Source organism: Cebidichthys violaceus, unplaced genomic scaffold, assembly GCF_023349555.1.
Source record: "Cebidichthys violaceus isolate CVI_PGR_0920_01 unplaced genomic scaffold, fCebVio1.0.p SCAF_20, whole genome shotgun sequence".
Lineage (NCBI taxonomy): Eukaryota > Metazoa > Chordata > Actinopteri > Perciformes > Stichaeidae > Cebidichthys > Cebidichthys violaceus.
Window position 1 is genome coordinate 9,898,520 of NW_027176373.1, and position 61,170 is coordinate 9,959,689.

The window sequence follows — 61,170 nt, forward strand, 5'->3', positions numbered from 1 at the left end:
CCTTTCTGCCTTCAATAAATCACCCACCTTACCCCGCTTTCATTGTTTGCTTTGCCCTCTATTCAGTATTTCCCATTAGCTTGTAGAACCTTAAATGACCTCCCTAAAATCACAAGCTACCAATTCCTCAAAAGGAAATACAGGCAGGAGGACAAGATGATGTGAGCAAATAAAAAAAGCAGAAGAATGATACCCACAGAGTGAACCTTCAGTACAATAAGAATTTCACTTCACAGACCACATAATTACACTTTTCTCTGATCATCCTGATCATATAGTTATGATATATTTTACAATTATGACTACAATGCTTCTTAAAACACTACCACTGATAAAACAATGAATTGTCATGTTAACTGCCTCCTGAAGAAGCTTCAAAGGCACATCAAAGCAATCAGTGCCAAATGATTCCAGCCGTTTGTCTCATGGATTTAAAGTTGTGATAACTATTTTACAATAGATCATCTATAACTTCACTGCCAATCAAAAGAGGAAAAAAAAAAAGCTCATTGTATACTTACATTTCTATGGTAACATGCCAGGCACGTGAAATGTCATGATTTTTGGGCGGGAATAGCAGACTTATAATGTAGCTACAGCCAACAAATCAATGTTGAAATTAGTCCAGGTTTGAGTGCATGAGGGAAAAAAAATCTGTTCAGTTCTCACACTCCCAAAATGTATATCAGATACAGAAGTTGGGAATAGAGCTCCTCACAGAGGTATTATCTATTAGTTTTGCTAATTATTAATAGACGATTACTTTCAAGATGAAAGAGATCATCGAGGTTATAGCATTTTTCCTAGGTTTTGCAGGATGGATACTGATTTTCATATCACTACAAGATCAGTATTGGAAAGAATCCACCACAGAAGGCAGCGTAATTACAACCTCCACAATCTATGAGAACCTCTGGATGTCTTGTGCAAGTGATTCAACAGGGATCTATAACTGTCGTGACTTTCCATCCCTTTTTGCTCTCCCAGGTAAGTTAAATTGGAAATAGCAATTGTTACAATACAAGATCTTAGAAAAGTTTTTTTATCTACAGTAAAAAATTTAAATGAGACCGGTAATTTATAACAATTTCCTTGGTCTACATTACCATTTATGCTTTCAGATTTTCTCTGATAATCCAGTTTTATGTAACTGCTGACTGTACATTTTATAATCTCCGTCAGTGAAATTGTTACCTGATTAAGGCTTGTCTTTTTTCTTCTTAGAAACTTAATATGAACTACACATACAAAATCAAACCAAACTTAACAAAAAATAATAAACATATGTAATGCAAAGCTGGTGCTGTAATCAGCAGCTGTACAATCCAACACAATAGCTCTGTAAAGTTTGTGAAGCTTGTAAAGTTAATTTTTGTTGAGATTGTATAAGAGGAATTTACATCCACTTTATGAACATTTCCAACAACATAGATTATACTGGATTACATTATATTTTAGGTGAACACAGTCTCAATAAAACAAAATAACCTCATAAACCTTACAAGCAGTACTGTAGTGCTACAAGAGTATCCTTACATTGTACAGGTAATTCTTTTTACAGTGTCCTTCATTGTACCCCTTGTCTTTAATGCAATGCATATGTAGGATATCCAGTGAGCACTGACATTTTACAAGTGGGAACTGTATACTGTATTCAATAAGCAGTGAAGCCAAGCTGTTCTTAGTTCTTGTGAAATGGTACTTTGTTCTTGCTGAGACAGTGTACTCCTAATGATAAAAGGACATTCATTACAGAACCACTGAAACAATTTCTTTAGAAGTGTCAGAAAGTCAACTTTGACGTAAAGCAGTTATTGTGTTTAGGTTGTAAAAATTTGGTATAGAGTCAAGTAAAATGTTTTTTTCATGTGTGGCCAAAAGGCTGCAGTGGTACTTCATCACCATGATGATAATGGCCTGATAACGAACGACACTACATGTGTAAAACAAGACTTTTGGGCTCAGTTGTCAGACAAAGCAAACAGGTTTATCTGCTGGGCAACAAACCTAGTCATTCTGCGGATCGGTATGTTGTGATGCTACCTCACCCCTAAATACAACTAACATGCCCATCATTGCCCGAACACAGGGGGAAGTGAGGAGCCAAAACGTGACTCGAATGCCATCAATAACGGTTTGATATTATTGACACAGTGTTCAAAGCAAATGTCAAAAGGTGACAAATAGCTTTAAGCCTTTAGTCATTAATAAGCAGGCTTGAAGGTTGGACTTCACCTCCCTGTTGTCCATTAAGTTAAGCAAACATTTGGAGTCTTTGAAAATGTTCAAAAGAGTGGAGAATAAAAGATGCCATCATAAGAGGGTTATTTGGAATGAATCATTAATTTGTGGTTTTCTGTAACGTCTTCACTCGGGTGTTGGTGGAATTAGTCTGGCAAACTGAGAATTTGGGGCCAACAAATCCACACGTTTGCGCAGGAAGATAGCTTGGAGTCAACGTTTGAATTAAGTGTTTCACTCTCTGGATAATTTACACGATTGGACAGAAGAAACAAGGGAGTATGAATGCGATAGTGGAAGCGTTGGCCTTCCTTCTGGGGTTTCTGGCCTGGCTGATGGTTGGGATCGCCCTTCCAAATCGATACTGGAAGGTCTCAACAGTGGACGGTAACGTTATCACCACATCAACCATCTATGAAAACCTATGGATGTCCTGTGCAACTGACTCTACAGGAGTTCACAACTGCCGTGATTTTCCATCTTTGCTCGCACTTAATGGTATGTGGCCAACAGAAATAGATTTTGATTTGTGTTGATTACTTCTTATCTGGCTTAAATGCTAATCCACCCACTCAAGGAATCAGGACTTTGGAGACTGTGACGTAACAAACGGAAAAAAAGCTTTACTCCTCAAGCAGTATAGTATAAAAATTAAGTAGGGAAAAAACTAAAAATACATTGTAATTCATCTCCCATGTCTAAAAGGGTGAGAGTGTTATATACAATAAAACAGTTTGAATTCAGCTGAATCTTACGCCACTGGATCAAACCCAAAAGTGGAAAAATAGCTGTTCTTATTTGAATTGTTTACCTTGATTTAGACAGTATATAAGTGTACCTTTAAATGCTTATCAGGAGCAATCTACTGCACTGGCTATAATCTGTATTAAAGGCAGGGAATATAAGATATGATAAGCACTACAACAGTGAACCCAGACAAACTCAATACCCATAAAATAATAAAAACATATTTCTAAGAGTAGTCATTCCTATTTGTTGTAGACTGTTATACTGTGTATACTTTGGTCAAAACTACTGTTAAGGCATCAATTTAAGCACTGTTTAGCACATATAACACATATAACACATGAAACTGGATGCCTAGCTCCAGTCTTGAGCCCTGAGGTATAACGTGCCCTCATCTCATCACAGCATAAACATGCTTTCCAGTTCACACATACATATATATTTCTGTTTTGTCAAGAGGAGAATTTAAAGCTTGGCGTTTTAGTAAGAAATCAAACCTGTGTGGCTCCCCTTCAGCCAACTGAAGCTACAGAGGTATACAACTATGACTATAACTCATCTGTTGGAAAACGCTGAATGTTTGGATCGGTTGAAGAAAATATCTTTGTTAAGTGTTGTGGCTGACGTTCTATTTGGCACACGTTTTGCCTTCTAACATTGTCTGTTAGAGAGCTCTGCCTGTGCTCATAGGACCAGGGTTACTATCAGTGAGCCTCTAGGGGCTCCCACCTGCATCAACAACAGTCTTGTCCTGCTGTAACAGTGAATGTCATCTCTGTGGCTAAAGCATGCATTTCTAACACAATAAGAAAATGTGATACTTGCTTTGAATAATGCAACCATGCATTTGAATTGTTTCAATGTTTGTGTTGTACATATATAGATGTATGTGTAACATGTTCTTACATGTAGGCATGGGGCCATATGAAAATTAAATATTACAATTATCCGGGCCAAAGTAATTATGATTAACAATATTATCCCAATTATCATTGAATATGACTATTTTTAGTGAACATTGTTTTTAGTGAAAAACAAACAATCAAACAATTTTAAACAAGATAATCAGACATTATAAGGTCCCCCTGCATAAATAAAGGATAAAGACAAACAATAGCAACAAATCTGTTCTTTCTTCACATCTTTCTTATTTATTTTTTTAAATGAAGCTATATTTCTTGATTAACTACCATAATACAGAGCTAGACCGCTTTTTCAAGTCATTCGTGACAATATTCACGATTATCCTTATTATCCCGATAATGGAAATTCCCCACGTTCAACTTATTGTCAGTGTTCTTTATAGCAATCCGCAGTGAAATCCTGTATTGTCCCATCCATAATCCCAAGTGCATATATCATCGTATTTTTTTCATGTTTGCACACAGGGTACATTCAGGCCTCCCGGGCACTCATGATCGCTGCCATTGTGTTTGGGACTTTCGGGCTCGTGGCTACTCTTGCTGGAATGAAGTGTTCAAAAATAGGAGGAGAAAACTACGTCCTGAAGGGAAGGATCGCTGCGATTGGAGGAGTGTTCTTTTTACTACAGGGTAAAGACTTGGGGAAGGATGACATGGCCATGTCACAAAACAAAGCATGAGAAAATGTTTGATCAGAAGTCACTTTAAAGGTGTTGTGCTTACTGTAGAAAGGTCCCTGGGTTTATAGTACCTTAAAATAAGTGAGGAAAATGTCTAGTCCTCAGGACAACGCTCACAATCACACAACACAAAACAGCTACAAAGATAAATCATGTCTGGCATTCCAAGCTATAAAAAAATTAGTCACCAGTTCAAAAGGTTATCCTTAGTCTCACAAACCTGCTGATGCACAAAAGGCTGCTATTACCAACAGTATTTGTATTGTGAGAATAGGAGCGGTGAGCGAACACTTGCTATTATTACGGTTTAATTTGAAAGGCTTTAAAACGTTAGAACTATATTGTTTTATTGTATATACATAGTAATCATACTTATAAGCTATATGTTGTAGAGTGGATATAAAGGAGTAGTCCTTCCTTGCAACAAGCAGGTAACTTTACTCCATATGACTGGCTTCATAAATAACGTATGAAATGGTTTTAGCCCCGTTAGGACTGACATTCCTAGCATGGCTAACATCATGTTATTATCTATAAAACCCCATTTTGACCGTGTTCATTTTATCTTAGCTTGTTACTGTCTGCGTTGTTTGCATTGAAAAAACATCCCAGTTTGTCTAAAGTAAACAATGTTTTGTGTTTTGTAGGGATTTCCACCATGATAGCTATATCTTGGTATGCAGCCAACATCACACAGCAGTTCTTTGACCAGTTTTATCCAGGGACAAAGTAAGTCAATACTCTCTGCATCAGTATGTCACTGAGTTGAAAAGAAACCCAACAATAGCTGAATGGCACAAAGCGGCGTTGCTGTTATGGATTTAATAATAATACATATATATATAAATATATGTTCAATGTTATTGTATCACAGGTATGAGATTGGAGAGGGCTTGTATATCGGCTGGTCGTCAGCCACACTTGCCATTTGTGGAGGTGCATGCCTGATGTGCGCTTGCAAAGTCAACACACCCACGGAAAAAATGTGAGTATGTGTTGCTGAAACGTTTGATCATTGGGTGTAGTAGAATTGGTGCATAATCTCTTAACTGAAACGCATCTTTTGTGTTCCAGGCCATATCCATACCAACCATCCTCCAGAGGACATGTGCTGTCCACTGTGGCAATGTCTCAGTCGGTCCCGAGCAACTATGGTAGAAACGCATATGTCTGAGAGGTGATTGTGGAGAAGTGGAAGCCAGCTTGGGAGTCAATTCACTAGATAGAATGCAATATGAGAAGGCAGGATTTATAATGGAAAACACCATTGTAAAGCCTCATGATCACTGTATATAGAGCAGCAACCTTGATTTGATTTATTGGCTTTATCCAATCCAAACTTTTTAATGCTAAATGTATGCTGTGTATATATATAAACTGCAATAATGAAAACTATGACAAACATTTGTTACAGTGTTGATCACTGCTATAAATTACAATTAGTCTACAGAATATGAAGAACATATTATATGTTAGACTACATGTCCAGAATGTGGTGGTGATACTAATATATTTATAACAACCTTATATAAACACACATTTAAACCAAATTATTTTTCCTTTTCTGTATTTGAATGATTGCTGCAGAACTTGATCATGAGAGAAAGTTGCAAGAAAGCTGTTAAATATGCCACTTTGACATGATTTTAAAGGTTTTAAGAATATATATATTAAAAAAATCCCTATCACTCTTATTACGACTAGGACAATCAGAAATATGTAATCCTTAGATCACAATCATGTTCAAGTTTATGAAGTTTGTGTTAGTACATAAAATCTGTGTATCCTCAAACCTGCCATCAGGTTTAATGGTCAAGAAAGATGAGAGCCGCTCCCCTTCCACAAAACCCAACATTTCTTGTGGCTGTGCTACAAATTCGGAATAATTTTTCTTCAAAATATTAAAAGCGTAAAAGCTCTTTCCATTCGGAAATTAGATGGCAATTCCCGAAATTTCTGCAATCTATTGATCAATAATCTGGCTGGTCTTAAAGTAAAGCTCTTAGCAGAAGGATCTAATGTATCAGTATATAAATCTGATTATGTAACTTGACTGTGCAAAAGTCATGGAGGAAATGTGTTACTTTAACTTTCAACTGTAACCAGTAATAGCTACACCAGGGCTTTCACACAGTGTGATTTTATTTTGAACCAGAACTTTGAACCAGAACACTTGAGTAACAGGGTTGAAACGCATATAAACATAGCCTTTGTATTATAATCTTTTTTTAGCACACATGTATATTTCAAATGTAATGTCACAGTTTCTCTTTAGGCAGATTTTACACGTGTTTCTTTGGATTTCAGTATGTTTTATACAAAAAATAAATATTTCCAGTGTCTGATTGCAAAAAAAACAATGAAAGTGTTAATGAGAGATTTTGATTATCAACACAATTCCATGAAAAGGGTTTTAGGTTACAGAACTAGTTTCCAAGTAATCCTCTCCTTTGACTCCTTTAACCAGAGCAGAAAATACTCAAAGCTGAGACATAGACTTTAATGTATCGTGCATTTAGCCTCAGCATTGCCTGAGAGTCCACTCAGAGAGTTCATTTTCAGTTGGTTAAATATGCCACCTACTGGAATGATACGGTATCACGTCTGGGATTGGATTTAATCAGGTCAAATCACATCGTCTTGCTGATAAATTTGCCAAAATCTTCACAAAAGCATCATTAGATCCTAAAGATTAACATCATCAAGGGCTGGACTGTGTTTAATTTCCCAATAAAGGTAATCTTTTGTTTTTTTATACATTCACAAATGTTGATATAAAAGATGAAAGGATGTCCGCTAATTGAATTTGCACGCTGCACTGAAAGATGACAAAGCTGAACCAGATGCATCCACGCCTGCAAAATGAATGATTTTGTTTAACTAGTAGAAAGACAAGGTAGTGAGGAATTGGGTACAGTGAAGCATATTTTGGCACCGTCTTCAGGGTGAATGTTTAACAGCCACATTTGTTTCACAGCAAGATACACATTTTTACTTGGCAAACTCCTAATCTTTAGGAGCTTCATTTGCTAAATTGTCCAGGTCTTGTCCGTCGAAACGTAGAAAGTGCCAGCCTTCGCTGGCGGTGAGGTCCTGAGCTCCTTTAGCAGCGTAGAAGTCTCGAGAGGGAGTATTCCAGTCCAACACAGACAACTGCAACCGCACACACTGCATCTTCTTCCCCACCTGAGGAAACAAAACAGTCATGCACTGTTACCTCTTCGTCACACAGGACAGATTTCTCCTAGAAAACTGCGATTTAGTCGTCAACAAAGACATTCTTACCTCAGCAACTTTGCTCAGTAAACCCTTGCCAATGCCTTTTCCTGTAAAAGAAAAGTTAAGAAATGATGATTTGCACAACCAAGCAAGTGCTTTGTTGACAACAAATCAATACATATCTTACCCCTGAATTCTGGCATCACGTACAGGTCCTCCAGATACACTGACCGCCCCTTCCATGTACTGTAAGTGTAAAAGTAAAGGGCGTATCCAACAATTGTACATCCTACATGGACGAAAAGTACAAGCAATCAAAAAGACAAGCAGGAAGAATACCAGAAAAAAAATGAATCCCTACAAATATAATGGAATATTTAATTTTGTGTCTTGCATAAAAAATGGTAAATTGATTTCAAGTCTGTGGATGCTCAGTTATTGTGCAACGGCAATACACAAAGTTCATAGCTGTTATTATCTGCGTAAGCCACCGACAAATTTAAATCTGTCTGACAGAGGAATAGAGTAGAAAAGGCCTCGATCAACACTTTACCTTCTTCAGATTTATGCTCCTCGGGCACTTCTGCAACGAGGCATTCAAAGAAGGGATGGTGGCAGAAACCGTCCCGCTCCAGTTCTAAAGTAAAGCCAGACAGATAATTTACCCAAATGGTAACATTTCATCTTCACATTATAAGTAATATTATTATTCATCAGCATCCAAGTGCAAGAAACATTGAAACATTTAAAGATTATTTAATTACTTTTTTCAACTCTGCTCTTATTTGATATTAACAGCCAAGATCCAAGCACATGGCAACATTAGTACAACATTGTTCATAAGGCAAGAAATGTGGGTTTGTATTTGAGTTGTTTACTCATAAACATTTTTAAAATCATTTACTAGTTAATATCCTGAATATTTCAAACCTGCGTGCAGTCTTCTTCTACTCCTCTTTTATTGGCGCATTGCTTTCCACATGGCATAGCCTATAGCCCATTAAACACCACTTGTTGGTACGCATTATCTTCAGATAGCAGAAATGTCTTTCGCATCCTCCATGTGCTTGTGGTGTGTGTGTGGAATATTCGTGCTGGTAGAACACGAGATATAAACTATTCGGGGACCCGCTTTTCGAATCGTTGCTCTGGAGTTTTCAAAAGTGAAATGCAATGGATCCTGCTCACACATACAACCACATAAAAAAAAATGTTCTCCAAGAGATTTGATCTGACTCACTCCTGCTTAAACTAAAATGTCATCAGTTACTTATTAGTGCACTCCATTTACTAACTATGTCTGGTTGCAAAGTCTTGCACTGCTCACTCTAACTCACACTGCACACTCAACACTCTGTCATGGTGTAAACTATGTTACTATATAGACATTTTTCACAGCTGACATTGATGTGCCATTGCAGTAAAAACACAGGTGTAATGTTTTAAACCGTTATCTTTGCATATCGACCCTTAGGTGTGGCTTCCAAGGACACTTAAACAGTTTCAACTGGGCTTTTCTCAGCATTCTTTTTTCTATCATAGTAAGTACAGATTTACCTTCATGAGTTATCTTCACTTGGTCGGACATTTTTTCATAAACCGCCAACTCCTGAGGAAAGACGGGATTTTAAAACGTTACGTGTGAATGTATTACGTAACCTGTGTCATTTGACAAATACACCAAAGTGCATGCAAATATACACAGTAATGTGAATCGCATTCGGTATTGTGAAGCAGAACACATTTTTTAGGTTTAGTGGCATCACAACGAGGGACTGAGCCTCACCAATATCATTCTCGATATTTCTTTGCAGTCTTCTTTTGTTGCAGCTCGGACTTTGAAATCCATGTTTGCTGACTCTATCACAGTCCACACTTGAGTCGTCTTCCTCAAAGAGAAGTCAAACAACCTCAAATCTTAGCCGCGTTGTAGACGACAGTGAGTTCACAGGAAATGATTCCGGTGTTGCAATGTTTGCCTTCAAAATAAAAGATATCACTCAAAACGAACAAGTTTTAGAAGAGCAAGAAAATCTACTCTACAAAGAGTGAATCTAAAATGAGCTTTTAATTTTTACCGTAACGCTCTTTGGGAGACGTAGTTCATTACTGTGGTCTTAAACCTAGAAAAAAACTTGTATTTATTTACTTCTGGAACTCTGGTCTGCCAACGGACCGGAAGCAGGGGTGAAATGTAACCAATTACATTTACTCATGTACTTATTTGAATTTTTCCATTTTATGCCACTTTATTTTTACTCTGCTACATAGATTTAATAGCCATAGTTAGTGGTTTATATTCATTCACAGGTCCTTTACATATAAAAAAAAATGTAAACGTGCAATTTTGAAACCGACAGGAAATCCATAATAGTTTTTTTTCTTCTTTTTGCTGATTTTTTACATCACTTATGTGGTTTAAACTGGCTTGTGATCCGTGATGACACCAAGCCCGTTAGAGAATAATAGTTTGTTTAAACAGTTCAGATATTTGGTTTTGATAAACAGGAACATTTTTGATGGCAAACTGTACACGATAACATTTTTCTTAAAATCATTATGGAAATATAGAAAAAACATCCAGACAAGGATATCATACAAAATCTGATTTATTTTAGAGTAAAAAAAAAAGAACATGGAATCAATTAGAATATAAGCTGAAACATTACAGATCTCACAGCTGGACCTGAGTTTTCATTGGGCATTAACATATTTACAATGTCTAGTCACATTTGCTCTTCATCAGTCAAGAGTTCAGATATTCCCCTTCATACCATGCCAGAGTTTACCCCTTTAAGTTCAGCCCCAACAAACCACTCTGTGTGTTCAGCTGCATCAACATGGTTAAAAACCCCCACTATCTACACAAGTCTCAGTGTGGCGACTGTGTGCTTGCTCCAGGAGACTCGGACCGGTCTAGCTTCATCGCTGCTTCGAGTGGGTTTGAGGAAATTGAGGTTGGTAGCACGGAGCTCTTAGTCTCCAAAGAGGAAGAGGCAGACGAGGGCAGAGATACAACTATGTACTTCTGCATTGGTCGTGAACCTGTCAGACCAGGGCCACTGCCAGACTCCAGTTTGACCAAAGGCTGGAAGGTGGACGTGGCACTGGGAACTGTGCTAGTGACTGGTGAGGCTGACTGGGAAGAGCTGAGGGTGATTACCTAGAGGGACGACAAAAAGACAGACGTATGAATTACTCTTATGATTTTAAAAAGGGTTTCAGTAAATCCTCTTACATTTTAAGACCTGCTCAATTTCACACCAATCACATAACTAATTAATAAAATGGCTGTATTGAAATTGCAGCTGCTATCTTATCAACACAGGCAGGAGAAGTTACCCTGCAGAGATTTCCTGTAGCGCTGTAGAGCTGCGTTGCGATGAGTGTTAAACTGAATTTAAATAAATCAAAGTACCTGCTGAGTTGAGGCAGCTCCAGCACTGGTTGCCATTACGATGTATTTTGTTGCCGGGGGAGAGGGCTGCGATGGGGTCCCCGGTCGGGGAGACATGAGGGTGAGGGAGCTCGGGACCTTAATGATGCTGGGAGTGCGCGGTCCTGCCGACCCACTTAACCCACTTTGTGACACAGTAAGGGTGGGACGAGGCTGCAAGAAAATGATTCATCATTCATAAATGAACAGCAGTAATTGACTTCACTAAACAGAATACATTCGTATAAGTGTTAAATGTACCTGTGTGATTGTTAATGTGGTTCTGTTGACTTGCTGAGCTTGCAGTGCTGCTTGAGTCCTGGCCTTCATTACATGGGAGCAGAGCATCGGTCCAAGGTACCCATAGTCTGTCCGGTACTGTTCCACGTTGTCAGGCTGAGGTCGGATCTTGGCAATAACACTTGCACAGTGTTTCTTTAAAAACAAAAACACATTTTGTTAACATTAAACGCAAGTACTCGTCTAATACAAAATAAGAAACAATTACTGATGAGCGCCATGTTTTAGTGAAATGCTTTGACAGTTATAGTCTACAAATGTGTTATAATCTATCTACTTTTCAGTGCATAATAATCACAAACGTGTTACCAGTAAGAGGCTTTGAACATGGTCCGCTCCTATCTTATCAATGTTGGAGACCACTGGTCCTTCCATCACTGCTTTGATGCGAGCACCCTCTATAGTAAGCCGAGGAAGGATCAACGTCTTAATCACCTGCAGGGTGGGAAAAGTCAGGAGGTTGGTGCCGAGTGAAGAGAGTCAAAATTATAAAGACCTAAATAAAGGACACAGAATCCCACTCACATCAGGTCCGAGTTCAGAAAGTCCAGCGATGCAGCCGTAACGTGTAGTCCACTGCGTTTTCTCATCCAACCAACTCTGAGGAAACAAGTCAGTCTGGTTTAGTATGTGAAGTATTTTTAAAAAGTGATGCAATGTTAATGAGGGCAACAGTTATCTATCTAAAAAAAAGTGATCACCTTAGTAAAGGTCTTGGTAATGCGGGACTGGATGTTGTTGGTCGTAGTACTGAAGGTTTTACAACTTTGGGCCATGAGGCGAGCAGCAAAGTCTCGTAGAGCCCAGTGGTTGTCAACATCTGGTCGCAAACACAGCTGCTTACTCACGATACACGTCACCACAGCTGGGATCAGCTCATGCAACTGCAAATACAGATAGAGAAATATAAGCATGAGGATAAAAGTAAACGTTGAGATTATATTCTTCAGAAAATGTGTTTGTTTTCTGTACTCACGTATTTCTCCAAATACAGCGTGGGGTTGTCCATTAGAGCCTTGACCATCCGCATTAAATAAATCAGCAGGGCCAAGTTGTTCTGCACCACATTCACACGAACCTTTGAGGAGAACATCAAGTCAGTACTTGCAGCATAGATATGCTTGGTTATTATATATGAGGCGAGAACATTAGGAGAAGAAGGAAAAGATGCTTACTCCTTCAGAAATGAATGTGCTGAATCTTGGAAGCATCTGATACAGTCCAGGATCTGTGGCAATACTCTGTAAAGCCTCCTGAATGAGACAAGAGGAAACATTTATCAAAAAAGGTTAAAACTACTTTATCATTTTTGGCAGAATTCTGTAATTACATACAATTTTATGTTGGCTGCAATTGTTTTTGCCATTTCTTCACTTTTAACGAAACACAATATAACTTCTAGTCAAAATGATTCAAGAAAAGGTTATCAGGTTGTTACTCAGCATGTATAAAATAAACCATATAAAACAGACAGACAAGCAAGACGTACCGCTCTTTTAGCCTCACAGGAGCCCACACACGCCTCTGTGATTTCCTTGTAGTAGAGCTGCTGCTCCACAGACAGCTCGTGAGTGCTGCGCGGCTTCAACCTTATTAGACCCTTGTCCTTTCCTGAAAGAGACGGATGTAAACATGGTATGATGGAGGCAAAATCATAGCGGATTAGGGAGGGAAGAAGGGAGGAAGGCAGGGGGACAGGAAAAGAAAATAGAGAAATGTTTAATTCTAATATAACACAAGATACCGACCTTTGCCATCAGCAGGTGTTGCCCCCTGACTCTTGCCTTGCATCGTGCCGTCCTCCTCCTGACCAGGTTTGATGACTTTGAGCGGCTCTGTAGATTCAACCTTTTGCTGCTCTTTTGGTGCTGAAAAAAACAGTAAATAAAACCCAATATTAAGTTTTCCTGCAGATAAATGTATATGTATATTTAGGTCTTTCAATAGAGAAAAATCAAAAACAGGGCTCACCTGGTGGTGGATTTTCTGGAATAGAAGGCTGCACTCCCTCAATGCTTAACCAGTGGGCTGTGGATTAAAGCAAGCATGGTGTATGAGCTTAGAGTCAAAACAAGACAACACAATATCCTGGAGTATAACGGCTTGTAATACTGATCATCTGCGTACCTTTGAGAGACACATCTAGTGGAACTCTGGGGAGCGGTGTGTTAATAATGTCACTGAGGTCGACTTCTTTTTCCTCATAGAAATGAAGCTCTCTTCCACCACCACTTGCAAAGCGAAAAGGGATAAACTCTTGCGACTGGAACCCATACAGGGGCTATAACAAGAGGAAATGTATTTGGAACACAGAAGTTGAAAAGAAATCAAAGTACAAGACCCACTTCAAGCTTTCCTTTGAGCAACATCTATCAAGTGCTCTAATAAAAGTTAAAAGTATGCAAGTTCTCCCTTACCTCCACATTTTTTAGTTTGAGAGCGTTATCTATGTCGCTGGTGGTTAATTTACGTCTCTTCCCATGATGCATGAATTTGAGAGCATCCTAAATAAACAGGAGAAAGGAAAGAGACCAAATTGAATACAAAATATAAACAGCATGTATCACTTATGCCCAAGACAATCAAGCATGTAGTTTCAGAAAAATTTACTGACCCACAAAGACAATATCTACATCTATCATCCATGATTTACCTGTGCAATTTCTTTTATTCTGTAGCTGACTTCTTCACTTAGGGCAGCACAGCTTTCCTCCTGTAACTGCCCCACTCCCATAGACTCTGCCATGGCCTTCATGGACTCTGTGGGCAGGGAGACCGAACACTGCTTCTGCCGACGTTCCTCCGCCATGGCTAACAAAGGGCACAGGTCTGTGAATAACACCCCTCAAATGTGCACACACAAAAAATCTAATTCAATACAGATGTACTCGTCTTATTCAGGAGACACTGGTTTTGCATCCTTCTTTTTGGGGGGTAAAAACAATTTCTGCTTGAATGGTTCCCTGCCAGTAATTCACACTCAATGAAGCCACAAACACAGCATCTTGACATATTATTTGACAAGCAGTCTTGATATAGTTGTGTGATGGTTGAGCAAACATTATACACAGCCTATAGTTTACCTCTTTTCCACTATTATTCAAATTCCCCAAATGTAAATATTAGAATGTGTCTTATTGCAGCTCATCATTTAGATATGTTAAACAAAATTACTTCACTATTTATCTGCCATCATCAAAAACATAGTGTCAAGAGGCCAATCACATCACTCAAGAAGTTACAGGTATCCATGGCTGACATGTGAGACAATGTGCATACAACTGAGTGTTTCAATGCAGCTTTGTGGAATGATGACAAAAAGAAAGTCAATGTTGAAAACGAAGGACTTATGACATCTCAGATAGTGAGAGAGCCCACGAGAAAGTCAATACATAAAGTGCAGGAAGGCTATATGGTGCATGAGACCAAAACTACACTCTTGTAAATCAAATAAGCCAAACAACTCTTTAAAGTGGTTAAACCAGAAAACAACCGCAAACATAAAGCCAAAGCTATACATGAAGTCAAAACAGTAATGTCAGCATAGACGTGATTTCTACTGCAGACGGATCAAGGAAATAACGTTATTGACTTGATGGTTATTACGTTACGTTACGATATTATATATATATATATATATATATATATATATATATATATATATATATATATATATATATATATATATCTTACTCATAATCCTGATTACCTCCACTTTGATTCTGAGTTGAATCTTGTTTACAATGCACACGTCAAAAGTCCATGGAATAAACACTTTAAAGAAGGTTCTATACTTCATGTGTGTAAATAAACAGTGAGCTCCACAGAAAGCGGGTTATCCACTGACGGAAAAACAATCAACTAGCAGCATACAATACTCGAGCCACTTCTAAAGTAACGATGTATTCATGCAAGTGCAACGACTTCATGTACAACATCTTAACAGCGATGATTGTAAGCCACTTAACGACTGCATAGTTCTTTAATTAACTTACAGCGAGCTAGATATGATGTGTTTTAGCTCGCATGCTAGTAACTTAGCTTCCGATGACATGTTACCTGTGTGAAGTTGTCCTCTCCTTTCTGAATTTAAGCAGGAACTTACACCAATAAAAACCGTCAATGTTGGGATTTGCAACAATAATTTTTTCGCAAAGCTAATTCTTCTCTATGAATATCCATCTTTCGATATAAATAACTAACTAATTCACGGATTGCGGCTGGGACCTCCTTTCGTGAATTAGCGCTTATGTTCCGTCGCCATTTTGAGTCACGTTCGGTTGTGATATCGCGAGACTAGAGTTCAGATCGCTGGACCGTTAGAGCAGCCGTTTATCGAAAAGTAACCAACCAAAGTCAGTTACGGGAAGTGCATTTTGATTGGCAAAAATAATTAATAATTAATAAAATATAAATGTAATTATAACTTAGTTAAATGTCAGTTCCTCTATGGAAAGTACCCTTAACACCATAGATGTACGAAGTACGGTGCCCGGAACCAATGTCATTCTCCAGTTTACGTCGGTGACCTTATGATGTAGCAACGGAGACAAACGTCAGGAGTGTGCAAGGACATTACAAGAAGCAATCATGTATAGATTTATATTCCGGACAGTGTGCACGACTCGACAGTCTTCAGTCAGTGTATTTGAGTCGTGTGTGTTTACAGCTAAATGTGACAAGGCTGCAGCTCCAGTTCCAGTTTTAAGGTGAGTTTGGCTGTGAGTGAATATGAAGCACACAGTGACGACTTAACGTCAGCTGTGTGCTTCATATTTAGGGCTATTTAGGTGTATTTTTGGTGAATAAAAACTTTGTATAGTGACATACAATTTACATTATATATAGCTTGAAAATGTGTTCTTCCCATAAAAGCTGGGGACAGATAATGTTAGCTATTAACTCACTTAACCTGCTTTAAAGGGGCGGGACATTTTGATTGACATTTCTTTGAGAGGCTCAGGTTCATCACTAGCAGGTAGTTTGTATCTACAAAATGATGTGAATCTAGAGAATGGTACCAGCAGCCACTTATTGTATTTTTTGTGTTTAATTTGTAATAATGGTGTTATTATTATTCAAGCTTCTAGGATCACTTCCGAGTCAGACCCCTATGACTATTAACCCTGATTTTCTCTAAACATAGGGTTGCAAATGGAGGTGGAATCAAAGCCCTCAGCACAAGTTCAGTCGGACGCTGTGAAAAGAAAAACGATGGTGACAATTCTAATCAAGTTGAGAAAACAAATACAGATAAAGACGCTGAGTCAACAGAAACTCCAACTGTGGTTACACAGAAAGCTGAAGATGACAGCAACATTACCAAGATGGCTGAACATAAGGAGGAGGAGCTGGCAGTGTTAAAGACAGATGAGGGAAGTACCACGCAGCGGCAGGCGGATGTTAAAATTGAGCAGGTCGTGGCCACGCCAAAACAAGTGAAGACTGACACAGCGAAGAGCGGGAAAGAGAGTCTCCTCGACCTTCTTGGAGCCATGAAGGTAGAAGTAACTAGTAAGAGGAAGCTCAAAAACATGATAGTGAAGCCGAGTTATGAGTCTACACCCAAGTCAAAGCCAGCAGCTATGGAGAGCACTATCAGTATGTTTCAGAAGGCTACAGTGGAGGCTTCATCACAGAGGTGAGAGGGAGTTTCAAGTTATTCATCATCGACTTGTTAAAATGCAGGTTTCTTTGAGTTTAAATCCTAATCTCGGGAGGATATCTGAAGCCTCAGTCTCTCTTCATCCACTGTGTTGTTCTTTTTCTAGAGAGACACTGGATCCTGAACTGGTTGCAGCTGCGTCTGCTGCTGCCTCCACCCTACCTGACCGCAGCCAGGCTGAGTCTGAGCTGCTCAGGCAGCTGAGGCAGCACGAGACCATCACTCAGGCCCAGAAGAAAGGGGACATGAACAACCTTGGGTGTGTGTCTAATATAGGCCTCCAGTATAGGAATGTTAATGCGCTGAATATTTAAATGAGACTGTGATATTTGATCTGCTTTTTCATTCTGTATAATGGAAAAAATCATTCATGTGTAATAAATGTTAATCCAACAATGTTTTCCTCAGAGTAATAATCGCTGACATGAAAGTAGGAAAGAATCCCAACCGGCAGAACGCTCGGCCAGCTAATCAGATCCGTTTTGATGACGATGGGCGAGGATACACGCATGACAGAGGAATCACTGCTGAGCTGGACGGTGTTCGGAGGAGGTAAATACTTTCTCCGTGTTTTTACCTGTGTAGGTTTTCAGACAGACTGTGTGTTTAATGTGCCTTTTCCTTTTTTAGGAGGAACTTGTTCTCAGGGAAAAGACTGAACGTCTTCTCTCCCACTACTGATGAAGATGGAGTTGAATCAACAGTTGGTAATAAGGAATTTAGATTTTATAATAAACCTACTTTTATTTATTGACTGTTTGCTTACAGTGGGTGATTTATGGTGTTATTTGTATAGATACTTGTTTGGTCTCAGAAATAACTGTTGCACTTTGAATTGAACCTTCATTAAAGCTTATTGTCATGAGATGTTGTCAAGTAGGCGGACGCTGTCTCTCCTTAATGTGACATTGCCAAAGCTCTTGGTTTTAACTTCATCGGGACATCTGCTCATAATGCTGCTGTCGTCATATTTTCAGCACGGCCAACTCTATGGGACGTGGACTTCGCTAATCAGTTGTCTCTGTCGACCAACCAAACGCCCCGCAATGGGCTTGAGGAAATGATCCAGTGGACCAAAGAGGGGAAAATGTGGCAATACCCCGTCAACAACGAAGTTGGTGAGTAACGAATGCTGTATTCTCGCTAAATGTACAGAGAAGAAGAAAATGACACTCTGACAGAGTCTTCTCGCTCTATGTTAGGCCTCGAGGAGGAAGCCAGTGTCCCGTTCCACGAGCACATCTTCTTAGAGAAACACTTGGAGGAGGGTTTCCCTCGTCAGGGACCAGTGCGTCACTTCATGGAGCTCGTGGTGGCCGGTCTGTCCAGAAACCCCTACCTGACAGTGCAACAGAAGAGGGAACACGTTTCCTGGTTCAGAGACTACTTCCACCAGAAAGAGGAAGTCCTCAAGGAAGCTGACGTTTACCTCAACTGAGATTAAGACAATTGCATATGTTTTCAACATTTTTTGAATGTGGACACATTAAACTAAGTCCTGTTTAGTCAGCAGGGCTTTGCATCTATGATCATTTTTACTCACACAGGTTGGATTTCTTAACTCTTCCAGGAGGCCTGTTAGAGTGGACTGGCATCAAGTCTGCGTCCTGGTGTCGAACATTGAACAGTGTGTTCTGTCTCTAAACTGTTGATCAGACTATAGAACAACTGTTGAAATGTTGCTTATACAGGTGCTTGTACAAAATATACATACAGTATAAAGCAACAAAAGTACAGGCATGGTCTTTTGCTTATTTCATTCGTTCAACCTTTATTTTACATTAAAAAACAACAGTGGACTGTTCAGTTGGATAGCTGGTTAAAAACAGGTTGTGTAAAAGGTCATCCAAACACCTGTGAGCGTGATTAATAGTGTTTTCCCAGGCAGGTCGTAAAACAAGCATAACTTATGTGAAGCATCTAGGACCTCAGATCAGGTTTACAGTAGGGGGGTAATGAGACCATGAACCGTGTGCCCTTTGTAAGGGAAGTGCTTTTAAAGTGAAAAAAAACAAACGTGTTAACAATGTACCACTCAGATTCCTTCTGGTCTAAAAACACTCTTTGTCTGACAAAGTGTGGAAAATGAGAGCTTGGGAGTCGAGAGTGCCTCATTTCCCCATTTTGTTCACTTTTCCTTAAACATATGATTGTCATGATAAGATTTTGGCAACATTCCCCTACTTGTATGAGTAGAAAGTATTAAAAAAAAGTGTTTTTGTGTGGAAAGGCACCTGGTTCTGCTCAGAAATATCTTGTATGCAAATAACCCACTAGATGGCACTACTCACATCTATGGTCCATTTAATGTTAGGATATCTAACTATTTTACAACAAGACTCTAAATATTTCAACAATGTATTACTATGATAAAACTGGATGTGGTGTCAAAACATTTTGTTTCAGAATCATAAGTATCTGACCAAACATACCAACTGATTGCTGGACTGTTTAAGAAAACAAGACAATTTGTGTGGAAAACCCAACTACACAATATAAACATTTCACTATTCTTAAACTAGCACATCTGTAAATATATTTTACTGTAAAAAAAAAACAACAACACAAAAAACACCCACAATGGACCAAGTGTGCTATTCAGGAAAAACAGAACTGTTCCCTGTGATCAGATGGGCATAATGTCTCTAAAGCACTAGAGGGACTCTGCATGTTCCTCTGCCTGTATGGTGCATTTAGGTGCTGTCAAAATGTGTAAATGTACATAATCCAATAATTTGCAATGTCAGATTTGAATGGGATTTAGTGACTGAAAAGCAGCTAATGATTGATCACTTTTATTATACGGTTCAAATCTGGTGTCAATAACAAGGCCCACTGTATTATCACTCGCTGCTGAGCCGATACAAACTTTAATTGTTGTTATGGTTGTAATGCAGGACACCATGGCAGCATCTCACAGTAACTCATTGCTGAACATGTTTAACTCCTGAATCTCTTGTTTCTCCTGAATCCACAGCTTCTAATAAGTCTGAGAAGCCCCGAAGACTAATGTGCTAATTCATGATTGCCTACTTAATTATCCAAGCTAAATTTAAAACTCTAAAAAAAAATACTTTGCGCAAAAAATGCACGTTTTATTTGAAACCGGGTCCATTTAGGAATGTCCAACCAAAGAGCACTTGAACAGAGTCGATATAAATGATTCGACTTTGAATGCACCGTGAAGTTGTAGCACTCAGAAGACCGAGCCTGTCAGTGGTCCTTGAAAGCAGCATCAACCTGTAGACGGTTGTCTGTATTGACAGAGCAGCAGACTTGAGAGTTGCTACTAGTCGGTGCAGGATGGTGTGAACTTCAGTGAAGACCTTGAACGCAACAGTTCTCTAACTTATAAATTACAAACCTCTCTTTGTATTGTCTATCTATAATCTGGTGTGTGAACGCAACATTTTCTTTTTTACCTGTTGAGTTATTATTATTTTTTTATGTGAGTGTCTGTGTGACAGTGAGAGCGACTCAGACATGGCTGAGGTACCGCCACCGCAGCCGGTCGAAATAGACCCGGAATTTGAGCCCCTCTCCCGGCCGCGGTCCTGCACCTGGCCGCTTCCCCGGCCGGAGCTCACCGACCCGGCCGGCTCCAACACGTCGTCCCCGGCGCCGTCGGTGCAGCAGGAGCCGGGAGGAAACGCCGAGTTCATCAGCAACCTCGGCTTGTTGGAGGAGGACTATGAAGAGTATGCGGAGCAGAAACCGCCTGTGCCCTGCAATGACTTTCAGTGTCGGGAGGGAAACCGTGCGCCTCCACATCACCAGCACCACCACCATCATCATCCTCTTCAGCAGCAGCTCCCCGGTCCGCAGCTGCCTCCTCAGCCGCAACAGGTGCCTCCTCCGGGTGTCGCACCCCTGGGCAGCTCCGGCCAGAGGAAGAGCAGCTCGTCCCGTCGCAACGCCTGGGGGAACATGTCGTACGCGGACCTGATCACCAAAGCGATAGACAGCTCCCCCGAGAAGAGACTGACACTGTCTCAGATTTACGACTGGATGGTCAAGAACGTGCCTTACTTCAAGGATAAAGGAGACAGCAACAGCTCCGCGGGCTGGAAGGTGAGTGTCTCCGCGTGCGCGTGTACGCGTAAAGCATCGAGTTGAATAGGATGAACTTGAGATGGTTGAGATGAGACCATTAACCCCTTTAACGCCAATCCCAAAAAAAATCAACATATAATAAAGACAAGTGTAAATCAATGCAATTAGCAGCAGACAAAATGTTGTCCAAACCTTAATCTCAATATGCAAAAACCAGCAGATATTTAGTGTCTTACTGCACTCACATTTTACACTTTTTTATTAAAGTGAGCAGAATGAGCAAAGTTCTTTCTTCCTGCCTTTTTTTCAGTCTCGCAGATTAATTTACCATGCAGTCCCTCTTTAAAAAAACATAAAGGTATCTTAAATCACTCCAATCCTCAACACAGCAGTATAAAAACGGGCTCCATCCTATTCTGCTGAATGCTGTTGTATTATAGGAAATATAGGGAGGCATTTGTCAGGACAATTCGATATGTCACAGTCGGAAAATCACAGATATTAAAATGAATACTGGCTGAACTCCATTTGTTATATTTCACCTGTGTTTTACCTACTTCCCAAACAGAGTGCACCAACAGGCCTATATTGAGTGCACATTCAGTAGTAGTGATGGCCATTCATCAGAAATTATTAATAATAGGAAAACAGTTTTCTCCCATCTCTCAGAGCAAAATATTTTTTCCTTGTGCTAAAAAGTTATAAAATTTAGTTTTTTTGCCAGATTCATGAACATGGTGTCAAAATGCTGAATAGTTAGTCTTGAATTTGGCTGCTGATGCTTTGGTACGTCAGTAACCTTTGAAGTTTTGGAGTGGTTTCCTCTGTCAGTGGTAGCACACGCCTCTCTGCTGTGTGGGTGAGGAGACATACAGCTCTGAAGCAGCAGGTCTGACTGTAAACACCCCATACATGAGCTTGAGGACATTTCTCTCTCAATCCTGTTGTCCAACACTGCAAAAATATTGGACATGTTTCATATGGAGAATACTGGGGACACCTGTCAACTAGATGTTTGACTCAGGAGAATAATGCGGGAGACCAATGTGGATCAGCACAGATTTCTGTTGTACATTTTGCTATTCCAGAGAAAACCTTAGTGGCAACAATCTATCCAGTATAACCACAAAACATACTGACTCATGGTCTATGCAGCATTTCCACGTCCATGGAAAAACTGGTACAGTCCTGGAAGTTTACAAAGCTGTGCTTTCTGGCCTGGAAATGTATTGAAAATATTTAGCATGAGTGAAAAGCAGTAGCCTAATGCCTGTACAAACATGCTAATCCAGGTCTTAATATTGTCTCGCCGGGTGAGGAAGTTACTCAGCCATGAGGGATAGAAATTAGGGCGGGGGAAGCAGACAGAGAAAGTAAAGTAGACGCTAATTAAAATCTGCACACTCCAATATATATTTCATGTTTACAGCCCTTCCTGTACCATCTGTATTCTCATGAGACGTCATTTCAAAGTTATGTCAAGAAATGCCTTTGTGAACCTCAATCAAATATAGATTCCATTGTCTAACAGACGATTGTGAAAAGCTTGATTGCAGCTCCTATCATGACTTATGGCTCTGCTAAACCTCCCTTCCCTTCTTTTCTGTAGTTCTTCAACTACACTTTGTTACATAGAAAGTGAAGGTGCACTGGCTGGTGGGAATGAAGTCAGGTTTTTTGCCAAGGAAGCAGCACGGAGTAAAGTGTCTCCCCCCTGACAATAACAGGAGGCGACACAAACAGCTCAATCAGTGTTGGGGAGTGTGTCGGAGGGGAAGGGACTTGGGAGAAGGGAATGCTGGGAACAACGTCAAACATCCTCCATTCCTGAGCTGTGTGCTCATATCTTTGTGTCCCTGTCATCTAGAGTTTCCTCAGCGGATGCTACAGCTTGGAGAAAGGGATCGCTGCTCTTTATCCTTCCACTTCCTTCGCTGCTCTCTTTCAGGCCTTCAGCTGAAGGAGCTCAGAGAGTTTTGATTAGCCAACTGTCCTTTCAGCACCAATATCTGTAAAGAATGGCCTGTTCTTTCTTACTTTTTGATTTTTATTGAGTTTAGAATCCACAGGTTTTTTTTTTTATAAATGTCTATAAACTCACAATAGCTACAACAATCAATGACATCTACCCGGAAGTTCAACCAACTTCAGCCAACATACCAATGTCTGATTCGTCATACTGTAATTCTTTATTCCGCTTCACCCTGCTGCCCCTGATGTTTGGTTTTATTTATTTATGTTGATACTTTTTAAGCCTTTTACTCACAGGGTTAGAGAAAAAGGTTTTACTGTAGCCCCTTTTTTCATTGCAGGCCATTCATAGAAGCAGCAAATGCCTCAATAACAATAGCACCAGCCTGTTTATCTTTGATATTAAATCAACACATCACCACTTCAACCTCTGCATTCCTAAATGCTGGCATGCGTAGCTGGGCCTTGGAACCACCGGCTTATAGTTATTTTTACACTTTCCTGTTAAAAAAACACGATGGTCCCCTCACAATGAACTATGATGCATTTCCTGCAGAGTGGATGGAAAACAGTGCCATGTGTTAACATCCCCGCCTTGCAAAACATGAGGGTCAGGGCTGGAAAAAGAGGAGTAACTAATGGGAGAGACCATACATGGATCATGTTTGTGCGTCTAATTCTATGTGAAGTCATTTTATTCCATTTCAGCGTTCCTGCCGCATGCTTAAAGAAATATTTAGCCTGCTTGTTGATTGTAATGACAGATAGAGATAAGCCAGAGACCTCATGGTGGGTGGTGGGCGTTGTGTTTGAACCTCAGTGATTATACAGCTCCACCTAGAAAAGTGAAGGTGGGTGGAGGGCAGGGCGAGGGCGACGCTGCTACTGCAACTAGAGCTTCCTGTCTCCCTCATGTCATGGAGATTTTTTTTATTGTCCCTCTAAAAATTGTGTGGTGATCATCATGCCTTTACCACAAGAGAGGGCCCCTGCCAACTGGTAGAACTGGTTCCCCTGGGATATTGGTGGGTCTATCAGTGGTAGTGTGCAGTATACACGGCACTTTACCATCTTACTGGTAGTGCCACTGTTTTTCTCAGTGAACTGTGACCTCAAATAATGGAACAGGAAGTAGCACTCCTGAGTTTAACTGACGCAGAAGTTCTGAGGTGTTCATTTCAAAACGTGTACATTGCAAGAAAGTATTTTACGAAGAGTTACTTGAACTTTTTAAAGGTTATGAAGTGTGTAAAAGCCATTGGTTTGTAGTGCTACACAGATATAAGGCAGCTGGGGTATTATGGATTGATATACAGTTTTTGGTGTCAGCTTGCAGTAATGTGTGCAATCACTGTGACGTTGGTTTTTCTTACTATATGATTTAACATGGCCCTTACACTACAAATCAGTAGCCTGTTGATTGTGCAGTCTGGCTCCTGATGTTTGCATATGACCGAAACTAAAGACAGACATTACTGATGGTATTTATTCAGGATGAGCTCAGTAGAAAAGCTCACTCTACCTCCATTTGAACAACATCCCCCAGATCAAATGACAGCTGATAAAAGCGCCTGCTAGTGGGAGTGCTGAGGAAGTTAGATGTATGATTGAAGACGATAGTGTCATGAATTACCATTTGAATCAGAGACAAATAAATGTAGAAAAGATAATTGTTCACTCCAGCTTTATTTGTCCCACCATGGGACTGAAGTGTCTCAGGTAATTTGATGAAAGTTACAATAATGTAAGTGAAGTATGAATAACGACGACCAGAAATTTAAGTTTATTTAGATAACCCAGGTTAAAATGCACTTGTCGTGCGGTGTGGCTCTAGAGATGGAAATGTTGTCCTGTCGGTTACTCGGTCCACCAATTTGGTCCAGACTGAATTTTCTTCTATTGGATGGATTGCCATAGAATTTTATACAGCGATTCATGGTCGCCTGAGGTTAAATCCTAGTGACTTTGGTATTTTCCACTGACTTTTCCTCTGAGATCAAGATCGCCATTTGTGGTTTTAAGTGAACTGACTCGGCAACTATTGGATGGACTGCCATGAAATTTGTTACACACATTAATGTTCCCCTGAGTGTGAATTGTACTTTTCATCTAGTGCTGTTATGAGGTTTGTCCAACAAACTTGATTTATGACCAAATACTTGTAAACTAATGACATCCTCAAAAGTCTCAGCTTTACTTTGTGTTTAGTTTCTAAATACTGTAGCACATGTTAGCATGCTAATGCAGTAATTTAAGATATTTAACATGGTTACCATACTTGCTAAACATGACCAAGTTAGAATTGCCATCAGCATGCTGACCTCCAGCTCAAAGCACCACTGGCCCTTTAAGTACAGCTGTAGATTATTCAAAATGGTCTATACAATCAGAGGAAGGAAATTCTAGAGTTTCCATTATTTTGTTGAGTAAAGGGTACATTTTTAAATTAATCAGCTGTTTAATGGTTTAATTTATGAATTATGATTGGGGACACAGGCCTGAAAAGAGGCGGCTAACAGGGGCAGAGATAAAAACAAAAAAAAACTGAATAGCTGCCAGCGATTTGTCTTGGGATCACAAGGTTAAAAAGGGAGGACTCTCCTTAACTTAAGAGGCCCACTGAAAGCTTCAAGTAACCCCATGAAGAAAGGGAGGCTTGGGGCAGGGGCTTTCAAAAAGGAGCGGCCGTGGCTTGAGGGAAGGAGGGGAGCAGTCAGCTGACTGGCTGGCTGTGGGCTGAGGCCTGTGTACAGTCTGCTGCCTACACGTGTTTGAGCCTGTGGAATCTGTGGCATGTGGATTTCTGCATTGTCTTCCAGCCCTGCACAGGGAAATATTCCCCGTCTTTATTATGTTCACAGACAGAACATGAACTCAAATCTATTATGCACAATATAAAAGACTTGGGTGCCGAGGGAGGCGAAGAAATATGGTGTGAAGAAAGAGAAACGGGATCAGAGGTGACTGAGATTAGTGTCAAATCCTGTAAAAAAAACAGTTTGCCTTTTTACACTGTACAGTGTGCAAAGAATGTGTGTCACTCTCAAGATTAGGCTGAGAAAGATTAGAGATCAAGTTTCTAATCAGCTTAGTATGTCTGAATATTTAGTATGACTGAGTGTTTTTTTAATCAATCCCTTGAGGATGTTTAACTGTTTCTATCGTTCACATTTGCCCCCTCCTTGTTTATCTAAAGCCAGGCTTGTAACACAAAGCTCCCCATTCCTTTTCACAGTCCAGCTTTGAAGCCATTGCAGAAGTAGGTCACTCAGTTTGATGCTCAGTGTTAATGAAGTAGCCTGCATTGTGCCGGGAGCCATGAAGAGGCGACATGGTCACCACACTGAGCTGGACGGCTCTTCTTCTTCTGCAGCAGCAGCAGCGCATGCCTTTTTACCGCTCTGTAACAGAAACATTTTTTTAACTTCCTGGGTCAGAGGAGAAAGGACGGGGTGGGGGGGGTGTGCACAGGAAGACACTGTCAGGAAGTGGCTTGTCCTTTTGCTGCAATCTCTGCAAGTGCTTTGCTCTCTTATTCTCTTATTTACACCACCTGACATGCTTTGAAGACGGAGTGATATGCCAGCAGTTATTCAAAATAATGGCATTGATTAATTGTAATCTGCAATTGTATTTTTGCACCTGGAGCATCATGCAGTATGAGATCAAGAAGCAGTATGTTAACCATACTCATTTTAGGTCAGGCAGTGTCAACTCTGGTCTCACAAGATACATCTTTTTTACTAATTAGAGAATGTTTCCCTTTTTTATTTAGCAGCTGGAGATATGGCTGCTGCTAAATACAATACTTCATGTGCCTGTCTTGCATTTGAATTTGACAGGAATAAGAAATATTCTATAATAAAATAATTCTGCAGCGCTATCTTTCAGCAGAATTGTATCGTTATGAAATCAACATTGTTTCATAATTTTGCAAAAATGAATGAGTCCGACCAATTTAGAATAGTAATTAACATTTTAGATATTTATGTTTTACATATTTGAAGGGATGTAATGTTCTTCTTCAGTGGAACACAGAATCAGCTTAATTTTTTTTATATGTGATTGTATATGTTTCCTATAATGTGATATATATATATATATATATATCACCTTAAAAAAACATTATATTGTAATACTGATTTCAGATATATTACCCAAATATCACTAATAGGAAGTCAATCTGTGCATTGACATTGTGAGCTACACAATCAACTAGTTCTATAATTCTCAGGGGACTCAGCCAACGCGTGGACGGCCAACAAACTGGTCATGCAGTGTACCAACTCTTTGTAGTCAATGGCAGCCAAAGAGATTAGCATACTTCCTTATTTCACTGTTAATGTGATGTTGATTTACGGGCAATTGTTTCACGTGTTTCCTCATTCACTACAACTTTCATTTAAAAACCTTTGTGGCAGAAGCAACCACAAAAACAATACATTGAGAGGCGGTTGCACCCATTGCTGAGGTCACCGAAGCTCTGATTAGAAGTAAGAAAAATTATGTTATATCAAAGTTACACAGTCTCACTCCAATATTTTTGTGTTAACTGTTGCCCCACGATGCCGCTACATGTATGTCAATTCAAAGCGTTTCTCTTTTTCCCCTCCAGTTTTTCATCACTAACTCAATATCAGGCCTCATCCTTGATATAAAACTGAGTTACTGATTTGAGTAGCAGCTGGTCTCCAGCAGTCTCCTGGGGGAATCCTCTCTCCTGTCTGTGGTTGCGTCTGATGCTGTACTGTATATGTAAAAAACGTTTGGACCAGTTGCAAGTGAGGCCACTTTCACTGTGGCTGCACCTGTCCCCGCAACTGGCCCTGGTTTGTTTACTTATCCTGCGACCGTTGCTGCAAGCCTCATGCTTCACTACACAAGAAACAGCAGCTGTGTCAAGTTGATTGTTTTGAAGTCCGGGAGAAGGAGTTGCTTCATTCTGCAGCAGCTTGTCTTGATGACATTGATCACAGATGATTCAGAGATCATTGGGTACATTTGAAGTGTTGGAAGACGGTGGATGGTTCTCCATAATACTGAGTGCTACCATGTATCTGAGCTTGGTAGCAGCAGGTGGACTCAGACAACTGCTTTGTGCTGCACTGCATTTGCAACGTGCTGTTCAAACTGAAAATAGATTGTGTCAGAAGCATGTCAGGCTTCCCTGCACCAGCTCACATAGGATCAGTGTTTTGTTAAAACTCACATATTCTTCAGTGTGGAGCCACTTGTTCCTTCACAAAGCTTGATATTAACCAATATTTTTTATAATATATTTCTTCTTTGCACATAAGATTAATTACAAGCGAATAGCATGACTCTGAAAAGATTTTTGGTAGCTACAAAGCTACAGTAGGAATTGATTTTAACAATACATTTTAAGCACACAAAAATCAATTGACATCACCCCACACACAAACACACTGCGATATATTTTTTCCTCAAGTCAAGATATTCTCTAATGAGATATAATGCATCTTAACTTGTGCACAGGCTTGTGTTGGATCCCTGCTCAAATTACTCAATATGTCTCCTCTCTTACACATTTATGTCACTTAGAGGCCTACATAATCTGTGCCTGGGAACTCCCCTGGTTGCCATGAAAGGTCAATAGAGAGCATATAAATTTCTTAATACCCCACATTCACATGAGCCGCCGTGCAGTTACAGGTGCACATATGTCACTGCTTCAAAGTCAGTTAAAAGACGAGGGCTGTAACAATATGTTTTATAAAGAACTTTAGCAACAATGAAACTTATAGGCCACCTTGGGCCGGGCTTTCAGAGACATAATGTGTGAATGGGGCACCTCCTGAATTAGTGAGGGAGGGATGTCTTTTGTTCTCTTTGGGCTGAGGTGAGGTCTGTCTCAGACAAGGATTATCTCTGGCGGAGTAGAGAATTCCCCTTCCCAGGGCCCAGTCATGCAGTCCATGATCTATTGTGGGCACTAATCAGAGGCTACAGACATTTGCATATCACTAGTGATCTCAACTGTGTGTGAGCAAGACGTGTCGCTTTGGTTGGCGGAATATAAGTTGGTTCACAGACGGTGTCTGTGCAGCACACTACTCAGATCTCAGGTCCTCTGCTAATGACTCATTTCCTGTCTTCCTCTTACAGATTGAGATCATGTAAAAATTGAAAAAAGGGGGAGAAAAGGTCATGAATCAAATGAGCACGAGATTGAGCGTTGCATTTTGATGCCATGCAGCGAGCTCCAGTCTGCATGTGCAGGATGCAGGAAGCCTTATTTCAAAAAGTCAGCAGAGGAGAAGGGAGGAGTACGGTTCACAAGGGGAGGTGGCGGGGGGGGGGGGGGGGCAGCACGTCACATCTGATGCTTCTCCTCCTCTCTCTGTGTTCCTGCTCCATCCAACCTGTTTGCATGTCTCTGTCAGCGCCAGCTGAAGAGCTCGTGTTCAGTACACAGTGAACTCATTGACCCCAGCTCTGCCGGCAAAAACATCTCACTCTGTCGCCCTCACTTCGAACCCTGTAACCTCCCCCAGCGTTCTTTTTCAGTAAAAAACTTCTCATTCATGCACAGCCCGCTGCCTCCCCTCTATGGATCGGGCTTCACAAGTTGATGTATAGTTTGAGGTTGAACTTGCTGTGGTTCACTGCCTTCATATTGAGGACAGTCAGCCAAAACAATACTTGCAACATTCTTAAGCTTGAACTATTTATACAATTATTTAAAGTGTCATTCCGGTCATGCAGTCATGCAGCTAAGATTTCTATTTATTTATTTTGATCACTTTATAGAGCCATCCTTCGTATGAAATAAATCATATTAATATGCTAGAGTATGAGTCACATTCTGATGACTAATATGCACTGAATGCCCCCAACCCAAGACCAGCATTTTTTGTCCAGAGAGATCAGGCTATACAGTGCATCTGTGTCCTGTGTGACCGTCTCTCTATCGTTGTTTTTCTTCCTGAGAGATCTACCGCAGGAGGCGCCTCTGCGTCCTTTTTAGAGTTCATAACATAGCATTAGAGAAAATGGACTGAATGAGGCTTTAGGTGTATACATGTTGGCACAAGGACAAATGTGACCACATACAAAAGTTGGTTAAACCTAAAGTAATACAGCCTGTCTTATTTAGGAGTTTTTTTTTTTAATCTGCTCTTTCAGTAAAAATAATCTGCTGTGCAGATCAAACATGTTGTAAATCACAGGAAGCATGTGATTATGGCCTCACATACAGTGAGCAGGGAGTAGGATGACCGCTAATAAACTCTAATATAGGAGTTTTCATCGCAAACGTTCAATTCATGGCTTCAACTACAAGTAATTAAAGGACAAAAAGCTAAACAACATTGACTTAAAAAGTTAAAATACTTTGATGAAAATGCATCTTGACGTTATACAAGAAGAAGCTTTGTCGGACAATTACGCATGAGACTCATACAAGTCCTGTAAAAATATCAGTATAGTGTTATGTCCACAGAGATGACCCATATGATATAATCAGGCTAAATAGTCAAAGTGCACTAAAATGCTAATTTTAAATCAACTTTGCATAGCTTATTGTGGAACTTATATTTGCTGTTTGTACTTTTTGTTCACTTTTCTTTCATTATAGGTTCTTTTGCTGTTTGCTGTCATATTCAGAAACAGATATATTGTATTCTAGCTGTACTGACTTCTGTCTTGTGATGGTAACATATGTTTATTTAGTGTAAAATAAATGACACCACATGTCCCGTCCATCCCTCGCTTCCTCATGCCAAAGTAACTAATGTCTTTTGCTGGAGAGCGTGAAGAGGGATTGGAAAAGGCTCAGTAGACATAATATTGCTGACGGAGGATATGGACATATGCATACTTCCTGTTCATCTGCTGGCTTTGACATCACACTCAACTTGGCTTCTTCTCCATTCAGTATGAAAAAGGACAAACATTTCCTCTGCAGCAATACACCTTCTTATTTAATTCTCAGGGTTCACTCACAGTTGCTTATTTTTGCAACAGAGGGTCAGTATTTAGTATTTAAAAAACAACACCATTTATAGATGCATTAGAATAATGCATGAGGGAAATATTGACCTTTGAAAAGAGAGACTTTGCACACCAACATAAAAAAGAATCTTTGGAAAAGAAACCTTATTTATTTATTTTGATGCTTCTAGCTGCATTGTAGCCTCTACATAAGTGTGAGCCAACTGATAACTTACAAATGATTCACTTGTTTCCCATCCAGAACTCCATCAGACACAACCTTTCCTTGCACAGCCGCTTTGTGCGCATCCAAAACGAGGGAACGGGAAAAAGCTCCTGGTGGATGCTGAACCCAGAGGGGGGAAAGAGCGGAAAGTCACCTCGACGCAGAGCTGCCTCCATGGACAACAACAGTAAGTTCACCAAGAGCAGAGGAAGGGCCGCAAAGAAAAAGGTAAAGTCTCCCTTTCATTAACACTACACTCACTTACTTATAAAATCTATCTGTATATAGGTTGGCAATACTTTTTTTCTCACAATTCTTCTGAATCTATGTTAAAATAAGAGTTTGACATATTAGAACATTTTAGTTATTTGCTATCTTGCAAACCGTTACTGCGGACATTTTGTCCCCTTTGGACAGAGCTAGGCTAGCCAGGATGTGTAATGTTAAGCTAAGCTAACCAATTGGTGGTGGTAACTTCATATATGTGGGTGGTGTTGATGTCCTCCTCTAACTCTTGGCAAGCCCAAAATGTTGTACTATTCCCATCATTTTGATGTAAGTTAACAATACACTGGTAATTCTTATGATAGCTTGTGTAACCTTTATTGTTTTCCTGTCCTTAGATGTCTCTACAGGAAGCAGCTGAGGGAGGAGCAGGCAGCCCTGGTTCCCAGTACTCTAACTGGCTGGGAAGCCCAAACTCCCACAGTAATGAGGACTTTGAAGCCTGGAGCTCCTTTAGGACGCGCACCAGCTCTGACGCCAGCACCCTGAGTGGTTGCCATTCACCCTTTCCTTCTGAACAGGATGACCTGGGGGAGTCAGATGGCCATATGATGTACCCTGGAGCAGCGGGGAGCAAGATAACCTCCACCCTGCCCAGCCTGTCCGAAGTAACTGGATCCATGGGCCAACATGGCTCAGAGAGGGTCATGGAGAGTCTGCTGGATAACCTGAGTGTGCTGTCTCCTAAAACCCAGCTAGGTTCTGACGCCTCACATTTGTCAAATGCTGCCATGCTTCAGAGTAGCCCCTACAGCTCCACTGGCTTGACCCCGCACCCCCAGAAGGACTACCGTAAGTGCATGTACAGCCAGGTGAGGATGAACTCCCTGTCCCCTGCTACCATGCAGACGCTTCCAGAGACCAAGCCGGGCTTTAGGGCTTATGAGAACCAGTATATTTGTCCTGCTGGCCTCCTCAAAGAGCTGCTGACCTCAGATGCAGAAGCCAGTAGGGATGCACAGCTGTCTCAGGTGGGGAGGGGAGGTTGTCTAATGCCCCCTTACTGCCGCCAGAGCCACATGGGGGGTCATAATGGAGCAAAAATTATGACTCCTCTTCAAAGTCACCTAGTTCCTCATGTAAATCCACAAGATATACATAGCCGGGGTCCTTCAACCTCACAAGATTTGAATAGCTGTAACATGATCCCCCTGACTAGCCTGACTAGTCTTTCGGGGGCCCCTCCTCGAATGACTAGCCTGAGGACATGTGTGCAGTTGCCCCGTGGACACCCAGCACACAATTACGCTGTTTCGGCAAGCTACGGCAGCAGCAACGGCTACAGGGAACTCAACTTGATTCACCCACACGGTCATCACCAGGAGCGGCTGCCCAGTGACCTGGACAACGTGTCCATTGAGAGGTTTGAATGTGACATGGAGACTGTCCTCCATGACACCCTCATGGATGGCGGGGCACTGGACTTTAACTTTGACCCCACAGCTGGGCCTCATGTGTTTCCCCAGAGGGTGAAGACCACCACACATAGCTGGGTGTCAGGCTAGGATGCGTGGTGGATCACAACAGGTGAGACTAACAAGTAGTATGTCAGTAAGTACATGTATTAAAACTATAACAAATTAAATGTCCTGTTTTCTTGTCCATGTTTCTCATCCCTGAACATTTTCCATTCTCCCTCACAGGTTTTTTTCTCAGAGTCCCGCCACTGCTCACCTTCATTCAAGACTGGAAAAAGTAAATCAGCCACAGAGCAATCGGCAAAAACTCATTTTCAAAAAATGTCTTGAGGAACAGCCAAAACTGTTTCATTCATAACTGCATTCAACACAAGCTCTGCAGAGAGAAAATTAATGAGAGACAAGCCAGCATGTGCAAACAGCCTTGTTTACAATTACCTGTCCAAAACTGGAAACACATCAAGTCTAAAATGGCATCCATATCTTCAAAGGAGAACTTGATATTACATTCTAATGGCGCAAATTCTGCTAAATATGTTCAATATAGTCTGATCAGTCACTTTTTGAGGGTTGAATGAAAAGCCCATAATGGCAAATGAGTGTTAACCTAGTGAGATCATTCCACTTGAATATTAGATAAACCGGTGTATCATCTGCATATTGAAACATATCAATCAATTATCTCCGCCAGGCGTAAGCCTGTGTGTGTGCGTGTGTTTGTCTGTCTGTCCACGGCTGATCTTGAATACTACTAGACCCATCAGTCTAACATTTTTGGTGACTGTATGACTGTATACTCAAGGACCTCCCATGGGCTGTGATGATTCACACTTTTTAAAAAACATATATTTATTGACTGTTTTATACAGTTTATTGACTGCTGACCCCTCACTCTTAACTGGTCAATAGGGGCCGCAAGTAATCAACAACTACTTCAGTAGCAGAAGGCATTTCCGGCAATTGGCGAGGATAAAAACAAGCCTTACCTTATCTGTTGCTTAATGTTTTGTCTAACTTTGAACGTGATAGGTTATAATCCGCTGAAGTCAGGCACGATACAAGATGAATAAATCCCTGATTTTCTAATCTTCGCCATCATCTTGACTCTAAGGCAGCCGTGGGGGACAATTGTGTGGTATTCAACTCTTTTTTGTTTGAGAAGGTAGAGACATACCTGGAGGAGATCTGCACTCTACTGAGTGCACTTTTCTAGCTACAATGGTGAATTAAAATGACCCAGAGAAAATATCCGAGGAATAGACCTCTGGACAACATCATAGCAGATTATGAAACAAACATCAATACATCTTGAAATGATTTTGATTGGTGTGTACACAGATTAAATGTTTATACACAGATATCTTGGTACAGTGCTATCAAATTCAGCACTCAAATGGAACATCAGCCATATCTCCTCACAATTAGATTTCATTAGAGACCGTGAGACAAACTGCATTTCTGACTGAAATTAATTTGTCATTCATATACTTTATGAAGGTATTTATTTATATTTTTGTTTTAATTGTAGCTTATAATTGGATTCTTGCGTTGTACTCTCTATTGCTTGTACAATAATGTGTGCCTATGCTGTGTACAATGTATATGTGTTTGAGTTACATGATATGCTGTATTTTGTTTTGTTACATAAAACTAACATTGAAGAAGTGAATTAAAGATACATTGGAGATGTCACCTTCTAAAATCAGTTAACTGAAAGTCCATATCAATCTAAAAATTTGTATTAAAGTGCACTGTGAATGCTCCCTGTTATGTTAATAGAATTTAGAAAATGTGGCTGTTTGGGAACACCTATCGAGAATAATGATCCCCAGCATCTTAAGTCACCTTTTGGGACTCAATGTTGCTGTCAGGAGAAATCTTCCCAACTCTAGTCTAGGCTCACATTAACGTCTTTGACATTAGGACATTCTACCACGCTTGAAGTTATGAAAAACTGATAAAAGCATGGCGATAAAGTTGAAATCAGAGGGGTTGTTTTTTGTCACATTCTAAAAAAGGGACATTTTGTAGAATTTAGAGATTTTCACCTGACTTCAGATGTATGATAGAGTGGGAGAAGCAGTAGATAAGAAGGCTGATGACGGAATCCCTTAACTGACTGGAAATGGATCATGGCCTTCAAAATATAGCTGACACAGCACATGATTTGATGCTGTTTACCTCCCAGCAGCTACAGTTTTTATGCACCAAAGAGTTTCTACTCTACCACACACATCAAAGAAAGTGTGCCAATTCACTGTGCCTACACGGTGACTTATAATACACAGACTTATAATTCTGTACATATTGTTTTCCTTAGAAGTACATTTTTGTATATGAGGGGTTTCAATGACTTGTTTGGATTATATTGAAGTATTATACTGTATGTATGATTGTGTTAGAAATGGTTGTTTACATATCAGAGTCCAAACCATATCAATAAATATATGAACACTCATACCTCAAAATATTTTACCTCCGAAGTGTTGAAGGGATTTTTCCTGCCATTCTCCTCAGTAAGTAATGTATTGAATTTGTCTTCATTTTTGAGAAATAGTTTTTGTAAATAGATTTTGTTTTCTTTTTATGTATTTGATTAATACTCTTCAGAGTAATGCACCATCTGCCTTTGTATTTCTAATGTGTTGGAGGATTATAGCCATTAGTTTCTAGTAAATATTTTGTAACAGTGTAAAGTAAGTCATTTTAAATCAAACATGTATTTGTGTGAAATTATACATTTTGAAAGTTTTTTTAAAACATTCAAGGAAAGGAATTTAGTAAACAGAATAGAATTATATCTTAGAATAATGCTACTATTTCTGTAATTGTGAAAGCTTATCATAAATGAATGTGTGATGGGAGCATTTTTATAATGGGTCAAATTGCTACCTTGAACAAATGAGATTTATGATTTAAAAAAGAGAATACATTGCATTTTTATATGTAATCTTGGACATTAAAAAAATTATGAAACCCACTTTTGTGCACACATTTTTTAAGTGAAAATTGAATGCAGTCATATTTAATCTTGGATACCCACATCCAGGTATTTTTTAAATAATGCAGTTATCTATGTAACCCGCATTCAGTGCATAAATCACCATGTGCACATGCAATTAAAGCAAGAAAAACAAAATGTTATCTGTGTGTCTTCATCGTAGTAGCATTGTAAGGCAATATAATAACACCTAATGTAATAAGCACATACTGTAAGTGGCATCTAATACATGTTCTGTATTGAATTGTAGTTGAATCAGTCTGCTCATATTTATATATATTAGTTTGGTCCCTGTGTAGCATTTTTTTAGGGTTCCTACTGATTTCTGGAACATTTTAGGATGTTTCTTCCTTTTTCCTCAGCTCTGACTGTGCCTATGGTCAGAGCTTACTTAGCCCCACCGGTTGTAACCTGAAATGCTTCGACTTTCCCCATAATAACCGTGCTACCACATCGACATTAGTTAATTTATGTTGCTGTCCACAGACATCAACGCTTACTTCAGTCTGAGTGTTTTGGATGATCTTTACTGCATTGTTTAGTGGTTAAGGGAAAACAAGACCTTTGACACCTTGACCTAGCGTGAATTGAAGTTATTGTGCAACTTCAGAGCATCTCAAACAGTGAAGCTGGCTGTGAGGAGGGAGACTCGTGAAGGATGGACACTCGTCGTTAAGCACACATGCAGCACACGTGCTCTTATCCAGATAGTCGGAGGTCATGTCAGGTCGCACAGGTCACTAAGCTCTTCAAGTAAAGGTTGCTTACATTGGGAATTTTTAGGATGTGAAATGACAAAACGATAGGTACAGCCACGTCAAATATGAATCATTTAAAATGAATATATCTAGAATATGTCCCACGGTTATTCAGCTGTCCTTAAAAACCTTAAGAAAATTAAAATGTTTCCTACAATGCGCGAGACAGTTATGAGTCACCAATTTAAATGTGGCATCTCACTATAGGCTTCAATAAGTGTGTCATCCAGCTCATTAAGGCAGGTAATGTGATTAGTGTTGATTCCTTAAATTGGCAAGCATAATTTTCTTGAATTGCTTGTATAAACATGTGCGTGTGTGTGTGTGTGTGTGTGTGTGTGTGTGTGTGTGTGTGTGTGTGTGTGTGCAAGTCTTTCTGCAATGAAAGCACACCATTGAGTCATGCAGCCCTTTGTTATCCTAAAGGACATCTAGGCATTTACTCGTAGGAAGTGGAATAAATGAATGAAACAAGTTATTGTTGAATCAAATTATATTGGGCAACAAAAACTTGCTGTACCTCTAACACACTGCCTACAAATAGTTTCCAGGTCTGATTATTATCAGGGCACATTTTCAGTCCTTCCTACTGTGACTTATTCAGTCTTCACTGAGTCTTGACTGACAATGAATGAGCTGTAACCTGGGTTCTTGCTGTTAGGGCCTTAACTGAAGGTTTACTGTATATAAACATTTAGCATTTAACAGAAACAGAAACCATTTGTTTGAAAAGATTGGGCTACCCTAAGGCATAGGTATGCTTCAAACATCAAGTGTCTTTGTAGTCTCGATGCAATGAATCATACAATTGGGGACAATGGATGACACTTTTGGACAGTCCTCCCATACATACAGGCATGGTGTTGCACATCACAAAGTGATTTAAGTAGGAGAAAGAAAAAGTTCAAATCCAGCATACTATTTCAGATCATGAGGTGGTTGTGATTGTTGGATTATCAGTTTCTGAAAGTGCACTTTTGACAACGACATGGTTTGTGGAGAGACATTGTTGGTTGTTGTTTTTGTGTGAAGTGTGGTTTGTGAGATATTTTTCACAGGTCTCTTAGTCCTCAGTGGTGACTGTCCTCCTCTACCTTTCTTCAAGAGTTGTAGTGTGTTCTTAATAAATAGCCATTACCATTTAAATGAGTTACAGTAACACAATGATCATACTGAGAGGAAAACAGCATATCAATATCATAGGAACATAGAGCTTGTTGCAGGTTGTGTTGTAGACTTGAGAAGATAATGCAGTCCCGATGAAGAAAACCCGCAAAGAAAATAATCACGAGACATTTGAGGTATAATCTTAAACAGGAGTAGATGAGCAGATGAATCTGTCACCTTTTCTTTATCACCAGGTTTTATAGGATTCTTATTATGTTTGGATTGAAACCCCAGGGTTGTCTTTCAACATCTGTGAAACTTAGCTGATGGTTAAAAGTTGAGCATTCACATTTACTGGCTGCAACGCATGACAACCCACAATAGCAGAATTGCTTCCAAGAAACCGATTTTTATGGAAGCAAACAAGCAAACAAATTGTAAATTAGTCATCTTCCATGTGGTCTGTTTCCTGTTGCCACCTGAAGCCTTTTCGTTTTTCAAGCCTGGTTTTTATTAAGGAAAGGAAATATTGAAGCATATATTGATCAAACAAATGGAACAGGACAGAAAGCAGGTCATTAAAATATCACAACATCTAATCACACTTCGGTTTCTGTCAAACGTGACAAACTTGACGTCAGTGATAACATGTTGGTTTCCTGTATGAAATGAGACCACATTGCAGCTACAATACGAGGCATTGTTTAGTGTCTCCGACTTTGTGTGTCAATTTAACAGCAGAATCAGCTAAAAAGATCAGTTTTAATGCACACAGCAGCCCATTCCAAAGGCCTTGCTATCATAAGGAAATGTGAATTAATGTAATTTTAAGTAATCTAAAAATGCACTTCTTTCATCACTCTATTCCTCCAACATTTAAGTAGCCAGTTTAACATGCACACAGCCTGCTTTACACACAATTAATCACCTAATGAGAGCCATTCAACGGCAGGGAGGCAGATCACAAAGCCCATACCCCTTAAGTGGTTGTTGTTTCCAAAGTCGTCGGGTCACCTCTCCTGCCTGACTGGTCAATAAAGTTTATTAGTAGAAGCAAGGTGGGTGGCTGAGTGGGGTCAAAGGGACACCCGCTGTCATGTATTTGTTTGACTGGGGCACATCTTGTCAGCCTCATTGGTTACAAAACATGCTCTCTAACATACGTATGACCCACCTCTAAAGTTACAATGAAGATCAAGTACGGAAGACTTGCAGAAAAAGTGTGATGTTTTGGGAAATAATCTTTTTTGGGTTTTTTTCCGAGAGGGCGTTTAGACAGAAAACAAAGATGCATTAGCACACAAAGTCGATGGAAAGATGCAAATTCGTCAATCTAGAGCCGGGCAACGATTAGCTTAGCTTAGCATAAAGGCTGGAAGCGGGGGTAATGGGAAACCGCTAGCCTAGCTCTGCCTAAAGGTGAACAAATGTGCTACCAACTCCCTTTGAAACCACAACTTCTCATTTTTACACTTCTGTTTGTTTCTGAAATTAAAAAAAGGTGCTAATTAGTGAGCTTTAGAGATGCTGTTAGGCAGATTTTTATTTTTCCTTTTGGGCAGTGGAAGGCTAGCTGTTTCCCTCTGTTGCCAGTCTGCTAAGCCAAGCGTCTCCTGGCTTTGCCTTCATATGAGTGTGGAGACGTGAGAATGGTGTAAATCTTCTCATCTTCCTTCAATATTATTATTCAATATTCACTTCAGTGTTTTTGCTGCCCTCCATTCTCTCAGTATTTTCTTCTAGAATTGTATTCATTCAGCCAGTACTAGTAAACATAATTATTCACAACATAACATGTATCAGTTTTAAATAAAAACCTTACATCCGCTGTGGTGTAAATTAACTGTGTGTTTCTAAAATATGTTATTTAATTGAAAGTTAGTACTCTTGCACTCATTTTATGTTGGTCTATGAGTAACTTGTGGCTGTAATTTATCACCAATGTAACACTAATGATTTATTTAACAAAGACAAACATTTGACTCTGAATGCAGAGATCATTCTGCAGCACAACACACACAACACAATCATTACCTCATGACACAGATGTGGTTTGAACATGTCCTCCTGCGCCCCCACTCCAGGTTGATGCTCCTAATTGACTTGAGGAAAAAAGCAGCAGAACCTCTATTAACATCTATACGCAGTGGAAGGTGAATGCTTGTTTAATGCTCAGAGCTGATGCAGATTATTCCTGCCTTGTTTGTTTGTCCTGGAGGGGCTGCACAGCGAGCTGGGGCTGGGCTAATTTATCTGTGTGGCCCAGGCACAAAGCCAGGAAATTAGGCGATCTGGGCCATTGGAGCTTTGTTAATGTAAAACACAATATGCACATGCACACCCAGCGTCAGACCTGCAATGCATCCTTGTATCTCTCAGAGGGAGGCCAGGATGAAGATGAATTCATGATGACATTAACCAGGCAGCAGCCGATCAAGTCTCATCACACGATTCTTGAACAGGAAACAGAAGAAATCAGGTTGGTCCTATAGGAGCTAACAACTTTGGCTGGATCATGGCACAGGGTGACAGAATCATGGCTGCTTGCAATTTTAAAAAAAATGCTCCAATAAAATGCTCCTAAAAGATGCTACTGTGTATTTTTTAGGCACAATGTAATACAATCTCAATAACAAGTAAGTGTTTTTGAGAGGAAGAAATGGACGAGAATAATGTGGGTGGCGTTATTTTTTTCTGTTGAAAGGACACTCCTGGTGTTTAGTAACACTTCTATAAAGTAAGACACTGATCTAAAATACTGGGTTAAAAAGTGACCCAATTCAGCATCAATGGAGTACTGTGTTAGAGTTACCTCTGATGTTATTGTTGTGTTATAAACCCAAACTAAAATATAGTGGTTGTAACTGTCATAATCTTGTCACTTTTTGTTACTGATGTTAATTATACGCATAATCCTTTGCATCCTGCTGCATCCCTGACTCCAACAAAACTACGTTTCCATACAACTAAATTGCATTCTCAGTTACGTTTCGAGGGAAATGTATTTACTCCCTGAATATGGTCGCAGTTTGAAACAGTTTGAAACACATGGTTAACTTTGTAAATTGAAACAAAACAACAACAAAAACTGCTACAAGTAATACTAGATAGATCTAGTATCTATCTAGTACTTGGTTAGGTTTTTAACAACAAAACTACTGCTTGGTTAGGTACTTGGTTCACACAGGACACAAACAGCAGTCTCCTGTGTAAAAGCCCTGTGTTTTTAGACCCATCCTCACCCCAACCTCCTACCTACATGGATTCCTCCTGACCCATTTGAATTTTATCGTGATATGTCAAAAGAAAACATAATCCGTTTCCTTTGAAACGTAATTCTCAATGCAGTTTTGTTGTATTGGAATGTAATTAAAAGAGATAGGGCGGATATGCGCAGTGTTTTGTACAATTAGAAATATATTTGTGAAAGCTTACAACAGCATTAGCATTACACAGCATTTAGGGGGATCTATCGACAGAAATGGAATTCAATATAAGTATTGTTAGAATGTATGTTTTCTCTATCACCTGAAAATAAGAATTCTAGATGGGATAGATAGGGCCATCCAAGTTTTTGTGTTTTCATGTCGGCCACTGTAGTTGTCCTCCATGCCACCAGATCCTACACACCAGACCTTTAAGAAAACAAAGCATGCTACAGTAAGAGCATGGTACCCTCTGCCATCACTGCCCTCATCTGTCTGTCTGTCTGTCTGTCTGTCTGTCCGTCCGTCCGTCCGTCCGTCCGTCTATCTATCTATCTATCTATCCATCCATAAATTCATCCATCCAATATTTTCATTGAACCGCACCTCCTTTTGTAACGCAGAGGTTTTGGTGAAAAAAATATTGTTTTCTCAGACTTTATAAAGCTCCATCCAGAGCTCCAGAAGACGTTGTACAATATAAAATAGTGGAGTATCACTTTATAACAATTTGTGTTATAAATTCACACTTAATATGTTGATCCACAAATTAAAAGAAGAGCACTTTTTTTGTCTGGTACTAACTGTGGTGAAGTATACTTGAAGGTTATTCATATGGACAGGAAGCCAAACATAGTATTTCTATTTGTTCCTTTGTACTAAGAGCCCAAGTCATTTCCATGTAGACAACATTTCCACTGGTTTCTCTCATCTGCACTATACTTATTATCACAGGAAGTGACATCAACTGCAGCTGCTTTATGTTATTCTTTTATATCTCTTTGCCGTTAGTGACGCTGTTGTTTTCGCAGCACAGTTTTGAGACAACGTCTTCAAGGAAACCTCTTCTTACTGAAGGGCACCATTTCTTCAACTTTTGTCCTTTTAGACTCATTAGCTGCACTCTACTGTGAACAATCGCAATTAGAAAATAACTAGAATGTGACTCCACAGTCCATCTAGTCCACACTGAGTCCCTCAACAATTGAAACATCTCCCACATAAAAGTTAGACATTTATAAATCCACTCCCGGGATTTGATCGCCATGATTATTACATTATAGTTATTATAGTTCTTGAAACTGACTGAAGTCCTGGCTCTTTTCATGAATACTCTAGAGACATTGAAACGCAGAGCGAGATTGTGTCCTTTTGGCAAATATCAAGCAGCTTGGAGGTTTCAACATGACACGCTTGTTTATCATCAAAGTCGTCCAACAATTGATATCATACTGTTTTTTCAGGAGTGGGCTTATTTGACTTTTGTGCACTGGTGGAAGAAGTGTTGAGATCTTTTACTTAAATGAAAAGCATTGTATATTTTATATATATATATATATATATATATATATATATATATATATATATATATATATATATATATATATATATATATATATATACACATATTTTAACTTCTTTATATACTGCTGGCAGATTGATAAATGACAATCCATCATATTTTTTTTAAGTCAACGTATTCCCAAATAGTGAAGTAAAAAGTATACATTTTTCCTCTGAAAGGTAGAGGTCAGTTTAAATGTGTAGCAGGTGTATCAGCGTAACATGTAATAATGGCTCAGTTCAATTTCAAATGTCCCAGTAAATCATGACAAGGACCATACACCAGCACCCTGGGCCTGATTAGAACTCAACCATTGTCATTATTGATTACACTAAATACATTTATTATTTATTTATTTCAAAAAGACCAGTAGATCCTGATATATGTAGGGGCTCAATTGTATAACTTCAATACCATGAACATACTGTGTGTTTTTAGGGGGCTGTCAAATGTTAGTGCGAAAGAAGGGTTCCCCCTGCAGGCCAAAAGTTCAAGCAAAACTTTCAAATAATAAAACAGAAACTTAATGCTTTGAGGACATCTAGTGCAGATGGAAGTGATATTCTTGATACACAGTCAGAGCTTCAGACTTTTAATTCAGTCCATTTCTTATGCTGATTAGGCAATTCTTTTTAGGGTCTTGGAGGAAATATATTTTTGATAATCTTGAGCAATAATAAATCATTTTATTATCAGCAAGAATGTATTCTATATAGAAAGAGTGACTTGTGCAGAGAGAACACAGGAAGCTTTTATTGTGCATAACCTTTATTAGTTACTCTAGTTTTGCTATAGCATTTAGCACACCTTATGTGGTAGAAGAAAATAAACGAAACAAGCTGACTTATCTATTTAAAAAAATATAAAGACATCTGTAAGTACTACTTGGCAAATAACACTACCGGCAGAAAAAAATGGTAACATAAAACAGAAAGGCAACAATTATTGTTGGAAATGTGACATCAAAGTAAAAAATAAAATAGCATTTAAATTAAATTGGCAGCATGAATGTGTGTGGAAGGTGTGTGCCCTGGAAACATAAAATATAAAAAAAATGGAAGCAGCTTTGAAAAAATATGTTAAGCTACAATATTGTTTCATACTACACATATTCTGTGTACATTAAAACATGCATACTTATACAGTAGGAGAGCTATGTCTAATTTAAACAATTAATATTCGCTGTGCAAAACATCCCGCTTGTTTTCACCACACACCATCTTGGCGATGTCTGTCAACCAGTTATTACTTGAGCTGCATAAGAAAGGACTTTGTCATTCAGCTGAAGTATGAACCTCTGCATCGTCCACATATTAAACAGACTTGGCAAACTAGCATTTTAAAGTGTTACACATCTTTTTAGGCTGAATGGCAGATTAGCATCAAAGCACTGAGTGAAACTGGTAAACTGACATTAGAGTCTTTTTCCCAAAGGTCATCCCAATCAAGTATTTGTCTTATTGCTGTCCAAGGGGAGTAGAAAAGAGACTGTAATGCGGTAAACCTCACATCGGGGTCCAGTATAAAGATGTCTTAATTCTACTTAAAGGTACTGAAGGTATCAGAGATTAGCATTGCTAGCAGGAAAGGCAGTGTTTGAGCAGTTATCCATTACTTTTACTCAATAGCCACGTCAGCCACCTTAATACCTGTCTAGGTTACATACTATATATATATATATATATATATATATATATATATATATATATATATATATATATATATATATATATATACATATATATATATATATATATATATACGTATATATACATATATATATACATATATATATATATATATATGTATATATGTATATATACGTATATATATATAGTTGAGCAAACTGGTGAGACTTTAATATAAACCAAATTAAAATAAGTGGGTGAACTGACAGACACTCTTTAATGAGTCGGTATCTTAATAAATCCAATCAAAAGGCTCTCTGTTCCTTTAGTGTTTAAAGGAAGGGCTCCACGTTTAATGCCAGTGTATATAATCAAACCCATTTGTGTTCAGAGCATTAATATAAGATGCAATATAAATCTATAGGAAGCATCTGTTTTTCTTAAAATTAAAAAAATAAATAAATAAATAAAAAATGTATATTTATTCGCCCATTAACAACGTGATTGTTAAAATAATAAGTCCCAGTTCATCTTATTTACAAGGCAACAAATTAAAAACGTGCCATTTTAATAGAAAATTAACGCTGTTCACTGTTGCATTTGTTTGCAATGCCTTTCAATTTATGTTGTCATGATTTCTTTCCCCTTTTGATAGCACTGCGAAACAATGGTGTTCAAGGTACAGTGGTGAAAATGAGGTCTTATATCAAATCTTTCACACCACAAAAGGTATGTTTTTAAAGAATAGCCCAATGCTCAATGGAAGGTTGATTTCATCCAGTCTGATTTATTTAGACGGGGTTTCAAGGCTTCTGCACTCTGCCTAAAGAAATAAAATGATAGAAAATAAAATCATCCCACACAGAGTCAACCACCAACCATCGAACCACAGTGAGTCACAAATCATGTGAGAAAGGTCCATTGAGTCGATACCATGTGAAAGTGAGAATTCACGGACTCAGGAGACCCACAGCCATGGGAAGTGACATGACCAGAGACAAAAACCACGGTGCTGATTGGAACATCACACTGATTGCAGAGCAGATTGGAAGAATCCCTGTAATAGAGCAGAATTCAAGTTTAGATATTGTTTCGGTTGATGTTTGAAGGAAAAACAAAGCTCTCTCATAACCCGAGAGCTCCACACTCTACTCACTGTGATGGACCGCCATGCTGTTCTCTTTCCAGCTGCTGCCCTGGTAAACCCTGCAGGTGTAGGTGAAAGGCTTCTCATCAGCCAGCGGGGCCCAGGTGAGGCGGCACAGATTAGGAGAGACCAGGCTGACGTTGCTCCTCCGGCGGTCCTCTGTGGACACATAGATGACGGCGTTGGGGTAGGTGCTGCCCACCAGGCGGCTGTCCTGCCGATACTCACAGTAGGGGCCGGGGACCTGGTAGGTAGGTGGAAACTCACAGTCCACCCTGACGTTTCGCTCCAGGTATGTCAGGCACGGAAACATCTGGGGCCCACGAGGAGCGAACAGAAACGTCGACACTGAGTTCACTGAAAGAGATGCAAATGGGATGTGAATCACAAATGATCTCTTTTTCAATGTGAAATGAAGGCAGCAAAACACAGAGGAAGCCTGGAGACAATTGCGAGAGAGCAGTGTACAATGGGATTTGTAATGTGCAGCACGAAGATGATCCTAAACATAAAGCCAAAGCTACACAATGACATATGTAAATATTTAATAAAGACATCTCTGGCAGCAATGATTGTCTTAAATCTATATGGATCGATATGTTTCAGTTTTGACACAGCAGCTTTAAAAATCAGTCAATTTGCAGTCACAAATGATTAATTGTGTTAAAATGCTGTTCTTTAAGAAGATACTTATGCAGCCCAAAAATGTTCAATATTAATAAATAAAAAGGCCATTATGAAATAAATAAACATGAATAAAATGTGAAGAATAATGTATTTAATTAAGTGAAGCAATTACTAAAATGCAACTCAATTTGTATATCACGTTAATGATATGTGTGGTCAGTGTCATGGTCCTAGGCTTTTTGTTTTAGTTTGTTTCCTTAGTTTGAAAGTTCCCTTCACATGTCTTGTCTTGCTTTACTTCCTGTCTTTGTGTTTCCCGCCTTTGTGATCATCTGCCCTGCCCTGATTGGTTCCACCTGTGTCTAATCCCTCTGCTCTGCTATGAGTATGTAGTCAGCGTGCTGTCCCTCTTTCACTTGTCAGGTTGTCTGCATTTGTTAGTGAAGTCCCTTGTGTCTGTCTTCCTCGTGTCATATCAGTTTGTCCTCAGCTTGTTTTGTTCCCGCTGTACTTTTTTTGCTGCCTGGTCCCTCAGTTTGTTTTCAAAGCTTGAATTTTGTTTAATTCAACCTCCCTGTCTGGTTTTCTGCATTTGGGTCCTCTTTTTGAATTGAAACGTGACATGACAACACTCTTGTCATTTTGCTCTTCAGTTGTGTGTCTTTCTCAAAGGAAAATCTTTCAAGTTCAAAATGTGGCAGCAGCAAGGCAAGGCAAGTTTATTTGTATAGCACATTTCAACAACAAGGCAATTCAAAGTGCTTCACATAAAACCATTAAAAGCATCAAAACATAATGCAAAAGAAAAGGAGATTTAAAAACAATTTAGAGCATTCATAACTGGATTACCAGCCAACATTATAGCTGCTGCTGTTAATACTGTCCCATTGATGCTGACTCATTAACAATGTAACACTATTTATTCATGTAGCCTATTCTTTATGTATGTATTCCTTATTGAACACTTTGAGGCCAGTAGTACTTATATGTTATTGATTGATGTTTATGCTGATATGTATTGCTTTAAAAAAGAGAAGTCCAAGGGGATGATGTCACTGTGATACAGAGGTTTTTTGTCACCTATACAGTTAGCTGCATTTTAATCCCCTCCCATCTCCTAAAGTAACTTGTCTTTGTAATAAAGTCAGTCTATTTAAACTTCTGCATTAGGATAAAATCAGCCTAATGAAACTTTACTGATATCTATGGAAAAAATCTGTAATGACAGTTTTTCTGCAGTATTATTGAATGTTTGTCTGTCTGTCATGGACAATCTGGACTTGATCTCAAATTGATTTAGGCCTATATTTAAAAGAGGCATTTTGTTACGTTTCACTTAGGCTACTATAGATTTTTCTTTTGCAACTATATTCATTTGTCATAATCCTCCATAGGCCTTTATAAAGACAACTTAAAATGGATGAGTGCCCAACGTCAAACTAACTTTGGCTACAACGACCCTCAGCCTAGATTTAACGATCTGAAAAATAAACAAATACAACAACAACAACAAAAAATGACACATACTGTGAGTAGTTTGATGCGTTATCATTATCCTGCCAAAGAGGAGACAGGCCGTGGCGAACAGGTGCAGCTCCATGGCGACCGGCGATCTGATCAATAACCTTCACACCACCTCGGGGCCTGGCAGAGTTCAACATGGGACAACATGAGAAAGTTGCACATGCAGTCCCAGGAAAACCACAAGCTGATCGGCACAACCCTTTTAGAGACACAAAGTATAATCACGCAACCTCTAAGTAGCCTACAACTGCACCATATAGCGCCCCCCCCCCCTTATAGCGCAGTGATGGCGGGCCTGGATGTGCGGGTTCTGTCTGCAGCCTAAATGCAGATAAAGGACTACGCCCAATGCTGTGTCTCCGCTTTGCAGCAAGCTGCCGATCTCCCCTTTGCTGTGTATGCGCATAGTGTGTCCTTAAGAACCGGACAGCCATGCAGACAACGCTGCAGATACACGGCAACCCGATCAGAAAATGAAAAAATTCCCCTACATTGACATGTCTAAACCTTATATCTCCTCCCTGCAGATGAGACAATCGGTCTTACCTGATATGTGGTCCTTGTCCCGAATTGGAGCTGCGCCGATGTGCCGATATGTGCGGGGCAGCAGCATCAGCGTCAGCAGAGCAGCGCTCACTGTTGGACTGAGGATGCTGTTATTGCTCTGTAGCCTACGCAGTCAGTTAAACATGCACACATACAGATCGGCTGTCGTCCTAAAAAAAATACTAAATCCTCATTTCACAGGAGCGTGGAAATTAATTGCACTTTAATTCCATTAATCGGGGAGCAAGGTTACAGCATTGCTCATTAGTTCGTCATGTGACTCGTGCTTGGCGAAGAGGTGAAGTCTTTGGAGTGTCTACATTAAAAAGTGAATGAACTGAAACTTTATACATAATGGCAATCAATTTAGATTTCATAGTGCTGCCAACACACCTATTCTTGTTTTTGGGAAGCTGTCGTATCTTGTTGCAGAAGAAGAGTTCCCTCTGCAGGACGAAAATTGGAACACCACCACCATACAACGACAATCTTTTTTGTTTTGTTTTTGTGACATTTTAAAAATGGTCATCGGGTGGAGAACATTAAAGCCTCCTAGTTTGAAAGTTAACTTAATTCTAAATTTCCTCATACCACTCATTCATTAGGCTTGTAGAGGGTTTTAGCTTTTTAAAAGTTAACACATTTTTAACCTTTGCAGTTGGCTAGTTTCTCCACTGCAATAGCAGTGACTTGCAACTGTTCTTGCTCACACATTTTCGTTGCTGTTCAGTGATTTCACATGTACAAATGCATTGCAGTGTATTTAATATCTGCTGTAGCAGCATGAGGGGTTTTCTTTTTTTTTCAAATGTGAATGAATTTCATAGACCTGCAATGATCTGCAGTGTGTAAAGTGGGACATCATGAGGAAGTTGGACATGCAGCCCTAGAATACAATGATTAAAGCAGGAAAAACATAAGACGCTTTTAATCCGCAAGCAAACCACACCAGACAGTATATTACTGTATCCAAATGGTGCAATAATAGCAGGCCTGGGTCTGCTGTTCTGCCTGCAGCCCAATGCGGGCTGCAGATGAGACTGCACCCACGCTGTGTCTTTACACTGTGTGCTGGGTCAGTGGGACATAGAACACGCAATTGGAAGAGAAAAAAACTTTTTACATTAAAATATTCATATAATGTACATTTATCACTAATATCTCATATTTTTGGGAATTGTTATACAGTTGGTATCCAGTATACATTTTTGAAGACGAATGAATAGGATGGTATTGCCATTGAGAAAAAAGTGCTATTATCGCTTAAAAGCAAAAATTAATCAAAAGTGCATATTTTAAAAAACGGGTCATCCCTGCAGCCCACCCCCCAAAAAAACGTAAAATGCACAATTGACACCTTCATAATCAAAACTTAAGTAGATTTTTTTATTTTAATCAGTTAATCAAACATGGAGGAACAGGGAAAACGGTCTGTAACATTTCATTTCAACAGTAATGTATTGATGGTCCTTAAATACGCATCCCAGCTGCTGTGTGGGGGGGCTTGGGAAGTCTACTACGCAGATTGAAGCTGAATGTCAAAGACCCAGCTGTTATTGCTCACCTCTCTGCACCATGTAGTCTGCGCTCCGGACCGTCAAACTTTCTACAAACATCGCAGAAAGCAAAGTCTGTAGCATTTAAGTCTTTAGGAAATTTCCTTCAAAATATGATTCTTTTTTTATATTGGGAAAGCAATAATGCAGAAAGTGGAATATTCTTACAATGTCTTTGTTGGTCAACCCTTATATGTTGAAAATACATTTTAAAATGTTGAAAATACATTTAACATTTTTAAAAATGTTGAAAATACATTTCCTATAAATGCAGAAATGTCCACTAAACCAAACAAATCAATACTTGGTGCAGTTTGATAGTATAATGGAAGTATAGCATGATAGTATAGTACTAATAGTGTACATCCTTGACGAGGGTCTGTGTTTCATCTGCAGTGTATCAACAGCAGCGTCAGCAGAGGAGCAGCAGGGATCACAGCTATAGAATCTTTAATGAACACTTTTGGCAGGGATCACTACACCTGCTTTATCTGCTTTTGATAGTGAAAATGGAGGAGACAACATTGTAAAATATATATATATATATATATATATATATATATATATATATATATATATATATATATATATATATATATATATTGTTGATGTATTAAATAGAGTACAGTGCAAAGGGACGGATATCCTCTGCTTGTGTTGTTTGCTGTAGATTGTGTCTTTCAGAGACCTCTGCAACACTTCTGTCAGTGTCCTGGGAGACTGCTTCAGTATGGCAGTTGTTCAGCAACTGTCCAAGAAGGACCTTGACAAAATGGATGAGCAGTGTGAAGAGGATAGGCTGCAGTGGATAGAGAGGATACAGGGAGAGGACACAGAGGAACCAGGGGGCCTAGCTCAGTGAATTTGACAAGATGAATTTCTGGTTGTTGTTTTAGGCAACACTAACCACTATTACATCATTTTATCCATGCCCTTTAACACATAGAGAAACATGCTGCCACATTATTTATAGGCTATATACCTCTCATTTACTAACACTAGCCGAGCAGTGACTACCTACAAAGCCATTCTAGTGGTGTGGCAGTAGGGATGGCATCGTTGGTCTGTCGGTCTGTTGATCCGCCACTTTGGTCCAGACTGAAACATCTCAACAGCTAATGGATGGATTACCATGTAATTTAGAGAAGAATGATCTCCAGAGGGTGAATCCTGTTGACTCTGGTGTGTGATTTTGAGTCCGTCCTGTTCTCGTAATATCTCGGGAATGCCTTGATTTAATTTTTTCAAATTTGGCACAAACTTCGACCTGGACTGAAGGATAAACTGTTTGAATTTTGGTGGTCAAAGGACAAAGGAATTTATATGCTAATTACGAGAAAAAAAATTCTAATAATAATAATAAAGTGATGACATCTTGGACAGACATGGATATAACTGCAACTTGGCTGGTTGGCAGAGGCATACAACCACAAAGCGCTAATTCTAGTGTAAGATATAAAAATAATACACAATAAAACACCTCAGATCTCTTCATCATCCTATTTCAGTCACAAACAATAACACTGTGCTTTACAGTCAACATCTGGTAAGGACAAACACATGCACGTGTGAGACAAACACATACACGTGTGTAGATCAGTGGCAGCTTTGACTGAGCCCTCTTTATAGTCCCTCTGACTTCTTTAATGTAATATTAATATACTTAAGCCTAACAGCACAAATGATGTCCTCCTGTGTGTTCTTTTGTTTTCCCCTATGATGTGTTTTTTTATTTTATGTAGATGTAAATGTAGTATACAATTTACATTAGTTAAATTGAATTATTTACGTATTTGTGTATAATATGTATATATACTGCTTCCACATTCGCACACTGAATGAGGAGGAAATGTAGAACAGCTGCTGAGGTGTCTCACCCTCATCACAACATTTCCTTTTTCTTTCTCATTCAGCCTGAATTCAATCTTTCAGTATGAGGCCAGAGGTGTATTGTGTACTGACATGCGATCCTCTGTCCTGTGGTAAAACAGAGGATCAAAATCAATAAAACTCTCATTCAATACTGATAAATGTCCCCAAAGTCCACTGGAGCAGCATTTTCTCCCCCCCTTCTCTCTCCCCACTCCCCTTTTCTCTCTGTCCCCCTCCCCTCCCTCTCTCTTCTGTTTCTTCTATAAGCCGACCTCTACTGTATCTACCCCTGGCATCACACTGCAGAGCACTGAGGAAAGCTCAAACTGCATCAGACAAGGTGAGAATGATTCATACACTATTATTGGCTGTATATGAGCTATGGTAAAATATCGAACTGTTCCATGCACAATGCTTTTCTTTTAGTCTGGATACAATATTAGGTTTAACACTGGAGTCAGCACTAAAGCAAATATTTGAATGAAGGCGAGAGGAGCTTTGCATCGAGCAAACAACACAGAGCTGAACTGCTTTATGTATTTTATTGGCATATTTAACACAAGTAGGCAAACAATCAGCGTGTGCACTCGACAAAAGGTGTGCACAGAAATGTGTCATTGTTGGCAGTTTACCAGTGAAGTTTGCAGTTCGTCTCTTTGCAGCGTGAAAACAGTACTGCTGTAGTGTGTTAAGTATGATGGTCCGGTGACTTTTCTACAGTAACCTCTGCAGAAGTGTAGCACTAATGTCTGTGAAATCTGACCCCGCTTGGTCCAGCAAAGTCAGCTTTATTTGATTTGGACCGTAATAATGTAAAGACATGACAGGTAAATAATAGGCCAGCTGTTTGGTTTTGATGTATATTAATTATCTGGTGTTAGTTTGCTCTGACTGTTTTATTCAATATCTCTTTTTTTTTTTGGCAGGAAACTTGGGAGAATGTTCTTCCTTGCCACAGTTTTACTTTTTGGTAAGATCATTTATGGTTTCGAAAATGTGAATAAAGGACTTTTTTTCCTGATACCTGCATGTTTCTTTTTATTACATTATGAACGACATTCTCATCTGAGTTAGTTTTTTTTAGTGGGTTTGTCAAATATCGGATCCTCTCTCTGTGTTATACTACTCATAGGCTTTGCGTCAGCCCAGAAGGTGATTCAGTTGAACTACTGCTCAATAGGTGAGCATCACCTCAGGATGGATTGCAAATACGCGGTACCTGCTGAGTCACCAGAACCGTTTTGCAAGTATACAAACGGTGAGAGACTCTTTGACACCACCGACCCGGACGAGGAGCAGCACGCCCCCTTCAAGAAGCGTGCCAGAGTCCGCATCTTCCCTGGCAACATCTGTCGCCTGCTGTTCAAAAACTTGCCCAACGGCAAGTCCAACTTCACTTGCAACATCAAACTTGCCAACTCAGCCACGGCGTCCAAAACCTCAGTGGTTGAGAAAAGTAAGCTGCTTGTGCTCAATGGTCATTGTTTACCACAGCTGTGCAGATCCTGTTTTTTGGGGATTTTTTTTACAAAAAGAAATCATTTGAGTGACTGCCAAACAAAATACTCCCTCCTCCTCCTGAACCTGCATTCTTTTTTTTCTGATTGCAGAGCTCCTCCTCCCATGCTCAGGGTGGAGTGTCCTATTACAAAGCTGCAGTGGCCTACTGCTGACCTTGATGACACTTCCCATGCTGCTGGAATTTCACTGGCTGTGAACGAGGCGCCAAACTGCTGCATATGTTAACGCTGAGCCCCACACAGTCATCTGGCGACGGCTGTTAGACGCTCTGGAAGTTGTGTGTATGCACAAAGTGCAATGAGTTGAAATGAATACGATATATATTTGGTATGTCACAGGCCTGCTAACTCTGCATCATGCACTCAATACTAAGCACACGTACTGCTGCATACACTTTATACTCTACAGTACTCCCACATATAAATAGTAATTGAAATGCATTAGAAATCTGTTGGATCCCTGTGGATTTCTGACAGACATGTTTAACAGGGCGATGAGTAAAAAGCATGAATGTGACTTAGTCTTCAACTAAAAGTCTATATTCTGTAATATTTAATATTTACATTCAGTAATTTTAGTGATTTTATTCAATGTAATGAAAGATATTCAGTCTTAATAACAAGAAAGGGGGGAACTATCTATGCGGCAGAAAATAATGAGAGAGACTTTAAAGAGAACTGCTTAACTATCGAGCAATTACAATTTTCCCAGCTCAAAAAGTGATGTGACGTGCTCCGCAATGTGATGTTATTGCTGAGTATCATCACTCTTTAAGGTAAGCAATCTATTTGGCCTGACTGAAATCTGTCCCCTGTGTCTTCTTCTTGGCTGCCAAACGATGAGGGCAGATAGAGGCGACCTCGTGCCACACGGGCCCACAAGTGGAAGATTGCGTTGTATTAGTCGATAAGAACTGGGCAGGGCAACAGAGATGGCTTTGGTTGGGTTTGATCTCATGACAAGCAGAGAAACAAAAACTTTTAAACTGTTTTTCACTTACTACATATGAATGCATGAGCAATAAAGTCTCTATTCTATTCTATTCTGAGGAGAGGATGTATAAAGTCCCTCCATCATTGCGACAAAGAAAAAACCCAAAACACAAACTCAGTTTTTACTTTGCCTTTCACTTGTGCCTGAAACACATGATCCATGTTCAGCCGAGGCTTGTTGTCACACATATACAGTGAGTTTCTGAGCACTATCACTATATATATATATATATATATATAGTCAGATCCACATGGTTATATTTATACATGGACACTGAATATGCTTTATATGGTGCAATGTTTTCTCTGATAATGTAAAGGATTTTTACTTGTATGTGTGTATCATTGAATAGGTGGTGTGTGGCCAAAGCACAATCATTTAATTGCACTAAGAGGCACTGCTGTACTATGTACTGTATAATGACAATAAACTGAATTTAAACTTAATGGCATCAAAGAAGATTAATGCTCATTAAAAAAAACTAACCAACCAATTAGATGTTTGAGCTCCATCATGCATGTCCACAGTAAGTGTGTGCGTGATGCTGAAGGTGCTGGTGGTATCCTGTAGAGGGCAGCACTGAGTCAAATTGGATTGGATTTGAAAGTGTCAAAAAATAAGTAAATGATTGCAGGGGTAACAGTCATGAGGAAATACCAAAGTTCAAAAATATGCAAAGCAGAGTATTGTGTCAGAGCAGGAAGTTTAGCTACTAACAGCAAGAAATCAATTTAACTGCACACACATGCAGGCTTAAAGAATGTGTCTGTGTTTTTTCAAAATCCTGAAAACAATTCACGTTCAAGTGAGAGCTGCAATACCACAACCATCTTCAAAATGTACAATGTATGTGGGGATTTCTCTGTACGGAGCAAACGTTTTGTCCATGTGTTCTGAAACTGTGAGTGTTAATGTGCTGCCAAAACATCCTCCACACTTTGAAACTTGGCTGCTGAGATTTGCTCCCATCCAGACACAAGAGCACTACAGTGAGCTTTAGACATTCCTGATTGGCTGATAAGGCCTCACAGTTGGTGTTCCAGTTCATCCCAAATATGTTGGCCGAGGTTGAGGGCTCTGTGCAGGCCAGCCAAGATCCTCAACACACTCAGAGAAACTTCTCTGAGTAGATTTCATGTTAAGATTTCGCTGAACTGGAAATTAGGGGGGAAACAAATGAAAAACAGTCCCAGATAAATAAATTTAAAAAGCATGCAAAAGTATGTGTCTGGGTCTCCCCATTTTGTCCACATGGTGTAATCTACACTTACAGTCAAACGATGGAGAGTGACAATATTGTTTTTTGCTGAGGAGTGAACAGACCAACTGTGGAGTTACACCACATTGAACACCACATTGTACAGACAAATGAAGCTCCTCTGTTTATAGAAATGTTATTTTCACACTTGAATATCACATGTGATAATGTATTTATATTAATGATGAAATCAAATAAATTAATTCATTGCAATTTACATACATATAAAAGAAAACATATAATAGCCTATGCTAATGTTGCAAAACGGTATATCTGCTGTGTGTGGAACACTTTAAATCAAAATGCATCACATTTACTTCATTGAAGTTTATTGAAGCTTGTTATGAAATGTTGCATTTATCCACAGTATCACTGTTTCAAATACATTCTTCATACTGTATGTGTACTGCTGTGCAACGACAATAGATTTGAACTTAAAAACTTTAAATCCCATATCTCCAAATAAACATACACACTGTATGGTAATTTGACCTAATAATGGTTAATTAATAATGATAAAGATAGTCTAATAATAGTCTCATTGCCAATAATGTCACAGAATTTGTTGTCACTGATTAATAAACATAGAATTGACAGCTCACAGCAATCATTATGATATATTGGCTTATTGTTTTGGTTTCCAACAAACATAATTGTAATCTCTTCTTGCAAAACGCCAGTTCAACTTCTGCTGTGATCTCAGTGTGCTACATTGTGTGCCCACAATAGAAAACATATTTTTCCGAGGCCGAAGAAAATAACTTAAGGAGATTTAACACACGAACATTTTTAAACTGTGTGTCACAGATGGTGGAGGGTTCAAAGACCTGAACCCAACCAGTCCCGTGTCTGTGTAAATATGGTCTGGCTAATAAACGACCAGATTGCCACCGTTTTCTCTCCATGTGAATGTGCTTTCGTGCTTTGTTCTGGTGTGCTCTAAAACCTGTCTTTCCACTCTGTCGTCACGAAGGCACCTGAGAGGATCCTGTTACCGGAAGTCACCGAGCTCGTTGTCACCTGGGCGGACTCCTCAGGTGAGCGCAGACAGAAACGTCGACACGGTGAACTCATATTTGGGAACTATAATCACTCAGTTGTTTGTTCGACGCAAGGAAGACTTTTCGGGAATTTCTGTGCCCCTTTTCCAGGAGTAAAGTTAACAAGGGACGTCGTCGTGTAGCAGAAAAAAAAGAACCAAACTGGTCAACATGCTTGTCAGCTGGTTGGTTTCGGTGGCTTTGTTCTTTAACGCAGCGACAGGTGAGTTGATTTGGGCGATACATTTTTTTTAAAGTTTTTAGAAAGTCAACGCTTATAAGTAACTATTATTGCACAGTTTAGCTAAACAACAACAGCAGTAGTAGTAGATATGGTGTCCCTGAACGTTACACGAAATGTTGGGAGTTTTGTTGTTGTCTAATCATCCTCAAATTAATCTCGGGCCTGGTCCTGCCAACCAACCAAATGTTGGCCTGTTCTCCTCAGCTCAGGATGACACTGTGAAGTTGACTTTAGTGTGCATGTAATGGTCTTTTGAAGTCTACAATTTTCAGGATATTTCCTTTTTAATTTGTATAATGCCTCTTTAAAATACAATGACAGCAATAGAGCAGGAACTGTAGGCCTGCTTATGTCCTGAACACACTAAAATGGGGAAGCTGTTAAAAGACGAGATGTTGCAGTTCCTCCTGTTTAGGCACACATTTAGGAAGAGTGCTCTACAAATACAACATGTGCTTCCACATTCCTGTAATTGATGGCCTTACACACATACAGGTAGACAGGGCCACTGTTTGGATCAATGATGAGCTCACTGAAGGCCCCCAAAGAGTGGATTTCCACTGCATCCTATCACACAGTACTGTCGGTGTGTGTGTGGGTGTTTTAGCTTCCCACTAACTTATTAGTGCAGTAGCTCCATACATTTGTGTCTAAATTAAACTCATGCTCTCTCTGAATTTGTGAGATATTTACTGTGTTCACAAATCAAACTGCCACTCACCACATGATCAAGGTATTTGCATTATTTCCAGTGAGTAACCTCTAAATCAGGTCCTGGTTATTGACAACATACTTTTTAAATATTACACAATAGTTCTTTACAACAAAACTATGTTGTATCTATCTTGTAGCATTACATACACAATCTTGACTTGTAACAGTGTTGGGGTTTTCATGAACATCATGAAATCTACAGTATAATAAGTTCACTTGCCCTGTGCTAGCTCAAACCACTTTTTAACAACAAACATTTTGCATAACTGACTGACATCATAGGACTCTTTGACTAGTTAACAGGCCTGGTGTGTTTTAATAAAGTATTCCTTCCATCAGTGCATCTGCAGCACACGCACTACTGTATGAAATAGACTCTAATGCTTTAAGATTGTTGCACTGAGCAGAAGAATTGACTTCCGTGCTTTTAATTGCCCCCCCCCAACCCTGAAACTCTCAAAGTATGCAAACAAAGAAGTCCTGGAGTGCTCTGGTTTCACTTCACACTGGAGTCTTATCTCCAAATCAAAACTGTGACTGTGTGGCCTTATCTCAGCTGAGACAGCCTGTGAGAAACACCTGCAGGGTGTCAAGGAAGTCTGAACGCCATTCAAGTAACGTTAGCTACAATAAAAAGTGAACAGTTAACAGAGAGTATGCATGATGTGGATACTCATATTCATTTAAACTATCTTTATATATTCCTCTTGTAGTAAATGTGGGTGACATGTACTATGAATGACTTTGCACACAGTAAATGATTAACTGGCTCCTGCTGCTGTTCCCTGTAGTTAAAGCTTGTCAGACAACAATGTAGTAGTAGTTAAAAGGTGTAACTCCCAACACTTAGAATAATGGCAGTGTGGCGCAATAGATGCATATATTATGTGGCTGTAAGTATTAATAATGCAGTCGGGTCGTGTCTCTGTTGTAGCAGCACTGCTGTGACTGAAAAGACACAGTTTCAGGCCGGTCGTTGACAGTTTCACCGGAAGTTTTCTGGCTCAGCGGACAAGAATGGGACTTTATTTTCGTCCACGCCCTGGCGGCTTGTGAGCATGCGCCGAGTGTTTGACAGGGGGTGTGATCTTTACCGTGATGTCATGCGGTTGGTGTCTGGACTATGATAGCACTCTTTCAGTTATTGGTAATACGGTGCTGGGTCTTTTTACCCTAATGAAGACCAATGCAGTTATATCGTGTATGGCTGCTGCTCACTATTATTCTAATATGTATTCACCTGCCCATTATTTCCTAAAGTCAATCAATCAAGTTCAGAAATGAATAAAAACTGTCATTGTCTTATTGGTAAATTGATTCATTCAAGTTGCTAATTTTATCCAACAAATTGTCCAAAACGAAGATAGTTTTATTAGTTTAAATAGTTAATAAATTATTCAGATATTCAGTTTACCATCATAGAAGATGAAGAAATGTAGTACATATTTACATTTTAGCAGTTGGAACCAGTAAATCTTTGGCATCATAAAAACAACTAATTGATTATTAAAACTGTTGCCTGTTAAGTAGTACTGAAAAATATTATATAATATATCCTCTTTTGACATAGACCTCTTCAATGTAGTCGACGAGTACGTAACTCCACTTTTCAAAGCTGAGCTCGGATCTCAGATGTTGTTCTCTAATGAAAAAAGTAGAACTGACGCTGCTCTCCATCCTAACTGACTCAGTCGTCATGTCTGCTGCAGCTTCATGTGTTCGTGAATATTACAACACAGTCCTCAATCGTAGATCAAAAACACCGGCTTCCAGCTGTTCTTATATCAATTGCACTTTAAAATTCAGGATCTTCCTTCTTGCGGAATACGCATTTGTCTTTTAATTTGATGTAATTTCATAAATTATTAATTATTTTATCCTTTTTTTTTTTTGTTTGTTACTTGTTTAGTCCAGTAACTACAACTAAGACTGTGTCCTTTTTGGACGGGTAATGCTGCTCGTCCCACAGAGAAGACTGTGCAGTCACTGACTTAATAATCATATCCATCAAGACTAAAAGAGAGATGTACTTAAAGGAAGTGAGAATTTAGACTTGGCACCCTTTATGTGATAAATGTCTATCATGCAAGTCTTTAGAGGCAACATTACGCCCTCATGCTAATAACGTTTTAATGTGTAAAATAATTAATATATGCTCATTAAGTTTGTATAATCTACTGTAATATCTGTTCACCAATTCCAATTCCAGGGGTGTATTAAAGTAACAGCATGTTATGTGACTCCAAAGTCTAATTGTGTGTTTTCTTGTTTCTTGTGCTGTGTGTGTGTGTGTATGTGTGTGTGTGTGTGTGTGTGTGTGTGTGTGTGTGTGTGTGTGTGTGTGTGTGTGTCTCCAGGTGTAAGTGGCTTTTCAGTTACCACCAGCAACGCAGATGTGCGGGTGAAGGAGAATGAAGGTGAGTCCTGAAAATTTTTAAATTGTATGCCGTAATTGCGTGTCCCAAAGTCATTGTGTTTCCACTCTTTCATTAGCTCTGTTATAAAGAGTGAAGCTGGGAAGGTTGGCTTTGTCTCGTCACTCAATAGGAGACTATGGCCGTGCAGTGATCCTGCTCACGGCCTTTTATTCTCTCTGTGATTTGCTAAATGTGTGTCGCTTTAAAAGGAGAACAGAATTGAGAACGGGTAGTATGGAGCTACAGCGTGGCTACGGCGACAGCATAGGCTCTGCTGCTATATTGTAACTTGCATGCAACATTCCTATAATTTTTTTTTTTAAACCTGTGAAACACATAGTTAAACAGTTAGATAGTGCACCCACAGCATGCATGTCTTTGTAACACCTTGTATAAATTGTGTAATTTTCAGATGTGTAAATTACAATGTTTTGATGTTATGCTGCATACTGCTGCAGAGACATCTCCACGTAGCTGAGCAGTAGTGGTAGAGTTCTGTTGTGAGTTTGACTTATGAGTGTTTAGTGAGAAGATTAAATAATAAAAAAAAACATACAGTAAATGCACAAATGTAAGATGGAAAAATAATTTCAGAATTTTATTTTTTGTTACAATTCTTTTTTTAAATTTGATTTCATATTACACAATTGAAGTGAAGACCTTAACCGTATAGTCTTGTGTTCAATTTGGTTGTGATGTGAACTCTGTTATTTCAGGGACTGACCTCACATGCTCGTATTCAGCCGACTTTGGTGCAAACCCCAGAGTCGAGTGGAAGTTTAAGAACCTGTTAGGCTCACAGACGTATGTGATTTTTAATGGGAAAGCAACAAGTAAGTAGATGCACAATCTTTTTATTTGCCTCCTTTTGTAGCATGTTTATGAATGTCTTTTTTTATTTTCCACAAAGAAGTTTTAGATTTGTATCCTGTGTGTCTGTCTCTCTGTTAGAATAATATTTAGAAAACTAATTTAAAAGATTGTAATGGCTTTTGGTGTAAAGTTGGATAAAGACAGAACTTATCAGTGTTAGTAACGCAGCACCGACAGTAGCGGCACCATTTATAAAGCTTTTTAGTATTTTTGCCTGTAACTCCTGAGCTGTGAGGTGTAGAAGAAGAAAAATAAATCCCTATCTCCATGATTCCTTCCCTGTCCAACACAGTATCCATGTAGCCACTGCCCATGCATACATATACATATTTTTTATGTTTTTAAAAAAAACCACAAACTACATTTCTCAACCAGTCTGAAATTTTTTTTTTAATGCTGCCGCTCCTCCACAGCGCCATATTCCGGCCGGGTGACGATGTACGGTAGTAATCTGAGA

The 61,170-nt window shown here is 39.4% G+C and overlaps 8 protein-coding genes across 10 annotated transcripts in view; 5 read left to right on the forward strand and 3 right to left on the reverse strand.

Moving 5' to 3' along the window:
• The first annotated feature begins 770 nt into the window (after positions 1–770).
• LOC137876540 (claudin-15-like) lies at positions 771–6,625 on the forward strand. Of its 2 annotated transcripts, none has more exons than XM_068716193.1 (5): positions 771–987; positions 4,377–4,541; positions 5,239–5,320; positions 5,466–5,576; positions 5,666–6,625. In XM_068716193.1, the coding sequence occupies exons 1-5, from the start codon at positions 771–773 to the stop codon at positions 5,763–5,765; spliced, it is 675 nt and encodes a 224-aa protein (XP_068572294.1). In that variant the 3' UTR covers positions 5,766–6,625. The 2 variants fall into 2 exon arrangements, with proteins under 2 accessions (XP_068572294.1, XP_068572293.1); XM_068716192.1 differs by lacking the exon at positions 771–987 and adding an exon at positions 2,371–2,739.
• A 564-nt stretch (positions 6,626–7,189) lies between these two features.
• sat2b (spermidine/spermine N1-acetyltransferase family member 2b) lies at positions 7,190–9,748 on the reverse strand. Its single transcript, XM_068716194.1, has 6 exons — positions 9,597–9,748; positions 9,368–9,419; positions 8,364–8,447; positions 7,998–8,099; positions 7,877–7,917; positions 7,190–7,777 (listed from the first exon to the last, which is right to left on the reverse strand). Exons 1-6 carry the CDS (start codon positions 9,657–9,659, stop codon positions 7,598–7,600), a joined length of 522 nt encoding a protein of 173 aa, XP_068572295.1. The 5' UTR covers positions 9,660–9,748; the 3' UTR covers positions 7,190–7,597.
• A 655-nt stretch (positions 9,749–10,403) lies between these two features.
• Positions 10,404–15,810, reverse strand: taf6 (TAF6 RNA polymerase II, TATA box binding protein (TBP)-associated factor). 2 transcript variants are annotated; one of them, XM_068716195.1, is made up of 15 exons: positions 15,606–15,810; positions 14,200–14,357; positions 13,964–14,050; positions 13,674–13,827; positions 13,518–13,574; positions 13,295–13,414; positions 13,036–13,157; positions 12,722–12,799; positions 12,523–12,624; positions 12,248–12,430; positions 12,072–12,146; positions 11,856–11,981; positions 11,508–11,681; positions 11,229–11,420; positions 10,404–10,973 (listed from the first exon to the last, which is right to left on the reverse strand). In XM_068716195.1, exons 2-15 carry the CDS (start codon positions 14,353–14,355, stop codon positions 10,683–10,685), a joined length of 1,917 nt encoding a protein of 638 aa, XP_068572296.1. In that variant the 5' UTR covers positions 14,356–14,357; positions 15,606–15,810; the 3' UTR covers positions 10,404–10,682. The 2 variants fall into 2 exon arrangements, with proteins under 2 accessions (XP_068572296.1, XP_068572297.1); XM_068716196.1 differs by having other exon boundaries at positions 14,200–14,390.
• A 254-nt stretch (positions 15,811–16,064) lies between these two features.
• mrps31 (mitochondrial ribosomal protein S31) lies at positions 16,065–18,945 on the forward strand. Its single transcript, XM_068716562.1, has 7 exons — positions 16,065–16,255; positions 16,693–17,187; positions 17,318–17,470; positions 17,620–17,763; positions 17,842–17,918; positions 18,189–18,329; positions 18,414–18,945. The coding sequence occupies exons 1-7, from the start codon at positions 16,137–16,139 to the stop codon at positions 18,647–18,649; spliced, it is 1,365 nt and encodes a 454-aa protein (XP_068572663.1). The 5' UTR covers positions 16,065–16,136; the 3' UTR covers positions 18,650–18,945.
• Positions 18,946–20,499: 1,554 nt separating this feature from the next.
• On the forward strand, positions 20,500–36,097 carry LOC137876545 (forkhead box protein O1-A-like). The gene is made up of 4 exons (XM_068716197.1): positions 20,500–21,282; positions 31,451–31,642; positions 32,038–33,226; positions 33,343–36,097. Exons 1-3 carry the CDS (start codon positions 20,695–20,697, stop codon positions 33,202–33,204), a joined length of 1,947 nt encoding a protein of 648 aa, XP_068572298.1. The 5' UTR covers positions 20,500–20,694; the 3' UTR covers positions 33,205–33,226; positions 33,343–36,097.
• A 9,051-nt stretch (positions 36,098–45,148) lies between these two features.
• On the reverse strand, positions 45,149–48,486 carry si:ch211-215c18.3 (uncharacterized). The gene is made up of 4 exons (XM_068716563.1): positions 48,226–48,486; positions 47,683–47,799; positions 45,538–45,885; positions 45,149–45,438 (listed from the first exon to the last, which is right to left on the reverse strand). The coding sequence occupies exons 2-4, from the start codon at positions 47,753–47,755 to the stop codon at positions 45,332–45,334; spliced, it is 528 nt and encodes a 175-aa protein (XP_068572664.1). The 5' UTR covers positions 47,756–47,799; positions 48,226–48,486; the 3' UTR covers positions 45,149–45,331.
• Positions 48,487–51,931: 3,445 nt separating this feature from the next.
• thy1 (Thy-1 cell surface antigen) lies at positions 51,932–54,586 on the forward strand. The gene is made up of 4 exons (XM_068716564.1): positions 51,932–51,993; positions 52,580–52,623; positions 52,786–53,109; positions 53,264–54,586. Exons 2-4 carry the CDS (start codon positions 52,593–52,595, stop codon positions 53,368–53,370), a joined length of 462 nt encoding a protein of 153 aa, XP_068572665.1. The 5' UTR covers positions 51,932–51,993; positions 52,580–52,592; the 3' UTR covers positions 53,371–54,586.
• Positions 54,587–56,406: 1,820 nt separating this feature from the next.
• The window catches only part of f11r.1 (F11 receptor, tandem duplicate 1), a 7,947-nt gene continuing 3,183 nt past the window's right edge, over positions 56,407–61,170 (forward strand). The window contains exons 1-4 of the mRNA XM_068716198.1: positions 56,407–56,688; positions 59,781–59,840; positions 60,557–60,673; positions 61,127–61,170. The exon at positions 61,127–61,170 is cut by the window's right edge and continues 100 nt beyond it. Of these exons, the coding sequence (XP_068572299.1) occupies positions 56,637–56,688; positions 59,781–59,840; positions 60,557–60,673; positions 61,127–61,170 (273 nt within the window). The 5' untranslated portion in view covers positions 56,407–56,636. The remainder of the gene's footprint in view (positions 56,689–59,780; positions 59,841–60,556; positions 60,674–61,126) is intronic.

Excerpts from the sequence above, each read along its gene's own strand:
- LOC137876540 (XM_068716193.1), top strand. The coding sequence starts at position 771 with ATGAAAGAGATCATCGAGGTTATAGCATTTTTCCTAGGTTTTGCAGGA. Across the intron at positions 4,542-5,238 it reads AGTGTTCTTTTTACTACAGG|GGATTTCCACCATGATAGCT; the intron begins GTAAAGACTTGG and ends TGTGTTTTGTAG. Across the intron at positions 5,321-5,465 it reads CAGTTTTATCCAGGGACAAA|GTATGAGATTGGAGAGGGCT; the intron begins GTAAGTCAATAC and ends ATTGTATCACAG.
- sat2b (XM_068716194.1), bottom strand. The coding sequence starts at position 9,659 with ATGGATTTCAAAGTCCGAGCTGCAACAAAAGAAGACTGCAAAGAAATA. Across the intron at positions 8,448-9,367 it reads AGTGAAGATAACTCATGAAG|AACTGGAGCGGGACGGTTTC; the intron begins GTAAATCTGTAC and ends GCTTTACTTTAG. Across the intron at positions 7,778-7,876 it reads TACTGAGCAAAGTTGCTGAG|GTGGGGAAGAAGATGCAGTG; the intron begins GTAAGAATGTCT and ends TTGTTTCCTCAG.
- taf6 (XM_068716195.1), bottom strand. The coding sequence starts at position 14,355 with ATGGCGGAGGAACGTCGGCAGAAGCAGTGTTCGGTCTCCCTGCCCACA. Across the intron at positions 13,575-13,673 it reads ACTAGATGTGTCTCTCAAAG|CCCACTGGTTAAGCATTGAG; the intron begins GTACGCAGATGA and ends TTTAATCCACAG. Across the intron at positions 13,415-13,517 it reads TCCAGAAAATCCACCACCAG|CACCAAAAGAGCAGCAAAAG; the intron begins GTGAGCCCTGTT and ends TGTTTTTTTCAG.
- mrps31 (XM_068716562.1), top strand. The coding sequence starts at position 16,137 with ATGTATAGATTTATATTCCGGACAGTGTGCACGACTCGACAGTCTTCA. Across the intron at positions 17,471-17,619 it reads GGGGACATGAACAACCTTGG|AGTAATAATCGCTGACATGA; the intron begins GTGTGTGTCTAA and ends TGTTTTCCTCAG. Across the intron at positions 17,919-18,188 it reads TGGAGTTGAATCAACAGTTG|CACGGCCAACTCTATGGGAC; the intron begins GTAATAAGGAAT and ends TCATATTTTCAG.
- LOC137876545 (XM_068716197.1), top strand. The coding sequence starts at position 20,695 with ATGGCTGAGGTACCGCCACCGCAGCCGGTCGAAATAGACCCGGAATTT. Across the intron at positions 21,283-31,450 it reads ACAGCTCCGCGGGCTGGAAG|AACTCCATCAGACACAACCT; the intron begins GTGAGTGTCTCC and ends TTTCCCATCCAG. Across the intron at positions 31,643-32,037 it reads GAAGGGCCGCAAAGAAAAAG|ATGTCTCTACAGGAAGCAGC; the intron begins GTAAAGTCTCCC and ends TCCTGTCCTTAG.
- si:ch211-215c18.3 (XM_068716563.1), bottom strand. The coding sequence starts at position 47,755 with ATGGAGCTGCACCTGTTCGCCACGGCCTGTCTCCTCTTTGGCAGGATA. Across the intron at positions 45,886-47,682 it reads AACGCATCAAACTACTCACA|TGAACTCAGTGTCGACGTTT; the intron begins GTATGTGTCATT and ends CATCTCTTTCAG. Across the intron at positions 45,439-45,537 it reads CAGCATGGCGGTCCATCACA|GGATTCTTCCAATCTGCTCT; the intron begins GTGAGTAGAGTG and ends GCTCTATTACAG.
- thy1 (XM_068716564.1), top strand. The coding sequence starts at position 52,593 with ATGTTCTTCCTTGCCACAGTTTTACTTTTTG. Across the intron at positions 52,624-52,785 it reads TGCCACAGTTTTACTTTTTG|GCTTTGCGTCAGCCCAGAAG; the intron begins GTAAGATCATTT and ends TACTACTCATAG. Across the intron at positions 53,110-53,263 it reads AACCTCAGTGGTTGAGAAAA|AGCTCCTCCTCCCATGCTCA; the intron begins GTAAGCTGCTTG and ends TTCTGATTGCAG.